The sequence below is a fragment of the Pinus tabuliformis genome, chromosome 3_2 (genome assembly GCF_031772625.1).
Source record: "Pinus tabuliformis cultivar Carrire ecotype Pingquan chromosome 3_2, CPIR1, whole genome shotgun sequence".
NCBI classification, from domain to species: Eukaryota; Viridiplantae; Streptophyta; class Pinopsida; order Pinales; family Pinaceae; genus Pinus; species Pinus tabuliformis.
In genome coordinates, this window is record NC_142302.1 from 990,700,512 (window position 1) to 990,772,600 (window position 72,089).

At 38.3% G+C, this 72,089-nt stretch overlaps 3 protein-coding genes and 1 pseudogene across 3 annotated transcripts; 2 read left to right on the forward strand and 2 right to left on the reverse strand.

Moving 5' to 3' along the window:
• The first annotated feature begins 10,631 nt into the window (after nt 1-10,631).
• LOC149183937 (uncharacterized) lies at nt 10,632-11,780 on the forward strand. Its single transcript, XM_089415149.1, has one exon. It carries the CDS (start codon nt 10,632-10,634, stop codon nt 11,778-11,780), a length of 1,149 nt encoding a protein of 382 aa, XP_089271275.1.
• A 2,490-nt stretch (nt 11,781-14,270) lies between these two features.
• On the forward strand, nt 14,271-14,843 carry LOC149183938 (uncharacterized). The gene has a single exon (XM_089415150.1). It carries the CDS (start codon nt 14,271-14,273, stop codon nt 14,841-14,843), a length of 573 nt encoding a protein of 190 aa, XP_089271276.1.
• Nucleotides 14,844-17,536: 2,693 nt separating this feature from the next.
• On the reverse strand, nt 17,537-54,219 carry LOC149183939 (COP9 signalosome complex subunit 1 pseudogene; annotated as a pseudogene).
• Nucleotides 54,220-62,876: 8,657 nt separating this feature from the next.
• On the reverse strand, nt 62,877-65,794 carry LOC149183940 (RNA-binding (RRM/RBD/RNP motifs) family protein). The gene has a single exon (XM_089417332.1). It carries the CDS (start codon nt 65,514-65,516, stop codon nt 63,492-63,494), a length of 2,025 nt encoding a protein of 674 aa, XP_089273458.1. The 5' UTR covers nt 65,517-65,794; the 3' UTR covers nt 62,877-63,491.
• Nucleotides 65,795-72,089: the final 6,295 nt, after the last annotated feature.

Here is a 72,089-nt window from a genome sequence, read left to right on the forward strand (position 1 = left end):
AATGAGTTTGGATTCATTCATTCTCTTGCAGGATTGTGCAGTGGAGGCAGGCAAAGCAGCGGAGGAGATTTGGAGATCAGATCTGAGTTGTATTGTGTGTAACAGGAGGAGATAGTGCTGGATACTTGTGAGGAGTATTGTACTATGTAATGTTACATGTTCTCAATCATTAATATACATATAGTGTAAGTTTTCAGCTGTAAGCTTTCCCGGGTTACATATTGTGTTAATGTGTGCATGCTATTGATGTTTCCTTGTTTTTTATGCTGCTAAATTGATGATCAACGTAGAGGAGCTTATGTATTGTGCATGTATTCCACAATAGTGCATGATCAGGATAATCTTTGTTGAATATGTGTTTATTATTCAAAATTTCTACATGGTATTAGAGCAAGCCGATTTGTAGAAGAAGTTTTACATGATATCAATGTTGTATTGATCATCAGATCTATTATTCAGAAAGTGTTTACATTTTATTTCTTCAGGAAGAGTCTGTGATCGGGCCAGGTAGCCTTTGGATTCATCCTTCTTTTGGAAGGTGAGATATCCGGTGAATGCCCATACAGTCGATCTCTGTACGAGAAATACTTTGTTCTCACGAATTTTAGATCAGAAGCGGTTGAGTTTTTTGAGCTAGTGGAATTCGAATTTGCAGCAGCGTTTTCTTGGTGTCAAAGTTGAAATGTCTTTCAACAGATTGTGATTGAAGTATGCCCTTGAGGGAAGCTCGAACTATATTGCATGGAAGGATAGGATGGAGGCGGGGTTAGATGATAATGGGTTGAAGGAGTTCATAGATGCGGATGTCCCAAAACCTATTGATGCTGCTCAAGTCGGGGATTGGAAAAAGAAGACAAGAAAGTGTCGAAGGATTCTGTTGGAGGGCGTGAGGGATCACATTGTGTCTAGCCTCCATGGAAAGGCTTCTCCATATTTGATGTGGAAAACGTTGACAGAATTATTCCAAAGCAAGAGCGACCAAAGGAAGTTGGCGCTCAAGGATAAACTCAGAAACATTAGGTGTGAGAATGGAAACAGTATGCCCCAGTATCTCATGAAGTTCACCCAATGCCGGGATGAGCTGGGAAGTGTGGGGGTAACTGTTGAGGATGAGGATATGGTGAGTCTAGCACTCCTTGGCCTTCCTAAGAGTTGGCATAGCTAATGGAAGGGAGAAATTTCCAAGATGGGAGAGACTTTGGTCGGATCTTGTGCAAGAGGAGATTAGACGGCGCACCAGAGACAGTTCTTCATCTATGCACGATAAGGAGAATTGTGCCTTAGCGAGTAAGGCGAAGAAGGGGAAGGGGAAGGTTTCTCTTTCCGAATCCAGTTCTTCCAATGATGGGAAGAAGGTTGACAAGTCGAAGGTGAGATGCTTTCGTTGTCATGAGTTGGGCCATTATGCTACTAATTGCCCAAAGAAGAAGTCCAAGAAGGGATCCGGGGAAGGAACTGAAGGTGAGGCACTTGCTTCACAGTTTGAGTTGGATTTCACACTCTTCGCATGCATGGTTTCATCCATGGTGGGAAGTGGTTGGTTTCTTGACAGTGGAGCTTTTTTCCACATGACCGGTGACAAAATTTTGTTCAGTACTTTGGAGGAGAAAGATCTCCAGATACTCATAGGGATGGGTAATGATGAGAAGTATAGTGTCTCAGGTGTAGGCACGGTTATTTTTCAGAGGGAGCATGGAGCTCACCTTACCTTGACCGATGTCAAGTATGTACCAAGACTGAAGAGAAACTTGGTGTCAATCGCGATGCTGGAAGACAGAGGCTATGATGTAGTCTTCAGTAATGGAAAGGTTTTCCTTAGACACATCATCACTAGACAGGTGAAGTAGATTGGTTCACGGGTCAAGAACTTGTATGCTCTTGAGGTTCAAGATGCATGAAAAGCCTTGAGCAGCGAGGCAATTGATGGAGACTTGGTGGTTGAGAGGGAGCGTATGTTACCTCTCAACATGCAGAGCCAGAAGAAGTCTCAGACGATTGTGGAGGAGCCACAATTGGTGCAGCAGCTTCAGGAGGTTGTGGAGCAGCCACAACAAGTGAAGCTGAGTGGAGATCAAGTAGAGACATCTACTCATGCAGAGACCTCCAGTAGGGGGAAACTTAGAGCCAGGTGGGCTGAGGGATCACATGCAGCCATACCTCCAGGTAGGAGGTGGGGCGATATAGAGTGATCGTTCCAAGGAGGAGGGGCAGGATCCTTGAGGTACCCAACCTCATGGATGAGACCTTGCTACGGGAGCCCCAATGTGTAGTAGCAGGAACTGACTAATTGGGTAGAGACAGATGCAGATGGAGCGGCAGAGAGAGCAACAATGTAGGGAATCCCAGGACAGCGCATAGCATGCAGGCTGCAGCAATGCGAGAGGCACAAGTGTTTTGCACAGTGCTAGGTGGCACAGAGAGGTGTGCAATGTTGCGAGATGCATGGAGATGTTGCAGTAGCGCAGATGTCAGAGAGGGAGCACTTGTCAGCAACAGGTAGAGCTTCAGCATCAGAGTATGTTCCTAGCCCAACGGAGTGGTCAGTTGGGAGTGTTTTTGTTCCAAGTGTTGTTGGAGCAAAGTGGATCGGGCAGATGTGTTGCATGCAGAACATTCCAGAGTTACAGGATCGGGTTTGAGAGGAAGCCTTTCTTGTTGAGAGGGAGTGTTGAAAAGTGTGCAACAAGAAATTCTTGTTAAGAATGCAACAAGATGATGGAGCTTAGTGGAAAGGAGTCGCTTTCACTAAGTAGTCCCACAGGCAAGTTTTGGCGCAAAGTCTATTTTTAGACTATGTCTATTTTTAGACATATGGATCATGGTCTATGAGTTGCAGTTTGTTGTTTATGGATGATTGGTAATGTTGGGAAAAATAGATGGACTTTTATTTTTGGATCACAGTAGGAGTGATCAGAGTCTATTTTTAGACTGCTAGTCAAAAATAGAAAAGTCAAATATTATTGTCTCATAATAATATTTAGACTATAAACTTTATCTTATCCTCTTAGAGCACTTCAGTTTGAGCTACAGATGTGGCACATGTAGCTGTCAGAAGGAAATACGCTTTCTTTGTGGTTCAGTTGAGCTATTTCATGCAGGACATCAGTTAGAACTCATGCATGTGAGTTCTGTGGAGTTGGATGAGCAGTTAATGGAGTTGTGTTCAGTTTGACTTAGTTGAACTAGTTGTATTTAGTCTAACTGGCCAATAGACTAAGTGATGAGTTGTGTGAATTAGTTATTAATTAATTCACTAATTATTAACTCAGAATGCAACTGAAGAATACATCAGTTAACTCAGTGCATGTACAGTTCAGTGGAGACAGGTGTTAGAGGTTGAGATTGCTATCAGTTGTGACTATAGTTGTGCATGAGATCTTGCACAATCAAAGGATTGAGTATGCCCATGAGAATTGCATATGCCCAGTGATATAGCTTGTGCTCACGTGATTTCCAGTGTGAGTGATTTTCCAAGGTAAATAGAACTTGTAAAGAGTTTGGATTCATTCATTCTCTTGCAGGATTGTGCAGTGGAGGCAGGCAAAGCAGCGGAGGAGATTCGGAGATCAGATCTGAGTTGTATTGTGTGTAACAGGTGGAGATAGTGATGGATACTTGTGAGGAGTATTGTACTATGTAATGTTACATGTTCTCAATCATTAATATACAGATAGTGTGGGATTTTCGGCTGTAAGCTTTCCCCGGGTTACATACTGTGTTAATGTGTGCATGCTATTGATGTTTTATTGTTTTTGATGCTGCTAAATTGATGATCAACGTAGAGGAGCTTATGTATTGTGCATGTATTCCGCAATAGTGCATGATCAGGATAATCTCTGTTGAATATATGTTTATTATTCAAAATTTCTACACCAACTCTAAGGAATCTTACTTTCTTCTGTTTTCCGTAAACACAATTCTCACAAAATTCCAAATCAACATGCTTCAAACCTGACAACAAATTTATTGAGTGAAGAATCTTCATCCCCTTCTCACTCATGTGCTCGAGCCTATGATGCCATAATGTTGTATCAACTCCTTCAAAGGTTAAAGCATTAACATAATTAGAAATACCATTGCATAAATACAATGTACCAACATTTTCTCCTTTTGCTATTACCAGGGCTCCTTTAGTGACCTTCCAGGTTTTATCTGTAAAAGTAATTACACATCCTTCACCTCCCAACTGCCCTGTTGAAATTAGATTTTTCTTCATATCTGGAACATGCCTTACCTCCTTCAATAGCCATTGGTTTCCATTCTATTTTTTTATGAAAACTTTACCCATTCCAATGATTTTACAGGGTTTATCATCACCCAAACGAACCTGTCCAAAATCTCCTTGAACATAATCATGAAAATGTTTCCTATCAGGTGTGGCATGGAATGAGGCCCCTGAATCTACCACCCAAACATCAATAATATTTTATAATGAAAGAATCAAAACATATTGCAACACATCACCTGTCACATTCACTTCATGATTGTTTTCTTGTTGTGTATCTCCTTCTTTTCCCTTCCGAGACTTATAGTCTTTCTTCAGGTTTTATTTATTCCCACATTTCTATTACACAGTAATTTGTCACTGGCCTCATATCCCCTGATCTCAGATAGAGTCAATCTCTAAGCGACATCTCCACTGTGTCATACATCAAATAAATATGTCCATGTCTTCCCACTCATTCAAGAAGATTAAACAAGTGCTCTCTAATCCTGAAGATTGACCCTTTTACCCATGTTTTTGCATCGTCGCAAGTAAGCATCATTCTGCCTACGACGATTCTCTGTGATGAACTATAAGGTCGTGTCGTCGTCGTAGGGGTACATTTGTTTCCTGCGACAGTCGGATTTTAGGGCTCGGTGCAAGTCCTCAAGATCTTTATTGCGACGATGGCTCTGCGTAAACTACTTCTTTGTGACGTCGTCGTTGAGCCCTAATGTATCACTTGCGACGATCCAGATATGGCGAATTAGTTCAAACAGAATGCTTCTGGGTGATTCTAGAGCTGGTGGTTAGGTCAAGGGAGTTCGCCTTTCCCCCTCTGGGATGGTAGTTCCACATTTTGAGAAACCTCCCTTGAGGATAAGCTCCCTCTCCCTCATTCCATGGAGGGTCCTCCTCCTATAAAAGCACTCCCCATTGCTATGATTAGCTAGTTCTTAGTTTTTTGGATTTGAGAAAATTAGCTAGCTTTGGTGTGAGTTTGCAGTGTGAATTGTTGATAGTTTAGCAATTGGTTGTGGATTGCCTTAGCTTTGTACTAGAGCTTTTGAGTGAGAGAGAGAGTTATCATCCATTGGGAGACCCTTTTTAGCGCAGATGCTTGAAGAAACATACTGACTAGACCCTTCGAGAAGGCTTGCAACGTCAAGGCTTGGTTGTAAGCTTTGCTTTTGATTCATTTTTTCCTATTTCTTGTGTAAAATATACTTGATAGATTATGGTTCCTTGACTCTGTAAGTAAATAGATCATTGTTGTTCTCGGTTATGTCTTCTGTTGTTCTCTTGAGTTGTTTCAGGTTAATTGCTCATTGAGGAGAAGGAAACGATAGCTGAAGCGGCACAACAAAAGCTCCATCGAACACTGGTTTGAGGTAGGCTCTTCCAACAATGATTGTTTAAGTAAATTAGTTGTTGTTTTGTCTTTTTGTGACTAGACCCACTCTAGGGATAGAGGGGTTGCCTCTGTCCACAGAGGGAACATTTCCTACATCACAAGTTGGTGACTCCGCTGTGTCATACATCAAATAAATATGACAATGTCTTCCCACTCATTCAAGAAGATTAAACAAGTTCTTTCTAATCCTGAAGATTGACCCTTTTACCCATGTTTCTGCATCGTCACAAGTAAGCATCATTTTTCCTGTGACAATTCTTTGTGATGAACTATAAGGTCACACCGTCGTCGCAGGGGTACATCTGTTTCCTGCGAAGATCAGATTTTAGGGCTCAGCACAAGTCCTCAAGATCTTTATTGTGACGATGGCTCTACGTACACTACTTCCTTGTGACGTCATCGCTGAGCCCTAATGTATTGCTTGCGGTGATCCAGATATGGAAAATTCGTTCAAACAAAATGCTTCTCGGTGATTCTAGAGCTGGTGGTTGGGTCAAGGGAGTTCGCCTTTCCCCCTCTGGGATGGTAGTTCCACCTTTTGAGAATCCTCCCTTGAGGATAAGCTCCCTCTCCCTCATTTCATGGAGGCTCCTCCTCCTATAAAAGCACTCCCCATTGCTATGATCAGCTAGTTCTTATTTTTTTGGATTTGAGCAAATTAGCTAGCTTTGGTGTGAGTTTGCAGTGTGAATTGTTGATAGTTTAGCAATTGGTTGTGGATTGCCTTAGCTTTGTACTAGAGCTTGTGAGTGAGAGAAAGAGTTATCATCCATTGGGAGACCCTTTTTAGAGTGGATGCTTGAAGAAACGTACCGACTGGACCCTTCGAGATGGCTTGCAACATCAAGGCTTGGTTGTAAGCCTTGCTTTTGATTCATTTTAATACAATCAATGATGATTTCCTATGTCTTGTGTAAAATACTTGATAGCTTAGGGTTCCTTGAATCTGTAAGTAAATAGATCATTGTTGTTCTCGGTTACGTGTTCTATTGTTCCCTTGTGTTGTTTCAGGGTAATTTCTCATTGAGGAGAAGGAAACGATAGCTGAAGCAGTGCAACGAAAGCTCCATCGAACACCGGTTTGAGGTATGCTCTTTCAATAATGATTGTTTAAGGAAATTAGTTGTTGTTTTGTCTTGTTGTGACTAGACCCACTCTAGGGTAGAGGGGTTGCCTCTTTCCGCAAAGGGAACATTTCCTACATCACAATTTCCAGCAAACTATCCCCGATTTGGACTTGGATTTCCTTTCCTTGACTTACTGCGATGTCCTGGGCTCTTTCATCTTTCCATTCTTCTTTCCCTAGTCTCTACAGTCAAAGCATTACCTAATGTCTCACCGAAGCTTTTCTATCACATTTCCTCACAAATGATTGCACCTACAACATCATCAACTTTAAAGTACTAGATCCAAAGATATAATTACTAATGGCCATAACTAAACCATTCCAACTTTCTAGCAATGAGCATAGAAATAACAGAGCCCTAACTTCATCATCAAAATTTACCCGTACATAACTTAACTTGCTGGTAACCGTATCAAATTCATTTAAATAATTAGCAACATATCCACCTTCTAACATATTCATATTAAATAAATGTTTCATAAGAAATACCTTATTTTAGGCCGAGGTTTTTTCATATAGTTTGGCCAATGCCGACATTAACCTTATGTTTTAATTTCCTTTGAAATATTAAAGGCTACCAACGCCGTTAGGCACAGTCATATTGTTCCAAGTTCTTTTCTATCAAGAATATCCATTTTTGTCTCTTTCATACTCGTCAGCTTCTTTGTCTTTCTGCGCAATGGTAGGTACAGATCATTTTGATACATATAATCTTACATCTACATCTTCCACAGTTGGTAGTTTTGGCCGTTAAATTTTTCAACTCTAAACCTACCATCTTCCACCATTTCTCCCACTCAAACCGGGAACCCTTCTCTCCTGCAAGTTTATCAACCAAATAGATCTTTGGCTCTAATACCAATTATTAGAAAAATATATATTATAGAGCAATGGAACACATAAAATATTGTAGAAAAATAAACACAGAAAACACATAAAACAAGAGAGACACAGATATACGTGGTTCACCCAATTTGGGCTATGTCCACGGAGAAACAGTCAGTCCTTCCTTTTATATTATCCAACAAAATGAAGAGTACAACCTACAGCAGATCCTTTGTAATTCCTTCTTCGCTCTCACACAAACTCCTCTATCTTTCTAGCATAGAATACACATATACATAGCCGCAATACAATTCCCTCATATATAGCGGGGGTTTCCTTCTATGGAAAAAAACCTTAAATTAAACATAACTTATACCATCAGATCATCCGCTAATGAATGGCTCATATTGACTACAAAATTACAAAATTTTACAAGGCAATTTTACATCTATTTTTAGCTTCGGGGGCAACCCCCACCAGGGGGGCTCATAAAAATCGTCTTTGCCCCCCCTGGCGGAGAACAAACGGGCGGTGTTGCTTTCCCATTATGAACTAGGGTCCAATGCGGCGATACCTCCAAATAAAGAAGATAATCAAGCTCCACACCCAACAGTTAATCGCATGGTTACTTGTGTTTATCGTTTATTCTCTTGTACATTGATAATGTTTAATGCTCATGATTCACATTATGTTAAGACATGTTATTACATTGGGTTGCTAATTGGTTGATGATTCAATTTTTGTAAAGAAAGGTAAAAATTGGTAATAACTTATCCATTTGACACAATATTGATTCACCTCCCTAGTATTGTCAAGCTTCTAACAATTGGTATCAAAGTAGGGGATTTTGAGTGCAACTTAACCACTGGAAGGAAGATCTGAGAAAATTTGAAAAAAAAATGGATCATCAAAGAGTATCGCTTGTCACTGCTACAAACTTCAAGGTATGGGTTGAAAAAGTTAAATCTGAAATCTTAGATTATGAATCTGGCATTTGGTAGTTAGTTTGTGAAAGATATGGTACAGATCCTCCCCCACCGGAGGTGATGTAGAAGAATGCACTAGCAAGGTGTGTTAATATGATAATCTTTGTAATACATATTTGGAGAAGATAACATATTTAAAATCTGCAAAGGAGATTCGGGACAAATTGCGGGTGTTGTATGAAGGTGATAACAATAGAAGCCATGGTGAGAAGAATAGAAAAAATTAAAAGAATAAGAAGGACTTAGAGAAGAAAGAGTCTCATCCCCCTAGTGTGAATGGTGTAATTGGTCATCAAGAAGACAAATCAGAAAATGAAGCCTCGGCGGAACCTAGAGTGCTCTAGCGTAGTAGATATGAAGGTATAAATAAAGATGAGTTGTTTTTTATTTATTGTCTAGATAGATATGGTGTTAGCCTTGTTGAGCGAAACAATAAAATTGATGAATGTGATAAATTTATGTTTCTTCAAGCTAAATATGACTCAATTATGGATGTAATAGATGAATTACATGTCGAATTTGTAGGCTAAGAATTGTTTATAAGAGCCCTGAAAACTTCACACAAAACTTACGGTAAAATATTTTGTCCCCGTGCTTGATGGCTCGATGGCGGCTCTGAAGACTCTGGCATTCTGCGCGCATCCCTGATCCGACCTCCCCAGCGCCCCTGTGCCTGGCAGCATCGCTGCTGGGCCCGAGCTCTTCTTCTGCTAACTCCTCCTTCGCCCCTGGGCCTCCTGCCCCCCTCGCTCCGGGGCCTTCCCCGGTTCCTCTTGAGATCTTCGATCTCCTCCAATGCCCAAAATGGAACCCCTGCTTCAGGGCCCTGAGGATCTTGAAAAATCGTTCGCCTCCCTTATTCCTGAGAATGCAGCAGGAAGAATCCGCCCCACAGCTTCTAAGTTCATCAAGAAGCTAGATGAAATCCCGGAAGTCTCGCTCCCTCCTTCCCTCCCGAGGAGAGCAGCAGTAGCCTTAGCAGAACGAGGCCTGGTCGGACAGTTCACGGGACTGTGGCCCTCCCCCCGATCAGTTCAGAGATGGGTCGAGAGAAACTGGAACTCGATGGTGCAAGGGAAAATAGCAATCAGGTTCTGCGGCAGAGGATTCTACACCTTCCTTTTCGAATCAATGGAGGATCGGAACCTCATCTTCAGAAACGGCCCTTATTTCATGGACTCTCGGGGCCTTTACTTAAACAGATGGACCCCAGATTTCGATCCGGAGATGGACGTCCCCAACGCTGTCCCCGTCTGGGTTCGTCTGCCCCATTTGCCGCTTCATTGCTGGGGGGATGAGTCAGTAAAAGCCATAGGGAACGCGGTCGGTAAATATATCGACAGATCTGAACCGAAGGAGAACATGCATGCCTGCGCACGGATATGTGTCGAAGTAGATCTGGGGAAGGGACTGCCGGAAGCAATCAAACTCAAGGTCGACCAATGGACGCACATACAGCAAGTGGACTACGAGCAGCTACCTTTCAAGTGCAAGGTATGTCACGAATATGGGCATTTTGCCAATAGGTGTAGTAAATCTAAAGCAAATGTATCTGAAGGCACTGTTGAAGCCCCTGAAGAAACATGGGAGCACGTCAAAAAGAAAAAATCAAACCCCCCCCCCTGGACCATCCTCAAAGAACCCCCATGAAAACCCCTTCCTCCCCTCCCAACCCTCTGGATCTGGCCCTTCCTTCCCCTCCTCCTCCAACCCTTTCGAAACCCTGTCCGCAGAGGACCCCCCATCCCCCCCCCCTCCCCGCGAGGCCCCACTGTAACCCCTTCCCCTATCTCCCCCCCCCCACCCCTCTCCCCCCCCAACAGTTGAAAGAATCTTAACCAGGAACAAAACAAAGGAAAACAACCTCTCCACTGATCCCCCCAGGAAGGTTGGAAGGAAGTCTAACAAAGAGATTAGGGATGAAAATGCAGCAAAAGAAATGGCTACCGGAATGCAACAACCAATGGACACATACCTTGATAAAACCAAAGGAAGCGGAGAAAAAATGAAAGAGAAAAGCGGGGCTCACAACAAACAAGGTAAATGATGATTTTGGTCTCCTGGAATTGTAGGGGGATGGGCTCCTCCCTAAAAGCAAATGCAGTCCGAGACCTTCTCAAATCTGAACATCCAGACCTTCTCCTTCTCCAGGAGACCAAAATCACGGAACAGGAATTCCAAAATCACATAAAAAAAAGCAGAAGCTACGCAGGTATAGCAATAAGTGCAGCTGGTGCCTCAGGAGGCATAGGGACAATATGGGACAAAAACAAATGGGAACTAAAACAACAAAAGCCATACAGATGGTGGATAAGATCAGACATGCAGAACATAGCCACGAAAGAGGAATACTCAATATACAACATCTATGCTCCCAACCATTATAGAGACAAAGCTTCATGTTGGGATTCAATAACCTCAGATCTCATGACTGTTCAGGGAAGGAACATCTTCCTGGGGGGAGATCTAAATCTTATAAGGAATGCTGATGAGAAGCTGGGAGGAAACTTCTACGTTGATCCTTCAAGAGACTCATTAGAAGAAATAATACAAACTCATAACTTAGTGGACATACCGCCGCAAAACGGGAGATTCACTTGGTCCAACAAAAGAACTGGCACCAACAATATAAAAGAGAGATTAGACCGAATCCTCGCTCAAGAAAGAACAGTGGCAAGATTCCCAAGTATCCAAAGTAAAATCATCCAAGGATACATCTCAGACCACAAACCAGTGGCTCTGATCCTAGATAAAGAGAAGAACATGGGTCCTCTTCCCTTTAAATATAACAAGGCTTGGGACAGCAAAGAAGATTTCAAAAACTTGATTAAGGAGCAATGGGCAAAGGAAATAATTGGTTCCCCCCACTACATCTGGGAAGCAAAGCTCAAATCTCTCAGGACTGTCATTAAGCAATGGGCAAGAAATTATGCTGCAGAGGAAAGCAAAAAAAGAACAGGCCTCCAAGCAAAGCTGGAGCAATGGAGCCAGGAAAAAGAAAGAGCGCAGTACACAGAGGAAGATCAGTTCAAAGAGAACGAATTGTACAAAGAACTGTATCAGCAGAATAGAAAGGATGAAGAAGAGCAAAGGCAAAAGTCTCGCTGTCTTTGGCTCAAAGCCGGAGACAAAAACACTTCATTTTTTCATAACAGCCTCAAGCTAAGGAGGGTAGGGAATCATATAGAGAGAATAATGATCGAGGGAAGCGAACTCAGAGAGTAAGAGGAAATAAAGGAGGCAGCGTCCAGGCACTTCTGCGCTCTCCTTACTGCAGATCCTCAACCCACCGATCATTCAGATTTCCTTAGCATAATAGAAAACAAAATATCAGCAGCACAAAACACTGAATTGGACAAAGAAATCACGACAGAGGAAATCGAGTGGTCAATCTTCAGCATGGCTCAGGACAAGGCACCGGGCCCTGACGGGTTCACTGTGGCATTTTATAGAAACCATTGGGAAATCATCAAAAAGGATTACATCAAAATGGCAAAGAACTTCTTTTCGAAATGCAAAATGGGAAGCAGCATCAAATCATCTTACTTAGCTCTCATCCCCAAAGATCCCAATCCCCAATCCTTTGATCGATTCCGCCCAATCTCCTTATGCAATGTCTCTTATAAAATCATCACCAAAATATTAGCTAACAGGTTAAAAAAGCTTCTCCCCTCCCTCATTTCTGAGAACCAAGGAGGCTTTGTGCCCAGAAGACAAATAACGGACAATGTTATTCTTATTCAGGAGGCAATACACAGCAGCATAAACAGAAAGGAAAAGGGTATGATCATTAAACTAGATATGGCGAATGCCTTTGACAGAGTCAATCACCAATTCCTCAAGGCAGTTCTTGGGAAATTTGGCATATCTGAGATCTTCATCAGCAGGATTATGGAGTGTATTTCATTCACCTGGACAACTCCTCTCATTAATGGCAGGCCAAGTAACTCTTTCAGAAGCTCAAGGGGCTTGAGACAAGGATGCCCACTCTCCCCCTTCCTCTACATCATCATGGCCGAAACTCTAAGTATACACCTGGAAAATCTTCGCAGGCTAAAGGAAATCACAGGTATCAGCATAGTGAGGGGAACCAAGGGGATAAACCACTCTCTCTTCGCGGACGATACTCTGCTAATAGGAGGAGCTTCCAGTCTCATGGCTAGAAGGTTCAAGAAAACGCTTGAGCTCTTCCTTCAAGTATCTGGAGGCAAGCTCAATAATAATAAGTGCATGATATACACCTGGAACGTCCCCAGGCATATTATCCAGAGAATCTCCACAATCTTGGACATCCCTGCCCAAAGGAAATGGACCCACTTCATGTACCTGGAGTTACCTCTAGCTAAGGAGCCGGTCAAAACTGAAATTTGGGTCAAATTAATAGAGAAGCTTAGAGGGAAGCTTCAGAGCTGGGGGGTCTCCTGGCTTAACTTGGCTGGAAGAACAACTCTTATCAAAGCCATCCTCTCAGCCCTTCCAATTTATCAGTTTGCAACCACTCTCGCCCCTGCCAGCATCCATAAGCATATGGAATTAATCATTAGGAGCTTCTTGTGGCAAGGAGGAAGGCAGGATTCCAAAAATTTCAGCCTTGTAAGGTGGGATCAGGTCATCCTACCCTTCGAAAAAGGAGGGCTGGGAATTCGAATTCCAAGATTAGCCAACATGGCAATGGGCTTTAAGCTGATCTGGAGAATTCTCAATGAAAAAGGAGCCTGGTGGACAGAGGTCATCAAAAGGAAATATTTGAATGGGGCCAACTCCAACATCCTTTCAGAAATCATCATTGACAGGCAAAGCACCCCGGTCTGGAAACTTATTAAAAAAACTCTCCCTCATTTCAAAGCCTGTATCTCAAGAGTCCCGGGCAATGGCAAAGACATCAACATCTGGACAGATAGAATAATGGGCACAGAAGCAAGGGAAGCTCTCCCAAATTTTAGGCCCCTTCATTGGTGGATGGAAGGGAAAAATCTCAGGACCCTTTATGACATCTCTACTTGGGATCGAAACAGATGGCTAGGCTGGAAGTCCCTTCCCCTTCCTAAAAATCTAAAGAATTTGTGGACCGATCTTAAGATATCCTTCACAGGATCAGCTCCCCTCAATAGCATGTCTGAGGATAAATATGTCTGGGACCCCAATGGTGGCAGCTACACTGTCAAAGAGGGATACAAATTCCTCCAAAACGCCTCAGCAACAAACAACTGGCCTCTTCACAAAGTGGCATGGAAACCTGAATGTCTCCCAAAGGTCAAATTCTTCAATTGGACCCTCCTTAAAAGCAAAATCCTCACAGCGGAAAATCTAAGGAAGAAGGGTATCCTTGGCCCCTCAATCTGCTGCCTATGTAGAGCAGCGGAAGAAAATAGCAATCATCTCTTTCTAGAGTGCCCCTTCGCTCAAAACTGCTGGAAGCTCATCACTAGCCCGCTAATGATTGGTGATCTTCCCAATCAGGTCACCCTCCTCCAAAAAAATTGGGAGAATAGATATCCTTATCCCAAAAAAAGCAAGACCCTGGCTAAAAGGCTGTGGAATAGCATTCCCCCAAACCTTTGCTGGCAAATTTGGAACGCCAGAAACAAAAGCATCTTCAACAACAAGAACCCCAGCATCTCCAGCACCCTTGCAAAAACAATTGCCCTCATCTCCGAGACCATTGGTGCGAATGGAATAGACCAAGCAGACCATGAACCTGGGGACCCAAGAGAAATGGAATGGATGAGCAAATTCAGCTATGAAACAAGGATTCAAAAAACTGTAAGCACAGGAAAGAAAAAAACTGATTGGAAGTTGAGAGGAACCAAAGAGGAAATAAGAGAATGGATTCAAAATCAAAAAAGGCCTTCCCTTCAATTCGACGGGGCCTCAAAAAATAATCCGGGTCAAGCAGGCGCAGGAGGCGTCATCAAAGACCTTCAAGGGAAAACCATCGTGACATACGAGTGGGGATTGGGCACAATGTCCAACAACAAGGCTGAGGCATATAGCCTCCTCCTGGGAACCTCCATAGTGAGGAAACTCGGCCTTCAGAACCCGCTAATAATAGGCGACTCAGCTATCATCATAGCTGCTATGGTCTCAGGAAGGGATTTTAAACAAATGGCCTTAAACAACATCAAATCCAGGATAATGGACAACATCAGAGCAATAAATGGGGCCACCCTCAAACACGTCCTAAGGAGCAGCAACACAGAAGCAGATGATCAGGCCAACAAGGCAACTAGCAGACAGACAGGTCAAGTTAAAGAAAATGACTCAGTTTATGACAAACCCATCCCCTAACCAATCCCATCCAAACCTCTCTACTCAGAATTCGAGTCACCTCAGGGATCACTCTCCTCGAAATTTGCCCACCATCGAATCCCTTTTCCCTCTGCAATATCTCCTCGACTGCGCAAATCAGTACATCTCTGACCAAATTCGCTTCCCTGCAGTGCATCACACCTCCTATCCCAGTCCCGACATGGATCTTCACTCATTCCCTACAGCCATTCACTGGCCCTGCGCATTGGATCATCATCTCCGTATCCTCACCGCTTGCTGCAAGATCCTTTCTTGGGATCACAGTCATCTCAAGAGCCGACCCTCCCAACACTGGTGCATGCACCCAAGAAACCTCCTCTCTCTTATAAACAGCAGCTCGGGCCTCATCGTTTCTTCATCAATCAGTGTTGCAAGAGCTCTGGACTGCGCCTTCTCCAAGCATAGGCTTTTTCTTGAAGCAGCACTCAGCCATCGGGAGCTCGGCCCTCGCTCTACGACTGCGGTAATCTCAGAACTCCTTATAATTTTTTTAAAGTTTTTGCTAACTGGTGGCTTCACTGGCTGTAGCAGCGTGTCCGCTCACTTCTCTCTGCTCCCCTGTCATCCTACCCCTCCCTGTACTGCTCCTCTCCCCCTCTCTCTGTGCTTTCTTCTCCCTTATATCGCCCTCCCCCCTGGAATTTGTCCTCACCCGCTTCCTCAGCTCGTCGACATCCTTCACCAGACCAGTAAGATGGCGGATCAGCAGGACCAGCAAGGGGCTCAGGCGCAGGCCAACAATCCTTTTGAAAGGATCATCACCAACACCGACTGCTCACTTTGTCAAGCACACACGTTCATGATCAACAGATTCGTCAAGCATTTCAATGAACTCAAGGATGATTATCAAGCAGATAGCAGATCGAAAAGGAAGAAGCTAGAGAAGCAAAAAGCAGAAATAGAGGCCTTGAAGAGCAGGTGCACTCATCTTGAGGAAGCCTTAGAGCATATCAGAACTCTCACCCAAAGTATGCAGGCGGAGGCTTCAACTAGAGCCAGTGCAAGGAAGGATCCCCTCCCCGATGACTCTGTCACTCAGAAACTTCCCTAGGAACCATGGACTATAAATTTTGTTGGCTTGGAGGCTCCTTTATTCGGCAATATAGCCGTTACCTCTTTATTTTCAGCTATCGTTTATGTTGTAATGAGGAACAAGGGTCTGCGAACCCGCTTTTGATCCTCACCGCCATGATCTATCGTATCTATGTACTAGGACTCAGTCCCTGATGCTTTTATAATATACAAGTAACCGATTCTGTTAAAAAAAAAAAAAAAAAATTGTTTATAAATGTTGGACACCTAATCCTAAGTGGGTTAGTGTGGAAGTCGAATGGACAAAAGGAGTCCAAGAGACCTTGGGATCTGAAACCCAAGAGTCACAACATTGTATTATAAATGTACATCTCCTGTGAATAAAAAAATGAATTGCATGATTTATCTTTCACATTGTCTTGTTGTCCATGTGAGTTTAACATGGTATCGGAGCCGCTTGTTTTTCTGTGGCCTGTTATGTGCATGTCAGTCCTGGCCCTCTGCCATATTCTTTTCCAGCGCTCCTGACATGCTGCCTCTGCCATATAACGCATCTGTCCAAGCCGTTCTGAGATGTCTGTCTTCCATATTCTATTTATGAGACCTGCGTTCTCTGTCCATATACGCTCCATTTAAAAGCGCTGCACCACCTGGGATTTACCATTATTCCCTGACAAAACTGTGATTTTAAACTGTTGGGTTTCCATATACGCCACTGGCCTCCATTGATTGTCCACACCTGCGCTGCCCTGACGCTATTTCATATAATCTGTTGTTCATTACTATTCCTGTATTGCCCAGCGCTACCTCCTGAGAATTGTCTGTTGATATTCGAATGCCTCTCCTCCCAGGCCACGCTGCCATATGACTGCATTTGTCAGAACAGAGCATTTGTCAGAACTGTGTTTAATGCGTTTTCATGCCGGTTTCATATTCTTCTCTGACTGCAATGCATCCCCAGAGTAACGCAAACGCAGCTCATCACCAGGTACCAAACGCAATTCATTATCCTCCTTTGGGAAGACAAAGTATGCTATGCGCTTCTTATTGAGACAGCAGGTGGACGGACAGTTTAAGCCTGAGGTTCTATTTCTTCCTGCGCGAATGTGCGTTTGAAAGGCTGCGGAGGGCTTTCTTGTATTTGACCGCTGCGATTCGACCCCGTAACTCCTATCAACTGTCATTTTTTCTGTTAAAATATGTCCCTGCGAACCAACAGAAGTTGTGGGTTCATTCTCCATTCAAACATTATCTCTGCATTGAATACAGTTTGAATGCAATGTTGAGCAAGTCGTTGGTTCATTTCCTCTACGTTTAGTAATGCATACAGTTCTATTTGCAATGAACGTTGAATGTACACTGGTGAAGCCGACTTGGGACAATCGAATTCGTGCGATGGTTTATCCCTTGGTTGAATTCTTTGTGCGTTGAGTCTTCCTTGGAATGCCTTTCTATTCTCTGCGATTTTCAAAGAAAGAAACGAAGCCGTGTCGCTCACTCCCTCTGCTGAAGCTTTCCTGGCGCCGTTGCCTATTATATTATAAATGGTGTAATTTATTTTATTCAGATTTGCATTTGGATATATCTTTGGATTGATGACAGCGATGTTGCGGAGGCAATTGCAAAACTGTTTGTTGCAGTTATATCATTTTTTTTGCTTTGTGCCGAATCTGATCATACAGTGTTTCCACATGATCATGTAGATGTATATCAAGCAGTAGGTTTGCCTTGAGATTCTGCAGATACTCTATGCATGAAGCATATCGGCTTGCATAGAAGTCATGAATAAGTTCCCTTACTTCAGGCACTAGTTCCAAGAAATTTCGAAAATTGATATTGTCTATAACTTTATTCTTAAGTTCTGATCTATCAAAAGACGCAAGTGCACAAAGTCCTCCATAAGTTGCAACATCCTGCGGAGCAATAACTTCTGTATAGTTGTTCCCTAGGTCAAAGTTTGTCTCAACAAACTTGCGAGCAGCTAGCTTGTATTTCTTGCTTTCGAGGTGAGCTAGACTTGCAGCACATTTTAGCTTGGCAACCACAACAGGTTGATCCTGGACATCAGGGGTTTGTTCAGCCTTGGTCACATAACTGGAAACGTGCATGAATTGACCCATCTCAATGCTGACCAGAATCACATTCAAACACATTTGGATAATGTGCTTCGAAGTGGTGCAGTAGTCACGCGTTCAGACATAATTCTTGAAGGCGTCTGCAAGCAACCCATGTGCATAGTAGAAGTCCCCGAAATCATTGTATCCCATTCGAATGCTTTCCTTTATTAGATTTGTCTTGTAGCCATTTAGCTCATTCTCAAGCTTTTCTTTGCGCTGTTCAGCCCGGCGTTCGACTGAGTCAATCCAGTCTTGGTCGAGGGAGTAATCAGAACCCAACTTCCCACCGATCTTGTGGGTGACCTCTTTGAAGAGTTGGGTGTTGTCGCCCTTCTTGATCTCATCAAGAAGCTCGTAAATTAGCACAAAATTATTCCGGATGGCATCTTCATCGAATGCACCACCAAAGTAGGATTTGAACAGCGCCACTGCCTCAACCACAAACTTTAAGGCACAGGCTGCATTAGCATTGCTACTGACAACAATCACAATATAGACATTGCTGATTACAATAGGAGCAAAGGAGTTCCGGATGCCTGGAAGACCGAATTCCTCATCATTTTAGGAGGCTGAGATTTATTGGGGATCATTTGTACTACTGCTAAAAGATCAAGGGCGCATTCAGTAAGGACAAGTCCAAGCCTTTCATTCATTAAAATAATGTTAAAACATGGTTACATTGTTTCATTGAATTTTGGTCATATATGAATGATGTTTATTTGGTTGATGAGCATCTGAATGATTTGAGTCATTGGGTTTAAGAAGTTATGAATTTTCCTATTGATGAGTAGATATTGGAATTGAGATAATTCCATATATGATGGCTTTTAATGAAAGTAAGAAATCAATGGTGAATGATTTTGAATCACATGAAAGATAAGCTTCCGCATGCAATGGTACAGTTGTGAAATTGCCAGCTATTGAGGTTTTTGATTTGGGTAAAAAAAAGCTGAGATGCATGTTACTAGTCCGTTTTAAAGAACCTGGATTCTGGGAACTTGTTGCTGACGCTGATTTGAAAGTGAAGGAGTACTTGAAGGATCCAAACAAGTTTGCAGTTGTTGCTGCCCCAGTGTGGCTTTGTATTTAGATTTCATTATAGTGCATTGATTCCTTGATTCCACTGCTGCATAAAGATTCTGGTGAACTGATTGTAATCTTTTATATTGCACACTGATCATTTGCTGACATTTATAAAGGGTATTGCTGTGTACTGTGAGTAGATATTACTTTTCTGCATTGAGTAGTAGTTGTGATCAGTTTGTTAAGGTGTAAATCAGACATTGAAGAAAAAAAATGGCCAGAACCAGTGAAGTATTACAGTTCCTTAAAACTCTGATATTATCTACTGTTGATGACACATTACAAATCAGCAAAGGATCTCTCTCAGAAATTCAGACATGTCTACAAAATGCACAGGAAAAGATCGATTTTTTGCAGCTTGAATCACAGCTACAGCAAGAAGAGCTACATCAAAATAGACACCATTCTGAACCTGTTTTTGTTCAGAACATTGAGACAACCACCCATCAGCAGCATGTTAATAATGTTACAGTTTATTCAAATAAAGCAGCAGTTGAACATGCAGATGCAGAAACTCAATCTGCACTTCCCAAGCCCATCATCAGACCTTGGGAACAGCTTGTCCACAACAAGCACAGAACTGGTCTTGGATATGACAAGGACTTGTCCTTTCATATTCCAGACTATGCCAAGCCCATTCAGTTTCAGAGTGCTGGATTCATTCATGACAGTTCACCTGCTCCTCATGACAGTTCACCTCTAGCTGTTCCAGATTCTACTCCTCTTCCACCGCAACAACAACAACAACAACAACAACAGATCATAAAATGCCAACACTATGACCGAGTTGGCCATTTGAAAGATCACTGTTTTGATCTTCATCCATGTAAGCATTGTCATAAAACCAGTCATTCCTCACACAGATGCTTCAGAAACAAACATCCTGCAAGAACAAAGATTCATCTAAGATGGATCGCTTCTTGGCAGTGGGCATCAACAGCCAAGAAGATATTCCAAACACATGTTAGAACTTGTTCCAGAGTATTGAACAGTCTTGCAGTTGAGTTTTCTCCATCTTCTCACCTTGTATCTGACAGTGGGGGAAATGATGGTCATCTACAAGCGAGCCTGAGCCACAACCTGCCACACCAGTTTCAGAGTTGTAGCCAGAGACAAAGATGCCCGTGAACAGATTGAGAACACTTCCTCTAGCAGAAGACACCAGCTTCTTGCCAGTTTTGGAAGAGTTCCAGGAATTGCATTAAGCATTCCAGAGTTGTTGGTCATCCTTAAACCATCACAGATTGAGAACACTTCCTCTAGCTGAAGACACCAGCTTCTTGCCAGTTTTGGAAGAGTTCAAGGAATTGCATTAAGCATTCCAGAGTTGTTGGTTATCCTTAAACCATCACAGGTTGAGACTTCCCTTTTCAGGTTGAAGTTTTACCTTTTATGCGGGGTGAGACCTCCCTTTTATGGTTGAAGGTTTCCCTCTTTAAAACAGTAGGATCACTTCCTCTAGCAAAAAACTTCAGTTTCTTGCCAGTTTTGGAAGAGTTCCGGGAACTGCACTAAGCGTTCCAGTGTTGGTGGTCATCCTTAAACCACTGCCCTTTATACCAACATTTCATAGAGCACATTCAGCCTAGTGCTGCCATGCATTTTTGCACATTTTGTATTACAACTCTCTTCTTGGACTCATACATAACCCTTCGGATTAAGGGGGGGAATGTTGGACACCTAACCTAAGTGGGTTAGTGTGGAAGTCGAATGGACAAAAGGAGTCCAAGAGACCTTGGGATCTGAAACCCAAGAGTCACAACATTGTATTATAAATGTACATCTCCTATGAATAAAAAAATGAATTGCATGATTTATCTTTCACATTGTCTTGCTGTCCATGTGAGTTTAACAATAAAGATCAATAAAAGTTGACGCATATTTTTTATGAGAAGGAAAATGAGCTGAGAGAAGAAGTTCTCAGCTTGAAGATCGAGTTGAAGGAAGCGAAGAGAGTTGAGGATGTAAAAAGCAGGTAGCAGAAAGAGAGAGAAGGTTGAGTTGAAAGGCTTGAAGTTAAATTTATCAAATTGAAGAAGAAGATAGAAGAGAAGGACAATCATCTCAAGCAAGTGAAGAGCACCAAGGCATTAGATATCCTACTCACTAACCAAATATCTCTCTTGATCATATCTAGTCTTGGCTTTCAGAAGGGATAAGCTAGTAAACAAGCCCATGTAAGTAATGATGTAGATCCCAAAGATATTATAGCAAGCAATGGCACTAGAAAGAGAAACAAACAAGGAAGAACAAGCAGCAGATCCAACAGCCAAGAAGAGGGCTTAGATGATCACCCATGAATAGAAGATCATTCTCTCCAATATTTGATGTTGGCATATTTCAAAGGATTAAAAACCCATTTTCTCCTTTGATGAATCATATAGAATGTTATATCTTCCCCAACTTTGGACATGTTACATCTAGTTGTAGAAGTAGAGTACTTAGATCTAATCAGAAAAGCATGCAAAAATATGCATAGCCAAGGAGGTATACATGCATTAGGTATACCAGTTATTTTAATGGTCATTGTTTTTCATGTAACCTGTTTGGCCACAAGGAAATTGATTGCAAATCTAGCACTGGAGTAGAGGCACGGTGTATAGAAGATAGAGATTATACATGAGAAGAAGATATGACCCCCTTGTATCATATCTCAGTCATGTGAAGTGTTACACTTGTCACAACCTTTGTCACATGGTGAGAGATTTCCAGTTGTTCAATTATTCAAGGTAGATCTGGGAAAAAAAGCAATGGATCCAAAGTAGGCCTAGCAGAAACTCAGAAAATGTGCATGCCATGAAGCAGCCTACTACAGTTTGGAATAAGGAGGAGGAGTAGCAGGTCAAGTGTGGAAATGCTATATCTAATTTTAATCATGATTACAAATGGTATATAGTTGTTCCCATCATGTGTCAAGGGACAAGAGTGGTTTTCTCTCCTTAAGGAAGAACAAAGATGGCCATGTCATTCTTTGGGGAAATACACCTGCTAAGTTGTTGGGTAAAGGAAAGGTCGGCCTTGGTGATGAAAATACCAATGTAGTTGATGTGCTACTACTTGAAGGGTTGAAGCACAATATCTTGAGAATGAGTCATATGGTTGATGGAGGCAAAGAAGTGATCTTCAACTCCAAAGGTTGTTCCATCAAAGAAGAGAAGTCAAAGAGAGTACTTGCAAAAGGAATCAGGACCCCAGACAGTGTGTGTGCGTTTAATGGAAGAATAAGCAGAAGAAGTAGATTGAGGATAGTGTCTTCCTCTTCATATTCTGAGTAGGAGAGATCATCCCCCACTATAGTCCATTATTACTTGACAAATCCATTCAAAAGCATGACTGTAGAAGTACATGAGTGACCTGCATAGCCTCGGGGGGAGCACAATATAGTATGAAGAGTTGATGGAGCGAATATCAACAGTATGGCAGCATGGTGAAGTGATTTGAATTAGCAGAAGCATGTTGTGTTTGAGATTCCTCATCCATGATTAGGTATGTAGGATCATACTGCTTATTCGAGGTATAATGAGCTCAGGTGGAGATGTGCTTGCATCTAGGGTTTCAAGGCTTGCTTGTTATGTTTATGTTTTTTTTTCACTTATTTCTTGTAGCATGTGTATATATTGTTTTCATAGGTGAAAAGGCATGTTATATTATCCTTGTGTACTTGTCATGAATATCATATGTTAGTAACCCTAGTATGAATCATGGTTGGGAGCAAAAAAAAATTGGGATGCATTCTAGTGAGACATTTTCTTCAACCATGTAAATCACTATTGTGTGCGATGTGCAGCCTTGTACGTTGTTGATTTCATCTTTGGGTATGTCTTGGAGAGAGTTATGAGTCTTGGTCATGCATTGGAGAGAGGTTTAAGTCACTTGTACCATCCATGCATGGGGTGTCATATATTACCTTGTACTTTCATTCATGAAGCCTTCTATCTTAATTGCCTTATCATTTGGAAAGTTAGAGTATGTATTTTCCATTCATAGGAGAGAAGAGAGTCACATGTGATTTGGTCGTGAGGTTGTAAATTGGTTGATTCTTCCAATTAGAGAAATTTTGAGGTTTAAAATGGGCCTCATAAGGAACATTATAAATTAAATCATCGTGGAAATAATAAAACAAGATTAGATTACCTCATCAAGTTTTGGAGGAAAAAAGGAAAAAAGTACTTTTTCAACTCATATTTTCAACTTATCTCCCTGCGATTTTACTCAAATTTCGAGCGTGAGCACTCATTGGATGCAGAATTTAATTTATCATCCAAGGAGTACCCATGTTGCATACTTTCGATGGACCCTACTACATGAAAAATGTGAAATACATGCAAAAATGTGATTGCAATCAAAAGTATGAAGCATGGGTACTCTTTGGATACAAAATTAATTTTTTGCATCCAATAAGTGCTCTCGCTCGAAATTTGAGCAAAAACATAGGGAGATAAGTTGAAAATACGAGTTGAAAAAAAGAAAAAGAAAAAAAAAAAAAAAATATATATATATATATATATATATATATATATATATATATTTTACTCCAAAAATGGTGAATCATCCCCCAAGGTTAACATCATCATATTGAATCTTATTGGTTCTTATAGTTTAGCTGATTTTTTTGTACCTTTTTGTTTTGAAGACCATTTTTTACCTCAAAATTTCTCTAATGATGCAAGCACCTTTGAGTGCATTATACAACCACGTATAATTGTTTCCTTTATATTTGGTTGTTGGTTGAAGTGGCCTTAGTGTCAAATATGCATAGGAGAGACAATCTTGAATATTTTAGAAATTTGATAGAAAATGCAACTGCTCAAGATTTCAAACTGAAAACAAGAGACACAATTCTACTCTACTAATATGCGGAATAGAAATCACAATTTAGAACAACATGCATAGACATGCAACAAGAAAAACCACAAGTACACAGTGATTTCTAGGGGAATCCAACTGGGAAAAACCCCTCAAGCCTTTTTGCATTAATTAGTTGAATAGAAAAACTATTACAATTGTTTGTTCCAGCTCTAAGCACAACCTGCAAAAGAAAATTTGTTATCTCTACTAATTGAGGACCTCTGACCAACACTTAACCAATTTATGCCTCCTTCATCCAACTATTTCCTTGCGCAAATCTAAGCTAATTTGAGCTCCTAAACAATAGGGAAGTCCCTATTTACTTGTGCAATTCCCATGGAATTGATCTCCTCACTACATGCAACAATTGTACACTCAACTAGTATATAACTCATGTTACACTAGCCTTTGTCTTCTCTGCTCTAGCTGAGCAATTCAAATTCCATGCATGCATGAGCTATTTTGGGGTTGATTCATCAGTTAGGTTGTTGTCCCACTGCATCATTGACCTTCAATTGACTTTATTAATTGTTAGAGGTCAGTTAACTGAGTACAACTAAAAATAATTGAGCTATATTTCTAAAATTTAGCAATCAACACATGCATGACTGAACTCTGAGGCCACTAACTTGAATTTATTGATCTAACTGACTGACGAGACATGTCACACTAGTTAATTGCCTCCAAGTTGTCCTGCTGATGTGGAAATTTGATTTACTCAATTTGAGTAAGGCCAAATTCAAATTGAGCCTTTCTTGCTACACTTTCTAACAAGTCTTGTGGTAGCGATGTATGGATTGTTGGATTCATTGTTGCATTCTTGTATTTCGTTGATGAATCCATGTACTATCATGATTAGCCTTGTATTATCATTGTAAATCATTTGGACATTGAGTGTTGTGGAGTTTTTAGTCCATGAGGGGTAGCCTCTTACAAGTGGCAAGGAGAAAATGATAGCAGCAAAAGTGTTTGTACATAAACATGTAGATCTATTTGTAGACCTAGAACATGTTTGGGGGGAGTATATTTTAGCTTGGAGAAGAGCATAGTGTTGGCCTACTTGTCATGTGGAAATATTTTCATTGGGTCCCAATGCTTATCTTGTAGGATGTTGGAGTTTATCCATATTCAACAAATCATTTGGCATTAGCTTTTTTTATTAGTATCATCATAGTGTATTCAAAGGTGTCACCATGGTGTCCCAGTGAAGAAAACCACCCTTTTCCATTGATGTCAAAGGGGGAGAGTGACATAGCCACTAACAAAGAATGAAGATCAGTTAGCTTACAATGAAGAAGATCATTTTGAAGGAGTGGTTGCAGGTTTTCATCAATGCCAAAAGGGAAGAATGTTTGAAACATGGTGTTGGCATTGATGTCAACCCTCGGAGACAGTTAGATAGTTTTGTTAGCATTGATGTAAACCATGGGAGACAATCAGATAGTTGTGTTAGCATTGAATTCAATAGATTGATGATCTTGCATGTTGTTTTGATCGAATTTTGATGTGTCTAATGATTTTTAGGGGCTTGATAAGATGATTACAAATGGCCTGAAGCAGCAATGGAAAATTTGGGTAGAGGTCTTTATGTTTTCCCCAAAGCAGAGGACATACATTGTTAATGGTTTGGCAATCTACGTTTTTCAAGGAGTCAACCCATATTTGCTTTGGAAAACCTACATCCATAGCCCCTATTAAGAGCATTGAACCTACATCCATGCTTGGAGGTGCCTAAAACGAAATACCATGACCACAAACCAACGTAATTTCCCAAAGGATCATTTGGAACGTTCAAATTGAAGGGTTGTTGATCTGGTTCTCGTCATGGCTTGTTATTGAAAGTGTAAATGCATTAAAAAGTCATGTAGTTGTGGTATTGGTTGATTTGGTCATAATAAGTTAGTGGAATGCACTGATCGTTCCGATTTGGTTAACCATAATGGCGTGGATATGGTCAAAATAATGGTCAATGTTAGTTTCTTGGATCTAGTCTTCATGAATTAATTTATCGGTAGTGGATCGATCATAATGGTCCAAAACTAATCTACTCTGAGATGTGAAGTGTTGGGAAAATTGATTATTATATATTTTCATTGTATATTGATTAAAAAGGTTTGATTGGGTGAGTTTCATATGGAGAGAAATGTCTAAGTGCAAATCATTGCAAGAGAGTGTGCATGGGATGATAAGAGGAAACGAATTTAGTGTATATGGTTGAAGGAGTGCATTTTCAAGTTTAAGGTACCTATGTATTGGATCCACTAGTGCACATGGACAGACGCAGGCCTGTGGCGGAAATTTTTTGAATAATGGAGTGCGTAGAGACAAGAGAGCACACTTGTAGTTGATGCCAATGAATAGATGTGAATAGATGGAGTGCGTAGAGACAAGAGAGCACACTTGTAGTTGATGGGTGTGTTTGGACAAAGATCAAAGTGTTAGTCCATTTAGACAAAGGAAAAATGTTATGACAGATAGTGAGGAGTGCACATGGTACATGTAGTGTTGAATTTTGTAACTATGGTCGGTATTCATAATGCTCTTGATGCAAGTAGGGGGGGGGGGGGGGGAATTATATAATACAAATACTCTTTCCAGTGAAAAAAAAAAGGTGAAACGTCATTTGTCAATTCAAGCAAGTGAAAGCCGTTAATTTATAAAAACATTGTTATTTTTTTGTAGCTCAGAGGTTCTTTTGCATTGGCAGTTCCTAGCATGTAGAAGTTACCAAGCACATTTTTCTCCCTAGACACTTTACTTTATAAACTGATATTATAAATTTGAGAAGCCTACCTTTTTATTTAATGAATAAAAAGTGACTTTTTATAAAGTGAGTGTGACTTTATAAAGTCGGGTCAGTTAAGTGATTTAAGTGGGCCCAATGTGAAATTAAGTCATGATCGTTGATCTTGAGATGGCTAGATTGAATCTCAGCGATTAAAATCTAAGGTTAAGGATTTTAGTCACTAATGAGAAATAAAAATTAAAAAAAAAAAAAAAGAGAGAGAGTGAAGAGGCACACTACTCTTTTTGAGATTTGGAGAAGAGAACAAGAGAGCTAAGGGAGAAGTTCAACAGAGAAGGGAAAAGTATAGCGAGTACAATAGTAAAATACAACATTCAGGCAACACAAAATCCAAGGTAGAGAATAAGCATGAAGTTTGAGGCAAAGATAGTTGGCTTTCTAAGCAAGCCTGAGCCAAAAAACAAGGAGCCAATTAGCGGCAATTAAGCCATGATTTTCAAGGCAGTTGGATTGCATTAAATGTTGACAAGTGGGCCCCGTTTATCGTAGAGAGAAGGCAAAAAATATAAGGCAATTCAAGGATGAATCCCAATGAGAGATAACACATTTAATGTGTCGCCAGTGCACAAAAATTCAGGGTGTATGAGCACTAATTTCGAAGTTGTTAGAGATCAAATTTTGAGGTTGTTATAGGCTCAAAATTCAAGGCATGTTATGGGCATGAATTTCTTGTGTCAAGATATATGTTAAATCTAAGCATTTAATGGGTACGATTTTTTGAGTGTGAAGGGCTCATAAATCAAGGGAGCGAATCTAGTCCAAGAAATTTTGGACACAAATGTCAAGGGAAATAAGTTGATTTAATTGTTGTTAGTCAATGTTGTAACATTCTATAATAGGAAATAAAATTCCTCGCTCTCTCACTAGTTCTTCCTTAGAGGTTTCTCTAAGGGCTTGCCCAAAAACACTGTGTCAAATGTGTGTTATCTACTATTCATTTTCGGTTGTTAAAAGTCTGATTTAACCATTCATTTCATAAGAATCAGATTGGATTTGTTTGTTAATGCATTAATTGTGAAACTTTTATTGGAGACTAAAATCAAAGAATTAGTTAAGTGTTTTACAAAAGTCCTACAAGAAAAACTAGCTTGTAAGTGAAATTTCAACATAGTATCATAGCCAAGTTGGCAGAACAGCTGAGAACAATGAACTAAACAAGGCTTTGTGATTGAGAGGAATATGGTGTTCACCCTTGTACAAAATTAAAACCTTGTGTTGGTAAGCATGTCAATCGCAAGAGGGTTGAGAGTGGAGGATAGGCTAAGTGGGGCTGAAAATTTTAGCCCATGGAAGGAGAGATTTGTATTAGTACTTCAAGAGTATTAATTGTGGAATATCATTGAGAAGACAGTGACACTTCCCACTGATCCAATATAGTTGGTTGATTTTAACAAGAGGAATGTTAAGACCAAGAGACTCCTTCTAGGTGCTATCAAAAACCACCTTATTCACCATGTTTCAGGGAAGAATTATGCCTTTGAAATGTGGGCAACCTTAATTAAACTTTTCCAGAGCACTAACGAGAATAGAAAGATAGTGTTGTGGGAAAAACTAAGGCGAACAAATATCACCAAAACCAACTCTATATCCTCACACCTCACCAAGATGACTCAAGTAAGAGATAAGTTGGGAGCCATTGGAGAAACCATCCTTGTGAGCAACTGCTTAAATCAGTGATAAGTTGTTTTTCCAAGGAGTAGGATGTCTTCGTTGATGGGATAGTTACCCGTGAGAAACTTCCAGATTGGGGAAGAATGTGGGATGATTTCCATTAAGAAGAGATTAAGTGAAATTCCATGAGTGGTTAAAAGTGTGGTGGGAAAGAAGAGGAGAATGTTTCTATTACTACATGATTTTTAATAGGTCTCCTAAACTCATAATTATTCCTTATGATTTCTTAAATTAATATTTATTTCATTCACATTCATCATAAAGTAATTACACAAAAGAAATCAATAGTAGAAACAAAATTCCAGCAAGATCATAAATAGAAAGTTGAACAAGGAACACAAGAATTTTACCTTGGGAAAACCCAACAACCTTTTCCTTAGAGAAATTACTCAATTCAACAAGAGGTACGGCCTTATATTTTCAATAAAACCAAGGGTCAAACTTGGTCAAGCAAAATAAGTAGCCTCATAAACTCAATCTATTGTGCCTTGGCGATTAGGTGTTCTGCCTAAGAAATATATCTGATCATAATTTGGCCTTCTTCCTGGTTCATAAATGCAGTCTTCTTGCAGAGATTAGTTCTATCCAAAAACTTGACTTGCTTCCTCACTTCAATCTGCCCTTGTCGTTCTTCCTTTGCTTGATCAGAAGTAACGTGAATTACCTTAAATAGAAGATATGAATTACCTTTAAAGGAGGTTGAATGGTATTTATATATAAGTTAAATAGGTCGAATATACAAGACTCTAGGGTTGGACCAACTTGAATCCAACCTTACTTTTGGAGGCAAAAATACATAATTTGAAAATTCAAATTTCCCTCTTTTTGAATTTGACATGAAGGACATGTCTTGAATATATTATTACATTTATTTGGAGGGCTAAAATAACAATTATGAAGACCGACCATAATTCAACACTCCCTCTTAGCTAGGGAGGTATTCATAATCACTGTCAGATGTTCTTTTGTTGACAAATTTCTCTAAGAAAAAAGTTCATCATTTATTATCAGCATCAACAACATCTGATTACTATAATCTTGGTCAACATCTTTGACCTATGGTAAAAATCTGCAACATCAACTAGACACCATAATATCAGTAGGTACCCTTGACCTATGGTGCACCTTCACCATAATCCTGGTCAGTAATCTTGAAACATGGTACAACATTAGCATCAACTAGTCACCATAATTATGGTTTCTCTGGCACATGGTATACATACTAGTCTAGTTCACCATCATTTCGGTCATTATCTTTGACTCATGGTGAATCTCCAAAGGTCTCACTCTTCATGAGTAATTATGGGCCTAATGTTAAATGTGCTCACTCAACCTATCTAGATAGTTTGAGCCTGATGTTGAAAGGCACCCACTCAATTGAGTGATCATGGGTCTCTAATACCATTCTTCCTAATTCCATTCAACATAATTGACACGGGAAGAATGGTTTTCCTCTGTTATACCATTCTCCCTAATCCTAGTTATACTTGACACAAGGTTGACAACTATCGGACCATTCTCCCTAAGGGATAATGTTTATCCATGATGTTATCATATCAATACCCTGTACCATTCTCCTTAATCTTGTTCAACCTGACCTGGGGAGAATCATTGTCCTGGATGTTGCAATTTCATGACTCCCTCTTGCTGAGAGAAACATGCTCAATCACTACAAGCTTGTCCTCGAAGTGTTCATACATCATCCTAGAATAGAGGCTTTTTCATCACTTTGCTTGAATTAATAATAGTGTTAAAGTCATGTTGCTTCCTTTTGTACCATGTCTCGGTAATAGATCTCATTGTGCTTCGACGTTGTCATCATGGTCGTCACCTGCGCATAATCAAGATAATCCTGCCAGTGGATTTTGAAGCCATACTTCTTCACAAATCACCAACCAAGCTACAATATACTCGACTTTTGTAATATTGGGTGCAACAGATGTCTGCTTCGTGTTCATCCAAGAAATCATCATGAAGCCCAAATTGAAGCAATATCATGATGAACTCTTTCTATCTTTTTCACTCTCTGCCCAATCTGAATATGTGCATTCCTACAATTGTATTTCACTGTTTGAGACATCTCAAGCCATAATTTATTGTGCCTTAACTAATTGTACCATGTTGGTACTTCAACACATGTTGAGCCACATGCCTTGGCTCAACATAGGCTAATCGGTTACTTTTCAGTTATCCTAATCGGTTTCTCTTTCTGAAACAGTTTATGTTGCAGCAATCCCGACTACTCCCTCTGCCACTATTGTTTTCTAACATATTAGTTATCTAGCCTGACAATCTCAATGGCAGGCTATCATCTCAAAATTAGAGGTCAAATCCCCTTAAGCTAAAACAAGGTTCCCTGATTGCTCCCTCTGTTACGGAAGCAAGCCTTTCTACCCAAGTTTCTCCCTCTAACATGAGTCCTTCTGCTTCCGTTAGAAACAAATAATATAGGATAAATCTTGATCCATCAGTCCAAATCTTAAGTGCAATCAACATTTTCAAGCATTAGACTTCTTCATGACCCTCGGAGTCTTGAGGTGGTTCCATGTACACTTCTTCCTCAAATTATTCATGGAGAAAAACGGCCCCTACATCCATCTGATGTAATTCCATAACATAAGCAACAACAATTATAATAAAAGTGTACTTGGTAATTGATCCTCTCCATCTTTCTAGCAGAACCTTCTAGTCTTAAGTCTCACTTAGTACTTGTCTACGCTACCATCTGTTGCACGCTAGATCTTGTAAATCCATTTAGAATTCACCATTGACTTCACTTCGGCACAATCAAGCTATACTTAAAATTTTCTAATATGTTTTCTCCCTCTGAGCTTGGATCTCGTCTAGTACAATATCTCTCGGCATAAATCACAAATTCTAGGAGAGTTCTCTTGTTACAAATTTTGCTTTGTTCTTCCACTACTTCCATCTGATGTCATAGCCTTCGCAGGATTCGCAATGTACCTACAACCTTGACTAGGAGGTTGTGAAAGAACAATTATAACCAAGCAAAGATATAAATAAAAGAGGCTAATAGTAAAGTAATAACAACAATAATTAAGGAATAAAGATATAGGTTACTTATCTTTTGAGGATTATAGGGAAATGTCAACTCCATTTAGCATTCTTGCATCAAATTTATCAACCATGTCCTCATCGTTAGTGTGATGTCATTTATTCCTTACATGAGCTAGGGATTCTTCTTTAGGCGGAAACATTAATCTAGGTCCAGATCTAGGGTTTTATCCTCAAACCCTAGGATTTTCACATCCAATATTTTTAGTCTTCTAGTATTTAAAAACCCTAGTTTTCTTTTCAAAACTCATTTTACACCTTTTGCAAGTCCAAGAGACTTTGTAATGTGAAAATTTTCCTTTGCATATCCAAATGTCTAAGAATATGTTGAGTCCCCATGCCTCAGAAAGCAATCAAGGATATTCCATCAAGTTCTACAAATGACTCATCTTTCTTAAGAGAAATTTGGTCTCCAATTTTGAAAGGGAACTCAACCTTAACTTCATTGTAAGCTTGTCATGTCAAAAGTGAACTTGCTTCATCAAGACAATTATCCTTTTTCAAGATAGGTTCCATCCTTTACCCAAATACTCTTAGTATCAGTAATCAATATTAGTAGCGAATAAAATGCATATTTTAGGGCCTTTACTTAACAGTGCAAGGTCTATGAGAACAAATGTCATCAATACTTTTAAGAGCTTGTAGCATCAAAGCATTGAATGCAAAACATTTAAAGAAAAAAACTTGTTTGTTGTTTAGCACATGTGCATGGATCACATATTTCCCTTATGTGGCTTTGTCTTTCTTTGAGCAAAAATCTGCATTGTGGTACTATCATTGACTCTTGAAATATCAAGGTGACTTTCATGCTACAAATTAGAGTGTATCTAACAATATTTTCTTACAGTTGCACAAGCATGATTGAAGATCATTTGTGAGACTCGTGAATGAACTTGTAGTGTGAAGGAACTCCTTCAATAGTCATCATAATTGTCCAAAATGTATTCTTCAAGGATCCCCTGTTGTAAGGCAATAGAGAAGACCTAGTCTTATGATCTAACTAAGGAGCAGATCACATTCCTATCCAATTGCAACTTTGATCCAAGTCTAAGCATATTCATTGACAAAACTATTTGGTGATCATTTCTTTCTTCTTTCATTCCAAGTGTCAAACCACAAACTTATAGCTTTTTTGGTCTCTATATAGGTCTAGTAGCCAGAACAGATCTTCAAGGAGAACACTTCAAAACTTACCATTAAACATCAAGTCCACTCCATTCCACAATTTAATTAAAAGTAGACTTCATGCACAAAATATAACAGAGATATTTTTGAACTTATTTTAGTTGCATCCCAAGACTCCTCAGCCTTAGACATAAAGGCTTAGATCTCACATCCATTATGATGACCCTGGAAAGTGTTTGATGTGGATGGTTGACCAAATTATGTAGTAATCCACAATTAGACTAATTTTTAACTTGAAAACCAATCAGTCGCCCATTAGTCCGGTTTTGTACGTGTACATTCTTTCTGAGGGTTGCATTAAGCTGACTAAACACCGTCGTCCCACTTTGACTTTTCCACTCCCAAGCGCTTCAATCTTCACCCTTGATCTCGCTTCTCCAGATCCAACGGATATCGCACAATCTCGCGTGAATTCTAGCACGACCGTTATTAGATCGAGAGTGCGCAAGATTTCTGGTTTTCCTGTGCTACGTGTCACCCGCTAAGGTTTCTCGCGTGAAATTGTCAAATACCATTTACCATTTCTAAAGCGTGCAAGACACTGCTTACCACTTGGAAATACTACCCACGTGTTTAATACACGCTTTTAATAAATACGTTTTAACAAAGGTTTAGCGCTAGAGCTAAGAATAACCCTTAATTCAAATCAACTGTGATTTATCAATAAAATGCATAAACAGGAAATAATACCCAATTAGGGTCCAAAATGTCGATACACATATTCAAGAGAATTTCACACCAGGCATAATATGTAATGCCACACTTATTCAATTTATTCAATAAAATAGAAATTACAGAGTCTTGGCCCTCTCGCTCGATTACAACATTTGTCTGACCTCTCTTTCACTCTCAAACCCTATCTCTCTCTCTTAATCTCTCGCTTACTCACTCTCCTATTCCCTCTGATCCCTATCATTACATTTTTTTCTCTTTTATGGATCAAATCCTATCCTAACTACATTGACAACTCAATCTCTATTTTTATCGGTTTAACAATTAAATTCCTATTCTCAAGCTATGTGACACACCTATTCTAACACTTATCTCCTATTCTAAAAATAATACAATGATTTGATTATTACAATAATTGAAGTAAAGATCAATTCGAGAGATCAAACCCTCTCTACCAACACTGATTTTGACCACTCAAGTCAATGAAATTCATCTCATGTTAGCCACAACATGTGAACATATAATCACATTGTTGGCTAAGTCTGGATGCTCCTGCATCAGACTCCCAGGGAAGAAAATAATCATTCATCAATCTTTCAGGGTTTACTCCATACCTTTGTACTTTTGTTGTCGTTAACCAACTGGCATCCTCCATTAGTTGCCCCTTCCATTTGACTAGATATTGAAAATAAACTTGTCCTCTGGTTCTTTTGGATACTCTTTTCTCCAGAACAGCTTCCACCTCTTTGGCATTTGTTTTTCCCAATTTAAAGTCTAAACTTCATCTTCTGCAAGTTCATTCTATAGCTCTGATTCTATCTCCTTGTATGGATACAAATCTGCAACATTGAAGATAGGTGATATTCCGACCCCTTCTAGCAATTCAATTTCATAAGCATTGGTTGAAAACTTTCTCACAATTCTGCATGGCCCTATCTTTTTCATCTTTAATTTATTATAAGTCCCAACAAGAAATCTTTCTTTCCTCAAGTACACCATCACTAGACCCGCTTGGAATTCTTTTTCTCTCCTCTTCATATCATCTCTTTGTTTGTATTTTCCATTGCTTTCCTACAATCTGTTTTTGACATCTTCCTGTAGTCTCTGCATTTGCTCTGCAAACTGTTCAACCTTTGCACTTCTTGTTTCATGTTTACCCAATTTTCTGAGCTCATACACACCTCTTGGATTCATCCCAAAAACAATCTGAAATGGACTCATCCCAGTACTTTGGTTTGGAGTATCATTATAAGCAAACTCAGCTTGAGCAAGTGTTAAATCCCACTGCTTAGGATTGTTATACATTAAACTTCTCGATATGTTTCCCAAGCTTATGTTTACCACTTCGGTCTGTCCATCTGTTTGAGGGTGATACGTTGAACTAAAACTAAGGTTGGCACCTAGTTTCTTCCAAAGCGTTCTCTAGAAATGTCCAACAAAATTTGTATCCCTATCAGACACAATACTTATAGGCAATCCATGTAACCTTACAACTTCTGAAAAAAACAAATTAGCAATATGTGTTGCATCACTTGTCTTTTTGCATGCAATGAAATGTGCCATTTTTTAAAATCTATCTACCACAACATAAATGGAATCATTTCCTCTTTGAATTATAGGTAATCCAAAACAAAATCCATACTAATTGCATCCCATGGTCGGTCTAGTATTGGTAGTGGTTGGTACAATCTTGTATATTGGGTTCTCCCCTTAGCATGCTAACAAATCTTGCACTTCTCAACAAATATTTTAACATCAGTTTGCATCTTTGGCCAGTAGTAAAAAGCATTTACCTGAGCAAAGGTTTTGTCTTGTCCAAAGTGTCCAGATAACCCTCCACTGTGTTTCTCCTTGATTATGTTTTCCCTCATAGAACATTTGGGAATGCACAGTTTGTTACCTTTAAACAGTAAACCTCCTTGGATAAGATAATCTAACCACTAGCTTCTATTATGAACTGCTAGATTTTGTACAACTACATAAATATCTTTAAATTCTGCATCATCTTTATACATATCAACCATTTCTTCAAATCCTACAACACCAACTCTTAATTCTTGCACAATGAAATTTACCCTGCTTAGAGCATCAACAACTTTGTTCAACTTACCACTTGTATGTTTTATCACAAAAGTGAAACTCTGCAAAAATTCTACCCACTTGGCATGCTTCTGGTTCAATTTTGGTTGGTTGTTTATGAACTGTAATGCCTAAGTGTCAGAATACAATACAAATTCCTTTGGTAGCAAATAATGTCTCCATTTTTTTAAAGCTTCCACAATAGCATAAAATCCTTTGTCATAAGAGGAATATTTCTTCTTAGATTCATTTAGTTTCTCACTAAAGTATGATATTGGTCTTTGTTCATGACTTAAATCTGCTCCAATTGCAACTCCACTAGCATTAGTTTCAACTTGAAAAACTTTTCCAAAATCAAGCAAAGCTAAAACTGGTTTTTCTGTAATTTTCTTCTTCAACAACTTAAAATTTCAATCTGCTGCTTCTATCCACTTGAATGGTTCATTAGTCTCTTTGATTGTTTCAATAATTGGTGCACAAATCTGACTAAAACTTCTGATAAAGTTTCTATAAAAACTTGCAAGACCATGAAAACTTTTTACCTCAAATATGTTTCTTAGAGTTGGCCAGTTCCAAATTGCTTGGACTTTTTGTGGATCCATTTTCAAACCTTCTTTAGAAACTACAAACCCCAAATAGATTAATTCTTCTTTCATAAAACTACATTTCTTCAGATTTATCAGTAGTTTCTCTTTCTGCGGATTTCTTAGAACCAACTTTAGATGCTCCAGATGTTCCTCTTTGCTTGCACCAAAAACTAGAATATCATCAAGATAAACAATGACAAACTTCCCTGCATATTCCTTCAAGACTTCATTCATCAATCTCATGAATGTGTTGGGTGCATTAGTGAGTCCAAAAGGCATCACTAACCACTCATACAACCCACTGTTTGTTTTAAATGCAATGTTCCTTTCATCTCTTTCTCTAATCCTTATTTGATGGTATCCACTCTTCATATCTATCTTAGTAAAATACTTTGACCTACTTAAAAAATCCATCAAATCATCCATGCATGGTAAAGGAAATCTATACCTGATAGTAATCTTGTTTATGGCTCTGGAATCAGTACACATATGCCATTCACCTCCTTTCTTTGGACTGAGTACTGTTGGTACAGCGCATGGACTAAGACTCTCTCTGATTAATCCCTTATCCATCAATTCTTGCACTTGTCTCCCAACTTCTGCTTTTTCTTGAGGAATTAACCTATATGCTGCTTTATTTGACAAACTTGCTCCAGGTATTAAATCAATGTGATGACTAATACTCTTGATTGGCGGTAATGCATTTGGTAACTCATTCACAATAATAGCAGCGAAATCATTCAACGGAGTTTTGATTTCTTCAGATAAATCATCTAAGTTTGTGGAAGTCAAAATTACCTTAGGTCTCCTTATGACAGCAAAATGTATCTGTTCATCCTTCTTGACTTCTTGCAGCAATTCTTTCCCACTTATCAGCGTAACACTGTTTTCAGGCGCTTCTTTGCCTGCTTCCTCCTTCAATAGTTGTAGTGTGTGTTTATTTCCATCCTTCTCTAAAGTGTAAGTGTTTCTTATTCCATCATGTATAACTTTTCGATTAAACTGTCGAGGTCTTCCCAGCAATACATGGCATACATCCATTGGCATTACATCACATAATACCACATCCTTATAAGTACCAATCTGGATCTCTACCTTGCATTGTTCTATCACAATAAGTTGATGTCATTTTTGCAGTCGTGACACTTTGTAAGGAGTAGGGTGTACTATTTTCACTAATCCCAACTTGTCCACTATTTCTGTAGAAACAAGGTTATCAGTGCTTTCACTGTTAATTATCACTTTACAACATTTTCCTTTGGACTTACATGTAGTTCTGAATAAACTCTTTCTCTGAGCTGGCTCTCCTGTCCCTTTCTCTGCTTTAAGCAATGCCCTTTTTAATAACAAGGATTCTCCTACTTCATGTGATTTTTCCTTATTTGCAATTTGAGATTTATCTTCCTTTGCCTCAACCGCATTCATATTCCATTGATATGTTGCTTTATTATGAGGATAGTCCCATGATCCATGTCTCCATTCTCCACATGTATAACACCAAATTTTCTTCCTCGGTCTCCTCTGGGTGCAAATCTCCCTCTACTAAAGTCTCCTCTCTGTGGTGGTCTACTACTTGAACCTCCTGCTTCACCCTGAGGGCGCTGAAATCTTGATCTATTAGTTCCTCTAACTCTCACTGAACTTTTCCCTCTATTGTTTCGATTTTGCTTCCTCAACACTTCTCCTCTGCCTTCAAAGTTGCTTGATATGCATCTGCAATTGTCTTCAGACTCAGCAAACTAATTTCATCATGTATGTCATATCTCAAGCCATTGATGTATCTGACTACCTTTTCTATGTCATCCTTTACATGCCCTGCTCTAATGCTCAGCTTATAAAATTCTTTTGTATATTCTTTTACAGTCATTCCCTTTTGTCTCAAATTTGTAACTATTTAAAAAGATTTAACTAATAATCTTTTGGCATAAATTTACATTTCAACCTACTCACCATTTTGTCCCATTGTTTGATCTTGGGCTTCCTCATTCTCTCTCTCGATGTTTGTAATTTTATCCCACCAGATAGCTACATGAACCTTCAATCTGGTAACTGCAAATTTCACCTTCTTTTTGTCATCAACCTCCTCATAGTTGAAATACTTGTCCAATGAACTGATCCAGTCCATCAATTCTTCTACATTGAGATTCCCGGCATACAAAGGTATTTCCACCTTTGGTCTTCCACTTGCTTTACCCAATATCTTGAGAACTTTGGCAGCGTCACTTTCATCCTCTTTTTCTTCCTCAGGAGATTCCTCTGCAGCACTGGCATCTCCTTCATCAGTGCTCTCCTTTGCGCAGTTTCCATTGTCTCCATCCTTGTACGCAGGCTTCGAATCTCTTCCAGCAAAACTGCATTTGCTACAGGTCTCCCCCGACCTATGTCAGCTCCTCTCCTAGGTGGCATGTTTATTGTAGTAGACTTAATCTTTGAGCTCTGATACCAAATGATGTGGATGGTTGATCAAATTATGTGGCAATCCACAATTAGACTAATCTTTAACTTGAAAACCAATCAGTGGCGCGTTAGTCCGATTTTGTACATGTACTTTATTTCCGAGGGCCCCGCTAAGCTGACCAAACACCGTCGGTCCCACTTTGACTTTTCCACTCCCGAGCGCTTCAATCTGCACCCTTGATCTTGCTTCTCCATATCCAATGGATATCGCGCAATCTTGCGTGAATTTCTGGCAGTTATCAAATCGAGAGCGCGCGAGGTTTCTGGTTTTCTCGCACTATGTGTCACCTGCTAAGGTTTCTCGCGTGAAATTGCGAAATACCATTTACTATTTCTAAAGCGTGCAAAACATTGCTTACCACTTGGCAATATTGCCCACATGCTTAATATGTGCTTTTAATAAATACGTTTTAACAAAGGTTTAGTGCTTACGCCGAGAATAACCCTTCATGCAAATCAACTGTGATTTATCAATGCATAAACAAAAAATACTACCCGATTAAGGTCCAGAATGTCGATACACAGATTCTAAAGAATTTCACACCAGGAATAATACGCAACGCCACACTTAAACAATTTATTCAATAAAACAAAAATTACAAAGTCTTGGCCCTCTCGCTCGATTACAACATTTGTTTGACCTCTGTTTCACTCTCAAACCCTATCTCTCTTTCTTAATCTCTCGCTTACTCACTCTCCTATTCCATCTAATCCCTATCATTACATTTTTTTTTCTCTTTTATGGATCAAATCTTATCCTAACTGCCTTGACAACTCAATCTCTATTTTATCAGTTTAACAATTAAATTCATATTCTCAAGCTTTAAGACACACCTATTCTAACACTTATCTCCTATTCTAAAAATAATACAATGATTTAACTATTACAGTAATTGAAGTAAAGATCAATTCGAAAGATCCAAACCTCTCTACCAAAACTGATTTTGACTACTCAGGTCAATGAAATTCATCTCATGTTAGCCACAACATGTGAACATACAATCACACTGTTGGCTAAGTCTGGATGCTCCTGCATCAGTTTTCCTTCATGCTTATTACATCTTTGATTGCATTAACATATACAATTTCTTATGCTTGCATCATATGTAATAACTCTTGACTTTCTTGCTCGTGATGGTTCTTATCTTACACAAATATACTCTACTCATATAATGTATATCTTAGTAAGGGAATGGTTCTAAATCCTTGACCCTGTCCTTTCTGAACTTGGTCTAATGAAACAACTTATTTAATGATCCATAATAAAATCATTTCCCATTGCAATAGTCCATTTGTATTGAGATTCAACCAATCAACATCAGTCAAGTCCCTTTTGGATGTACAGTGCCCTCCACAGTCTAAGAATTATAAGCAAGTTACAATAAACAATTTTATGTTGGTTTTTCTATTGACATAGGTATTTCAAGCCTCTCGGCTTCTTGATCACCACTCTTAAGGTCTCTCAGCCTCCTGATGCCTGCAAACTTGATATGAGGCTTTTCGGGTTGCAAAAGATAGTCTAAGGCCAACCTTGAGGTCTCTCAACCTTCTGTATCTTTTATCTAAGGTTTTTAGCCTTATAGGGACAGACCTAAGGCCCTTTCGAACCTCCTTAAATAACCTCGGCCTTCTACTTACAAGATTTTGGGCTAGAGAATCTTGTGACCATGACTAATATAGGGAACTGGGATTACTTCTAGGGCATATTCCTTCAATGTAGATTAGATAATTGAGGATTATTTTTCCTTCGGGCCGCCTTGTCAACACTACTCTTCCACCCATGCTCTGATACCATGTTGATTTTTCATAGGCCTTCGAAACTAATAATCACTTCTTATGAGTTCTTAATTTAATCATTCTTTCATTCACACTCATCATAAAGTAATTGAACATAAGACATCAACAATAGAAACAAATTGTCAGTAGAATCAAAAAGAAACAATGAAACAAGAAACACAAGAATTTTACCCTCGGAAAACCCACATGGGGCAAAAGCCAATAACCTTAAATAAATTAGTCAATTCAACAAGAGTTACACCCTTATCTTTTCAATAAAACCAGAGGTCAAACTAACCACAAACAGACCTACGTCAAACTTGGTAAAGCAAAGTAAGTAGCCTCATAAACTTGGTTTGTTGTGCCTCAATGATTAGGTCTTCTACCCAAGAAATATCTCTAATCATAATTCGGCCTTCTACCTAGTTCAGAAATTTGGTCTTCATGCAGAGATTAGTTTTGTCTAGAAACTCAACTTGCTTCCTTAATTCAATTTGCTCTTGCCTTTCTTCCTTCGCTTGATCGGAAGTAATGTGAATTGCCTTGAACACGAGACAATCTGAATTATATAGAAGTTAAATGAACTCAAATAGACACGACTCTAAGGTTGGGCCGACTTGAAACCAACCTTACTTTTGGAGGGAAAAATACATAATTTGAAAATTCAAATTTCCCTCTTTTCGAAGCCAATATGAAGAACATGTCTTGAATATACTATTGCATTTATTTGGAAGGCGAAAATAACAATTATGAACACTGAATGGAGAGTTGAGGGAGAAGGGGCGAGGAGGCTGAACCCTAGCCGCCTCTGCCCTTGGTTCGTGCCTCTCATATTCTTCATGACTTGGTCTTCAGTGGCTTCCCGTAAGCAATCGTTGTTGCTCAATGGTGGAGTATTGCGTGTTGGTCTTGACATCAGTGTGCGATTCGGAGGGAGAGTTTGAGGGAGTGGGGGTGAGGTGGCTACCCTAGCCGCCTTTTCCCATGGTTCGTGCCTTTCCATCTCTTGAACGGGTTTCCGAGGCTACCTGTTTGTTGTTGTCGTTGTTTTTTGAGGTGTTTTGCGCGTATCCCTACGTGGGGTTTGGTGTCGGGGTTTTGTTGCCATTTTTCTTCTGGTGTTGCGCTTTTGGTTTGCATTGTGGGTTTTTGCCCTATTTCTTCTACTACCCTGTTTCATGGCTTTTTGTTTCAGCGTTCTGGGCAACCTGTGCCCTGGATATATTCTGGTTTTTGGTAGTTTTTGCCATCGTTGTGTATGTGTCTGTGTCACAGGTCATCTACTGGCATTTGTTTGCCTCTATGGAGTTTTTGGCCCCTATTCTTATTATGTTTTTGCTAGGGTTTTCGACTTGTTTTTTTTAATATTTGAAGCTTGTTTTTAGGACTTTTGATAGGTACTCATTTTTGGAGTTTTCTATTTGGACAGAACAATACTGTAAATGGCTTATGCCCACTTTTCTACATATGCTATCAACATCTACAGCGTGTAATTTTCTAATAATATCAATGAAAATTATGATTTTTCCATGTGAAAAAAACAATTGTGAAGACTGGCCATAGCTACAAAAATCCAACACTACAAAGGGAAAAGGCAAATATAAAATAAAAGGAAGTGGGGGGTCTGCTTCTATGAAGAACATGGGTGAAGTGAAATGCTTTGCATATCACAAGACTAGTCATTATGCAAGTGAAATGCTTTGCATATCACAACATTGGTCACTATGCAAGTCACTAGACACACAAGAAGAAGAAGAAAGAGGCTTTAAAAGCAACGGTAGCATCAACTAAGATTCATAACTTTGATGAAAATTTTGAAAAGGAGTTCTCTTATTGCTTGTATTTCGAAAAGTGGTATTGTTGTATCAATGAATTATGGCTAGTGGAAAATAGAGCATCCAGTTGCATGACAGGGATGAAGTTAGTGTTCCACAGTATTTCAAAGACAAGCTCAAACTGCCATGTGAATTATGGAACTAGCACCACGTATGCAATAAAGGGGATTGGATGTGTTAGATTCCAACTAGAGTCTGAAGGATTAATGGAGGTGATAGAGATGTTATTTGTTCCAGGGTTGATGGTACACATGCTCTCAGTCTCAGCGTTGCACGATGATGAATATCGAGTTTTGTTCTAAGATGGCCAGGGATTTCTATATTCAAAGGAAGTGACCTTAGATGCAACATAAGTGCTTGGCATCAGATAGGGGCAGTGATACAAGTTATTGGGACAGCATGTGGTTGGATCCGAGGGGATCTTGTATTCAAGATTAGTGTCAATCACAAAGAGAAGATAGGTGGCCAAGAAGAGTGATTCTTCTAACACTATTAAGAGACTCAATATGACATGGCATTGATAAATGCTTATGAATGTGATGGGACTCCTTGGGGCATGGTTGGTTTTAGCAGACTCTCAGCACAGGTTTCAAGGCATATAGCAAGACAGGGTTTAGGGTCAAAATGAGCAACTACAAATGATGAAATGTGCTTCGAGACAAATCCAAGTAGTGGAGGTGTTAAAAATACCTTCCTCGCTAAAAAAGAGTTAGTTTCTAATAGCTTAGAGATACTTTTGTATTCGCAGTGCCTAACATGTAGGAGTGACCGAGCTCATTCCTCTCCCTATAAACTTTACTTTATAAAGTTGAGAAATATACATTTTTAATCAATTAATAAAAGGTGACTTTTTTAAAATACGTGTGATTTTATAAAGTTGGGTCACCTAAGTGATTTAAGTGGGTCCAATGTAAAATTAAGTCATGATCATTGATCATGAGATAGCTAGATTAAATCTCAACCATTGAGATCTAGGGTTAGGATGAGAAATAAAATGAGAAATGGAGAGTGAAAAAGCACACTATTCTTCAAGAGATTTGGAGAAAAGGAGAAAGAGAGCTAAGGAAGAAGTTCAACAGACAAGGGAAAAGTACAACAATATAGTATAGCAGTCAAGCAACACGAATTCCGAAGAAAAGAAGAGGAAATTCAACACAAAGATGGCAAATTTTCAGCCAGGCAACACAAATTCCAAAGCAAAGAAGAGACAAAATTCAACGCAAAGACAGCGAATTTTCTAAGCAAGCCTAAGCCAAAAATCGAGGGGTTTATCAGCGATGGCCAAGGCATGATTTCTGAGGCAACTAGGCCACATTAAATGCTATCTAGAGGAACACAATTATTGTAGAGAGAAGCCATGAAATTTGAGGCAATTCGCATGAATCTCAAAGATAGATTGCACATTTATTACATTATCAGTGCACAAAAATCTTTGTTGTCCAAGCACTAACTTTTAGGCTTTTAGAGCTCGAACTCTAAGGTTGTCAAAGACTCAAAATTCTATGCACGTTGTGGGCACAAATTTCTAGGGACAAGTTTTGTTAAACCTGAGCATTTAATGGGTATGAATTTTTTAGCGTAAAGGACTCATAAATCAAACCAACCAATCCAAGAATTCAAAGAATAGCTAAAGCAATTTCTCCAAGAAAATTTTGGGCACAAATGTCACTGGAGATAAGTTGATTTAATTGTTGTTATTCAATATTGTAATATTCTCTAATAAATAAAATTTCCCATGGATTATCCCTTTGAGGTTTTTTCGAGAGCCTTTGCCCAAAAATCCTATGTCAAATGTGTGTTTTCTACTATTCATTTTCAACTGTTAAAAGTTTGATTTAGTCATGTATATTTCAGCTCATAAATATCAGATTGAATATGTTTAAAGTTTGATTTAGTCATGTATATTTCAGCTCATAAATATCAGATTGAATATGTTTAAAGTTAATACATTAACTGTGAAGTTATTAATGCACACTAAAGTCAAAATATTGGTTGTGTTTCACAAAAGTCCTACAAGAAGAACTAGCTTATACAAGCTACTAGCTTGTACATGAAATTTAAACAAAATTGAAACACGGGTTATATATTATTATTATTATCACATAATAAGCATCGCCATCCATAGTTTTATAAAATATATAAATTAATTAAAAACTAGCCACATCACCCAAAAATAAATTCAATATCATTATATAAAAAATCAAAAAATCAATATCATATTATAAAAAATATAAATTCAATGCTTAAAAACATTTTATAGATTCCTCCTCACAATTACATCCAATAAGGGAAAAGAAATGACAATGCAAAACGAGGATAGAAAATAATTGAACAATTGCATCCAAGAACATCAAAAATAAAAATGCATACTAAAATAGAAATGCACCCAAACAAACACCATATATGCAAGGTAATTAAGATTAATCTGCTCTATTATAACTGATTTTATTTCATTTATTTTTACCTAATATAAAGATTTTATATTCATTCCATTTTGTTTTCACAATAATGTAGTTTAAAAATGTCTTGAAACATCATTCTTGCCACAAATACCATTCATCCAAGACCAACGTATGAAACAAAGTCTTCATTAAACAAGACTATGTATGAAACAAGGTCTGCAATAAACAAGATTACGTAAGACAAGATCTATGAAACAAGGTCTAAAGAAGAACTAGCTTGTACGTGAAATTTAAACAAAATTAAAACACGAGTTATATATTATTATTATCATCACATAATAAGAAGAATCATCATCATCCATAGATTTATAAAATATATAAATTAATTAAAAATTAGGCCACATCACCCAAAAATAAATTCAATATCATTATATAAAAAATCAAAAATCAAAAAATCAATATCATTTTATAAAAAATATAAATTCAATGCTTCAAAAACATTTTATAGATTCCTCCTTACAATTACATCCAATAAGGAAAAGAAATGACAATGCAAGACGAAGATAGAAAATAATTGAACAATTGCATCCAAGAACATCAAAAATAAAAATGCATACTAAAGTGGAAATGTTCACAAACAAACACCATATATGCAAGTTAATTAAGATTAATCTGCTCTATTATAACTGATTATATTTCACTAACTAATATAAAGATTTTACATTCATTCCATTTTGTTTTCACAATAATGTAGTTTAAAAATGTCTTGAAACATCATTCTTGCCACAAATACCATTCATCCAAGACCAACTTATGAAACAAGGTCTTCATTAAACAAGCTTATGTATGAAACAAGGTCTGCAATAAACAATATTACGTATGAGACAAGGTCTAAAGAAGAGCTAGCTTACACAAGCTACTAGCAACCCACAACCACTCGCACAAATATCACAAAAACAGAAGAGCTAGCTTATACAAGCTACTAGCAACCCACAACCACTGGCACAAATATCACAAAAACAGAGTGACCATTAAGATTAATAGCTAACAAACTTCAGTCAACTTAATATGGAGATTCTCGGGTATTCTTTTGTAATTCATTTAGTCTCATAATATCATTCTTCACACACGCAGAATCAGTGATCAATAACATTAATGGCAGACAGATTCAATCGATGAATTAAAAAGAGAATGGCAAACGGAATTACTAATAAACAAAGGGAAGGTTGTAACCAGTCAAGGTTAAACAATACTCCCTGATTATCTAAGACCACTAAAAATGTGATTTTTACTTCGCACGACCATGAAAACAAAATGGAATTTCAACCAATTCACCTTTATAAACAAGTTGGGAAGGATACAACTTAGCTTTAGCCATTCCCAAAACAGAATCCCTAGCCTACCCAACCATAAACAATGAATGAAAACAATCTGGAATTTCAACCATTCACCTTACATACAAATTGAGAATATACAACTTAGCTTTACCCATTCCCAAAACAATATCCCTGGCCTCACCAACCATAAAAATGAATGGACGTTTATCTTGTTATGAACTTCCTTGTAAGGGAGGTTATGATCAGTTCGTTTTTTTTAGACTACCCTCCACAAGTCTTTAAGTGGGAAAAAATAAAGGCAAAGCAATGACACTTACTTTTAGACAGTTGCAACATGCTCAAATAGTTTGTTTCAATGTTGCAAACGTTGGCATCGGGATAAAATTAGCAAGGGTCCAGAAAACCAAAAAATCATAAAAATCAATAAAATATTTTGGTAAAATATGCCAAAATTAAGATACCAAAAGAGTATAGGTATAGGATGTTTGCAACACTAGTTTAATCGTTTGAGTTATAAAATATCAAAGACGGATTTAGTATTTCTGTTCACTTTTCCCGGGTTAGAATCCTATAAACAGCACAAAAAGGACCAGAAAGTGTGCGTGTGATTTTCATGTTACATCATTAAACCTGTAGATTGTAAATGTAATGTACATCAGTCTATAAAGTAATGTGATAAGATGGATTTAGTATTTCTGTTCTCACTTTTCCCAGGTTAGAATCCTATAAACTGCGCGAAAAGGACCATAGAGTGTGCGAGTGATTTTCATGTCGCATCATTAAGCCTGTAGATTGTAAACGCAATGTACATCAATCTATAAAGCAGGACTACTGTAGATGTCGTGTATGTCTTTGTACAAAAATTGGATCTCGAGGCTACTACCTTCCCAAAGTTCTTTCTAATACAAAGTACTCCCAAAGTTCTTGGAAGTTACTATCCTGCAACTCAAATAACTTCATAAACCACTTCAAAAAAGTCAACCCTCATTGCTTGGACTTATATCGCTTCCCTTCTCATCTTTACCATCTCTGCAAAGCAACTCCTATCAATGAGACCTTAGCTTGTACCACTTGAAACATCATTGCCACGCTAACCAAAGTCCTAAATTAAAAATCCTATTACACGGTTAGAATCACCTTCCATCTCTAGTTTTTTAATATCCAACCCAATACATATATTCAAGCGCTATCAAGCCCCTTCATGCTCTATAACTACAAGTTGCAATCCAAAACCCATCCCTTAACAAAGATTGTTTTCATTCAACATTAATCTTGTATGGACTTCGATGGGCATATTAGCATCAAATGCACTCATACATGTAAAATTTCCAAGAACGGCCCCAATTGAACCACGTTCAAAACATTAGACGCGCGATGCAATTATGAGACTATTAGGCTTCACCCAATAAAAGATGATAATGCTGGTAAGCATGGATTTGACACAAACATATACAACAACTGTAAGGTATACATGTTGCACAACAAAAAAGACTATCAAAAACTATCCCGTACTCGAGCAATGCATTCTCATCCTTAAAATTTACCTAATACACATGAGAACATGCACTTTATCTTATTATAATTACTAATAACAGCAATATATAGGCAATAAAGCAGCTCGACCACTTTGCCACCAGTTACTAATAGAAACTCCAGTACAAATATGAATTAATCACATTTAACTGTTCAGAAATACGACGACCCTAGCTTAGCACTTTATTGCTGATAGAATTATCATGCGAAGTGAGCCCAATGCATATGCTTCTAACACTCGAGCAATGCATCCCCGTCCCTAGAATTTACCTAATGCACATGAGAACATCCACTTTATCTTATTATAATTTCTAATAACAGCAATATATAGGCAATAAAGCAGCTCAACCACTTCGCCACCAGTTACTGATAGAAACTCCAGTACAAATATGAATTAATCACATTTAACTGTTCAGAAATACAGAACAACCCTAGCTTAGCACTTTATTGCTGATGGAATTATCCTGCAAAGTGAGCCCAATGCATATGCCTCCTGTTGAAATGGTAATTTGCTCACAAGTGGATATACAATAAAATGGCATATTTTGCAAGAAAGAATTACATCATATCTGCATTTGCAGATAAGAATTTCTGAGGAAGACAGTGACATTCAATAGCCATTTCTGGGAGCAATTTGCACACTTGTCAGCAAACATTGCAGACAACTTGAAAACTGGTGGTGTAAAGCACTAACGAAGGTGCAGAACAGTTTATAGGCCCAAAACCTGACAGGATCAATCCCAGCTTTCAAGCAGCAATACTGCCTGTAACTTCAACAATTATATTTTCTAATAGTGCGGCAATACAATAAAGTATTTCCTGGTTTGCTGTGCATTACAAGTACCATGTAGGTACAACAGTCGTGAAATCAGATACATTATGGAAAAACGACCAAAGGCAATCTCTCAGATTTCTCTAACACTGTAGTGTTGATGAAATTCCACTGCTTCAAAGTGCTTACAAGTATTGTCAAACGGCAGTACATTCTAAATTTACTCATATTACACTTGAGAACTAGAACACATACTATAGAAGAGAATTAAATCAGAACACTAAAACAGAACTGATAACTCATGAGCTGCTGCCGCTTCAAGTACCTCAAGCTCAAACTAGTCTGTTGTTCTTTCTTGCATCAAAAGAACTGAGTACAATAAGAAACAAGTTCCATGAGTATAAAATCAACAAATACAAATGAATATTACATTTTTTATCATCACCCAACGAACAAGAACCAAACAAAACTCAAGTCTAAGGGAAGGTTTATCAACTTGATGTCAAAAGAAGTGCCATGAACAGGTATACCCCATCTTCTGGAAAGCAATTGCAATCCCTGAGAAAAGAAATCATCTTATTGTCTACCACAGTGCAGACTATCGACATCTGAGACAAAAATTCATTCCCAAGTAGTCCAAAGCACCTCATAGCAGTTTCTCTATTACAAATCAGACAATATTAATACAACCGATTTCTTGCCTCGAAAACTTTTCAAAAGGTCTATACAAAACTTGAACTACAGTCTATACAGACACTGTGTTCAATCCAGATTTTGATTACAAACACCATTGAGGCCATACAGTATCTCCAATTTTTCACATCATTGAGGTCATCAGTATCTCCAGTCTCAAACAGCATTCAGGCCACATTTGATATAAATAGTGCTAACTGACCCATGACTCAGGCAAGAAAATACCCAATTCCCCCACTGAACCCTATGAACCAGCCCATACTTGGCAACATGACTATAACACTCCCTCTCACCATAAAAGACATTTGAGACAATTGTACATTCGAGATCAAGCGGAATGAAAAATATCAACAATACAAAAATCATTGCCTAGATCTTTCCAACACGAACAATACATGGGAATCAGAAGCAGGAAGTTGCCTTCTCCATCACAATATTCATCTTGGGATACTGGCAGACTGCAAACATCCAAATGCTGTAATATTTAGGGTAAGTACTGATAACTTTCCAGCTCAACAACACAACAAAAGGGAGGGCACAGACAATCATAAAAAGAGTAAGCAGATCACGGCTACTTACCCCATGCTTGAATATCAGCAGAGTTAATATACCTTTTACACGAACATGAGAATATCAGCTTGAGAAACTACAAGATACTGCCACATTCCTCAGTAGCTCCTGCCTCAGTTTCTTACTTTACAGCATTAAAAATGTAGCAATGCATAAGTCTTAAAGACCATAAAGTTGACAAAGATTCAAACATACAATCACACATCCAAACTGAATGAATCAAAACAACATTACATGCAAGCAAAATTTTGAAGCCTGTGCACAACACGACCTTTTGATGAAAGATGCTACTTAATCAACATAAACAAGTCCAGACATTCTTCAAGGAAAGCCACAAACAAAGTTACAAGGAAAAGGAAAATTCAACTCATTCAACAGTCATCTCCTTTATAAAAGACCTCTACATCAGATAATGAGTTGAACATTTACTCTTGAAAAGAACCTTCTAATGTTAGTTATACTAGACAATCCCAAAATCAAAAATGTGACCAGCAGACAATCAAGATCTGATCAGCAATAATAGCTGTCGTAGAAATATTGGCAAAAGTTCAACTGCCAATATACATGAAATAAATGCCATATATATATGATTTGCATCGACTAAACGCTGTGGAGTAACATGATCTTGGTTGGAAAAAGGAGCATGTAGTGAAAAAGAAAGGTTGGAATATAAATCAGACCATTCAGTAAAGCAAATAAAATGATGTTTGGAACAGCAAGGGGCTATTAACAGCCATTCACACTTTTTGCTTGGGAAGGGAAATCAAGAACCTATTGGAAGATCCAGGCTCCATGTTTCCATAAGTCCAGATGCTGTATGTGTCCCATATACTTTAAGGGCCCTAAAACCCTATCTTTTGCCAATAAAAATAACTACTGCGCCACATTTTAGACAACACAAATCTAATATTTTCTAGCAGTCTGCATTTCTGGGTTTGTGAGAACAATTTGGAGCAAAATATTTTCTGATATCTGAATCTTTTGTGTTCCAGTTCAATGGTTTCTTTTACGAAATAGTTGTGTGTGTGTGTGTGTGTTGTCTCCCCATACCTTGATACTAATTTTTCAAAAGATGCAGTGTAGAATTTCCACGAAATTCTGATCTGCTAATATGAACAATCTGAAACAATTTTCTTTTCAAATAGACACGGAATTTTTCTACCAAATAGCAGAGGAATAAAACAGAAATAATTGCACAAATTCACACAACAATTTTCTGGGGAACCCGACCCTTGCTTGCTTCAGAATTTTATTAAAGAAAACTGAGCAATAGATCTGATACAAATACTCTATAAGGAGGCCCGGGGTCTGGTACCAGCACTCTCATTTGCACATTGAGATGGAAGAGTAAGAGGTTTTTTGCTTACCATCTCAGAACAACTCTATGTTTTTTGAGGAAAAACATACAGTTTTCTGAATGCTTAAATGCATATACTATGAAACTTTTTATTGCCTTAATAAGAAGTTCGATTTTTTCTTTGTAAAAAAGATCTGATACAAATACAAGCTAGTTTCAATCTGAAAATACAATGATTCTTCTGCCTGTCCTAGGCCTGAAACCCCTGCTTGATAGCTGATCTGCTTCCTCCTTCTATGCACACTAGAGGCTCTGATTCCCTTGCAAAATTCCAAAGGAAATAGCCTCCTATTTCCTAGCGCAGCTAGAGCTCCTATTAAATAGGGAATTTCCCTATTTCTATGCACACTTCAAGAAGAATTGCTCTCCACAATAATCCACACAACAAGAAAACCCATGGCTCAGTCCTCCACAGGCTCTCTTGCTCACAAACTCATGCTCAAGAATAATGAATACAAAGTGTACCTTTGATCTCCTTATAAGCACTTCAATTTGGCTATTGTTAGTGAGTTTCTAAATTAGGATGTCGAACTGGAGCTTTTGTACTTAACTAAAGTCAGTACAACTAGTTAACTGTAATTTAAGGAGGCTCACTCCACTTGAACATTCAGTTGCCAATTTAACTCACACTGGAGAACAGATAACTCGGTCCTCCACAAACTCGCACTAGTCAAACTGCTTCTATAACTCCTCATCACTGGAACGCGTGCATGATTAAGAAGATCACTAAATTGATTCCTTGAATTAAGGCACAAATCAAGGAATCCATTCCTTCACTACTTTTCAACATACAGCAGATCCACCTCTGGATCCATATGCATTTCAATTCCAGCTTAGATAGGAAAAGAACCCAGAGTATAAAATTTGCCAAAACAGTCAAGACACAAGGTAGCACTGCTGAGAAGATATTTTAATCACACATTGAACCTTGCTGAATTCCAGCTTAGATAGGAAAAGAACCCAGAGTATAAAATTTGCCAAAACAGTCAAGACACAAGGTAGCACCGCTGAGAAGATATTTTAATCATACGTTGAACCTTGCTGAACAGTTAAATCTTGACAAGGCTTCTTGCATAAATTTAGATAGGCTACATAGCAGTGTGAAACAACAGATGAACAGAGATTCAGTCTCCTGAATTCTTGAATTCAGAGCTGAGAGAGAAATCTGAAATTGCCATAACAGTTTATTTTGAAACTCCTGTAAAACATTTAGGATATAAATATCAATTATTCAATGTATAAAAGCTCTCTTAAGTTGAAAGGCAGCTTAAGCGACCACAACCCAGTTGTCTAGGGTCCCATTGGGATGTGACTTTGTTTGGGAAGTTTAATCGAATACCGAACAGTCATGAATTTAATAGAATAATTATACGTGTGAATTTTGATATAGTGCTGCTACTCTTACTGGAACTAGCCAGGCTACCAACCACCAATGAAGGCTAAATTGACAGCCTTATGTCAAGGGCTGAAAACATCTTCAAGTCTGAATGTTGGTGATTTGTTTATTCCTGTTTTAGCAGGAGAAATAGTTATACGTGTGAATTTTGATATAGTGCTGCTACTCTTATTAGAACTAGCCAGGGCTACCAACCACCAATGAAGGCTAAATTGACAGCCTTATCTCAAGGGCTGAAAACATCTTCAAGTCTGAATGTTGATGATATGTTTATTCCTGTTTTAGCAGTCAAATTCATTACATGGTTGGAAAAATACAAGTGTCAGATTACAAAACTCATTGGAAAAGGCTAGAGATTGGATAGTAAGTTTAGTGAGATTATATTCAGGACAGGATGGAAGACCATGTCATTTTGTGAATACTTAGTTCAGAAAATAAAGAGCAAGCTAAGATCATTACAGAAGGTAGCCATGTTCAGCAGTTGTCATATTGAGAGTTACTGAAAAGATGGTTTTATTGGATTAAAAGACAAATCAGATCCACAGACCTCTGTGACCCAATCTACACATGAGATCAGCAACATGATGATACTGAAGTTTGAACACTTCATGATGGAGAAAAGGCAAGATGTGAGGAAAATGGATGCATGCAAGAGGCCAACAAGGAAATGGCTGATGAAAGTGACACTGAAATTGGTTTGTCACTGGAGCTTTACCACCAAGTTGTGGTCTAAAGGTTGAGATGACAGATCACCATGCAAACAGCCCATCCCTTTTAAGTTTTTCTTGATCCTACGTCCCCCCGCTTCTAATCCCTTTCTATAGCCCTGTATTTCTATTTCTATTTATATTAATACTTCCCTTTTTCTTTAGGTGCTCTTATATATAATATAGAAATTATATCATATATTTTTCAAGAACATGTCAATATGTGTGTGTGTTTATCTAATTCACATTATTGCAATAACAGAAACAGATATGAATATGATATCTGAAACCTATTTTGCACAAATTTTAGAAATAGGTACTGGTTTCAGAAACAAAAACACCATAGAAACGTGACCCTCCAACCCGGTATGTCAGAGAAACAAGATATATAAAAATATTATATATACATACATACATATCCACAAGGTTCAACTCAATCAATTAAAACATCTACCCCACGCAAGTTTCCAAGGAGGCGGCCTTATGTCAAAGGTTCAAAATTTGTTACTAATGATTAAGCCACCTCCATACTGCTAGGAAACCTTCGGTGGGATCCCCTCCCTTCCCCCTATGATATTCTACACACACACACTCATTCCAAGGAAACCCACAAGATGCTCCCCCACATTTGTGGATGGCATCCTTCTTAAACTCAACAACATAGGCTAGTCTGCCTCACCCAAGGGGATTCAAACCAGGCAACTAATGTCACAAAACTAGACAAATGCCCAGGAACATTGATGACAACCAGTTGAGCCAACCCCTGGGGCTATATACCTAGAGTTTATTTAAAATAACACATTTCTTGCAAGAAAATAAGAATGATAAACATAAATGACATTTTCGAATGTAACCAATCGCTATACTAACTCCCATTGATGATTACAATGTGCAAAATTCAAAAGCAGTCAATGAGACTATACATTGAAAATCATCCTTTATAGTTGAGGCTATACATCTAAAATCATCAATGTTTATATGTTGCAAAACATAATATGAGCTAGCCTAATATAAATCTATCCCATCTCCATTATCATCAACAAAAATAGAACAGAATGCGTTGTTCAGCGCTAGATTGTCAATTGGAAGAAACTAGAGCTACACTTCCATATACATCACTATCGATATTAAGCACAACAAGAGAGAGTTCCAAGTTTGAGGATTCTATGTTAATTTTATCCTTGACCTAGCACCTGGCAATTCAATAACCTGGTAGATTGCAGATCTACTGAATGAAAGCACAGCTAAATTCTTAACAGAATTAACCTAAGCAAAATTACACAACCAATCTCAATCACAATGACACAAACAGCTTCTTCCCAATCAACAGTTCTTCATTAAATCTAAGCTTACTTGGGTCCCCATCCTAGGATAACAGCCCAACTAAGAAAATTACAGATATACATGGCTTTGGATCTGATCCAACAGATCAGGCTCTATATCTGTCCTCGATCTCCTTGGCTGATCTAGATCCCCGATATTGTACTTTTGCACTTATGAAAATATATCTCTCCAAGACTAGTACCATTGTATGTTGTGTCTTTCTCCTCTCCTTAGCATTGCTTTTATAACTTTACATTGAGCCAAATCCCTAACCCTAGTCTCCAAAGTGATTGACAACCAAGATTAGATATCACCTCACTTGAGATCAACAGTTAAGATTAAAAGATAATCACTAAAGTAAATTACGTTACTTTTCCTAAGTTTCTTTAGGTCAATTAGCCAACATAATTAAGTATGTGTTTTTCCCAAGTTAAACTTACACTAAGTTACATTAGCAACTTTCTCACACTTGAGCAAATGTTCTAGTGAGATCTGTAGATGACTTCTGCATGCCTAAACACTTAGGCCTATGCAGAGGAACCTGCCCGAGCTACAAATATCAACATTCTAGATCCCACATGCATATTCTTCACCGCTACAAGGCAGAAGGCATATTTTCAAATGCAAAATAAACTAGATATTTGACCTTTTATAATCCCACCCTGTTGCAATTCATGAAATGAATGAAGCAATAGGTGATCATGTTCCTTTTTGCTAAGGGTGAGTTGTCAATTGTCAAAGAATACAAGTACCAAGGTTTTAAAAATATACACCATTTACCCCACAACAAGTCTACCATTTAATTGGATACATGGTCCCCCTCTCATCCGAAGACGATATCTCTAGAAAATCATTCAATCTAGTAGCAAAACAAGCAAATTCTTCCTTACTTTGGTTTGTAAAGACACTAGAAACAGCCTCTTGGAGGCTTTCTTCACTCCATTGGCCACCTGTGTCCTTATGTGAAGCCTCCCTCTTCCCATTGCATTCAGCAATGAAGTCTTCATCACAAAATTTTGGATTCCAATCATGTGCCAAATGTACAAGGAAGTGTTATTGGACAATGATGGACCTCACAAGCTAATAGTAAAACTTCAAAGATGTAAAAGGACAATCTACCATAAATTTTCCAAGACAAACCCTAAAACACAAAAGATACCTAAGCATTCACCATGAACAACACCAAGAATATAGAGAAAAACCCTCAAGGTAGGGTGACACCATCAAATACTCCTTATGCAAGGAATCACTCACCAAGCCATATTTACTACAAAGCAATAGAATGCAACACACCTCCAATACAATGATATCATGTGTTTACACTTCTCATGAGCATTCTCAGGGCCCGTACCAAATAACCCTTATTATTATCTTACTTCCTTTTAGTTATATAGTACATCTATTCCCTTACTATGGCCACATTACTTTTATTATCCCCTAGGATACCCCATATTATCCCCCCCATGTACATTACATTCCATCCACCTTGGCATGTTTTGCTCCTCAAAACATGGGAAGAAACCATATAGTATGACATACTGAGCAATGTTGTCAACTAATACCATGCACAAGCATCCATGCATCTTAGTGAAATGCGGAAATGGGGTCCAATTGTGCCCTTTCTTCGATCTTGATTAGAGTTTCATCTTGGGATCCATGTCTTTGTTGCGCTACTCTAATATCTCCAACCATTTATTTTAGTCCTCCATGTGCCTCAAGACCAATTGCCTTTCTAATTCCACGTTGATCCAAAGTAATATCGTCAATGCTCATATCCTTGTTTTGATGATTAGTGTTTTGATGATTGGTGTTTCTTTGAGTAGTGTAGGTGGCGATATATAGCAACCTTAGTTATTGAATCTTCTTTCTTTGATTCTTCAACATGTGATTCATTTGAGACATTTAGTTCATTGGCTTCTTCCTTATTATGTCCTTCCCTTAGTTTTTCTTCAAGCGATTCTATAGGTTATTCTTCTTATTCAACCCTAGACTCTTCATGTAATGTTTAATGAATTACTGCAATTACTTCTTCATGTGACCCCTTACGCCCATGTTGTTTTAATACAAGAAATATTATGCAATGTAATTTTAAATTCTTGTACCCTAGCTTCAAAAGGTTTTTTTATACATTAATATTAATCATACCAACTAAATTCGTCCAAGGATATCCCAAAACTATATCTACATCATCCATATCTATAGCATAAAAATCTGACTGCAACACATATTTTAGTATTTTTCAAATCTTTAAGAATTTGAACATCTTCACCATCAACTTGTGTGCTTTGAATATTCTTTCATCAACTTGTGCGCTTTGAATATTCTTTCAAACTTGCAATGTTTGGCCAAATTAACAATGATGAAGTTATGCTTGTTACTAGGGTTTATAGAAATAATAATGTTCTCTTGTTGAATACATCCACGAACCTGTAATATGAAGTTGTCACAAGAAAATAAATTCCTAGTGCTCATATTATCCTTCTTCTCAACATGAGACCACCTGGCTAAACTTACATGTTCATACGCTTCATCAATAAGTTACTCCATTTTATCATATCATCAATTAAGTTCCCCCATGCTCCAACATCATCCTCTAGATAACGACCAAATTCAATTGATAAATTCTTCAATACTAGGACCATCAAACTTTCTTGAAAAAAAACTAGGGCTTTGAAGAACTAGCTTACTTTTGAATGGAACTCCTTTATGAAGTTAGGGTTTGAGGCCAAAATGTAAAATGATCATAACATTGGTTATGCTTCTCTTATTAGCTATTATGACCCCAAATATGAAATGCCATAATGTCTCTAGATCTATTGGAATTAGTTTGGTTGAAGTCTATACACTATCAAAAAATATCCAATCTACGAATTTTGCAAATGTCATTGGAAAAAACTCTAAAATATTGCCAATTTTATATTGTCGCTAACTTCACTTCAACTTCATTTTGGACACACAAAAAATTGAAATAGGGTAATTGTTTTAGAGGAATTCAGTTCTCAGATTGGATTCTCCAAATTCTACATAGGAAGCTTCAAAAATTGACCTAAATGTTGACATCCTCTTTTTTCCATCAAAAATCAGTAAAAAGTTATTGAAAAAAATCTTTCATTCTGTACCCAAAATTTCTCCCACTTTGTACTCAAGAAAGAGCTATGACACCAGTTATAGTAAAACTTGAAGATATAAGAGAGTTCCCATAAAGCTTCCAAGACAAACCCGAAAACACCAAAGAGACCAAAGCATCCATGAGCAACACTACAAATATAGAGAGAAGAGACCTTATGGTAGGGCAACACCATTAAATACTCTTTATGGAAGTAATCACTTCACAAGCAACACTTGCTATATAAGAGAGAACTCACCATAAAACTTTCAAGACAAACCCGAAACACCAAAGAGACCAAAGCATTCACCATGAGCAACACAGAGAATATAGAGAGAAGAAACCTTGAGGTAGGGTAACACCATTATAAACTTTCCATGGAAATAATCACTTCACAAGCAATGCTTACTACAAAACAATAAAATCCAACACACCTCCAATACAATGATACTCGTATATTTATACTTTCTCATGAGTAATTCTAGGAGCCTATGCCAAATACCCCTTTTTATTATATTGTTTCCTTTAATTACATAGTAGGCCTATTATTCATTATCCCCTTGGGTACCTCCCTAGGTACCCCATATTATCCTCCCTATGTACATTACACAAGCTCTACAAAATCAACATTAACAAGACTAAGAGAGGGAGCCTGTTGTAAAGCAATTTCCGTGGTTTATTCAACCATAGTATCATGCCATTGTAAATCCCTCCCAAGGAAGGTTTGTTTGTCTCCATGTCAACGGTTTGTTTGTCTCCATGTCAACAAAGCTCAAATGCAATTAATGTGAAGTTGAACAATAAATTCATCTTATTCCACCAATGCTCATCAATGGACACCCTAGCACAATGATGTGAAACACAAGAGACACATAAATACGAGTGTCTGACACAACCCTGAAAACAGGACAAAGAGGACACACAAATACGAGTGCCTGACACAACCTGAAAACAAGACAAAGAGCACATGTCAAGACAAATGAAAAACACAAGAAAATTATAACCATAAACAAAATTTTCTCAGTAAGTCATCAAAATCAAAATGTATTGCAGACTCTGAGTCCCTACTACTATGGCTAGGAATGCCAATGGCATATACAAAATAGGGATAGATACTAGAACCATAAAGTGAAGAATCTCATAGCTCATGATTAGCGGTGATCCTCCTCCACAACAAAATCAACATCACTAACACTGAGAGTCATCCTCCTCTATATCCAATCCAATTGGTGCATCCACTAATGTGGAGAATGACCTCTCAAACGTGATCAACTCTAGCACTTCTACTCTTGGGCTTGTTGTCTTGCTATAACAATGTTTTTTCAGCATTTGCCGTTACACTTGCAACCCCACTTCCAACATTTGGAACACTAGCAAAGGCTAATAAAATGAAAGAAGGGAGACAAACTCAATAGGGGTGTTCCTCCCTTTCCCTTGACCTCTTCCCCTTGTTCTTGCTAATTTAGCAAATAATTTATGTGAAATGAGGAAGAAAATGGACTATTGCAGGAAAAACTTGAAGACTGGTGGACAAATCCTATTGACAGGCACTTGGAATCCCTTCAATGTTACACTAAAACCCTCGAATACACTACAAAACTCCTCAATACTCAACCTTGTTGAGTGAAATGAGTACAAAAAGGAAGATGTGTCATCTTTTTTAGCAAGTATATGCCCTGCAAACAGGACATGTAGGATTTGTGGCATGACACCCCCAAGGTCGTGTACGATGACTTGGTAATATAACTTATATATAAAGTTGTAAAATATATTATTTATAAAGCCCTAAGGGGTAGATCAAGTGGTTGGGGCTAACAATGTTAATGTCACCCACCTCAATCCAAACTGTGGTTAACCTCAGTGTGTGATTGCAAGTTTTGCGTATAAAAAATTTGGGTTAGCAAAGGTTTCGACCATATGCCTAACGAATGAGATTCTACCCAATTACCTATTTTCCCAATCCAATTGATATCAAAAAAAATATAATATTGAAAATTAAATAATTAATACATAATACTTGTAAATAATAATTAAATTTCAATTAGTGTACCTCAAGTTATCAATTGGGTTTAGCCCTAGCAATTAAGAGGAGCATTGTCCTCCCCACCTAAAGATCATTTCCTACAAGCAACATGTCGAGCTCTTGCTAGGTATATGGTTTATACTGGCCTTGTGACCTAAAGAATCAGATTTAATCTAGGTGCCATCCCTAGAATGAGGGGAAGTGCCCAGTGGGTTTCCCAAAGAGAGAGGGAGAGAGATTATAAAAGGTGTACCTCAAATAGTTATGAGGCAACGTTGTTACCATCTCCACCCAAGTTCAAATCCCACTTTGTGACATGTTTGCTCTTAGTGGGCCAAATATTAATCAATATATGTGATTTGGTCATGAGTTATTGACCTAGCCTTATGTCTTGAAGAATTTGGGGTTTACCCTAAATACCATCCTTGAAATGAGGGCGAGTGCCAAACAAGTTTCTCTCAAAAGCGTTACTTGAAAAATAATAATAATAATTAATCTAATATATTAATTAATTTACATATGTTAAATTGAAAAGCTATGATATATAAACTTCCAAACTTATATATTAAAACAAAACTAAAGTTTATACATTGTCCCATACATTCAAGGTTAATATATTAGTGTTTTTTGAACTAAAGTTAATGTATTAAAACAAAACTTTAAGTTAATAATATAAAATTTTGTGAAGATATAAAGGTAATATATGCACTATAAAGTTAACATATATATTAAAAAGAAAACTATATTAAAATGTATTTATATGAAGGTTGTGCCCATGTGTTGTTCAATGCAATTTAACTCTCATCTCATTCCCTACTACGACACCTTTTAACTCTCACCTCATTCCCTACTACGACACCTTATCTGCATTTTCTTATCATTCCCAACTACAAGGTACCATTGATTGCAATCCCTTACCATTCTCGATTACAACGCACCAATGGACGAATGTTAGGACCAAGCACTAGGGCACTATTGGTGAGTGTAATCCCTTCCCATTCTCAATTACAAAGCACCATTCGCTTCAAGCGATAGACGAATGTTAGGACCAAGCACTAAGGGCACTATTGGTGAAGTTTGTCGAAAAGGAGGATGTATGAATGCATGAGAGGATGGCACTTTTTTGGTTGTCAGTTTTCCAAAATTCCTAAAACTCTTGAGATACATTTCATGTGTGAGGCATCCATTTTGGGAGCAAATCGAGGGGAATCCACAACTAATCCAAGGGATTTACCCCCTAGGCCAATAAATCTGATAATGTGGCATAATTCTAGAACTAATATAGAGAAACAATGATACAACAAAGCAGACAAACAAAAAGGAAACCATGTACTATATAGTTCTATATGGAAAAATTATCAATATCAATCAACCAATCATCTTCTTTGGCATTTGCCTTAAAGATTAACATTTAGTGAACAATCTTCTATCGAAGTGCATGCCAACACCAACTCGATGAAGACTAGAGACCTATCTCAAAGAGAAGGCAAAAGAGATCCCTTTCTCCTATCATCAAAGACCAAAACTACTGCAACAAAAATAAAAAACAGCATTTCATCTCAGCTAAACACACTCTGGCACATTGCCTCATGGGTCCTCCAAGGAGTGCTTTCTTTTAGGCATGTGTTGTATAGTTCTTAATGAAGCAAATTGTCAATCTCGACCAATCAATCATCTTCCTTAGAATATGCCTTAAAGATTAGCATACGACAAATGGACACTCCTACACCATCTTGATGGAGACATGGGACTTATCTCAAAAAGGATGCAAAAGATGTGTTTTTCTATCATTCAATGATCAAGATTGCCCCCATAAAAATGAAAAAATGGTGTTGTGGCTTCAAATGGAAAATTTGGGCCTCTCCAATGAGTATCATGGGATGAGATTGTTATCTAGTAGTTCTCTTCAAACAACATCCTATAGGCTAGAATTTAAGATAAGATTTGTACCTGTGAAAAAATGTAGGCGACAAGATGGTGGTTATACATAAAAATCCAATTGTTTACTGACACATATTGTCTTACAAAAGATTGGCTTTTCCTATAAACAAACATGTCACCCTATAAGAAAAAATGATTGACGTGAATTTCATCTCTTTAGATATGAGAAGATAAATCTTACAAAAGTGTAAAACAACAAGAATGCCTTAGTGACAAGTGGGATATTTTAACTATAGACAAGAACTGATATGGACAATAATTTGTTATTGAGCTTTAACAAAAAGAAAATTTTGGTAGCATAATAGAAAGAATTAAAAGGGAGAAAAAAGAAAGGGAAAAAGGCAATCATAATACTGGAGATATGGAAAAAGATCTTAGACTCTTGTAAATGAATTTATTGAATAAGGATTACTACACCACTTTAACTAAGAATAATGCTTGATTTACAAAAAATAAAATGTTTGTTATAAGTTCGGCCATAAACAAACAAATTAGGACAAAGAAAATAAGAATTTCATTATCAAAATTGACAAACCCCAAATGAGAGCTAACAATCAAGGATGATATAAGGTCATAACGATATAAATACAGGAAAAAGAAGATACTCTAGACAGCCACAAAATTGTGATGTCAAGAACCATACGGTATAAAAGACAGATCTCATAAGAAATATATACAATGGCAGATGAAATAGGATTCAAACAAATATAAAAAATACAAGCACATAAAGACAAAGTAAGTTTGAAATGCACGAAAGGGCCCCTGACAGTAAGCAATTCCTCGAGGTGAGTGCCAAGTTCATAATAAAAATGATTTATGAATTGTCCTAACAACAATAATCCTTGAAAGAAAAACAAACATAAATTCCAAGATGACTATTATCTTGACCTGAAAATAATAATAATAACAGAAGCAAACAACACTGCAAAGAAAATATCTTTAAAATGTACATAAGATATCTTACAAGTAACACACATCAACGTAACATCTTAACACAACCTAATCTGCATTCATCACGAATGATATGAACTTGGCAATTAACCCCAATGTTGCATATGCAGATTTTGTCAAATATTATAAATTCTCAAATTATTCCAACCACCTTGGACCACATACAAATAATACATGAACAGAGATAACCAGTATAGCAAAAGCAGGACAATTTAAGGGCAGATACAACTACCTTAGGCTGCCTTTACATTATTACCCGAAAAAATTACTGCAACTATATTAAGACTGAAATTGACCACATAAAAATTCTAGACAACAAACCAATTAGAAACACAGCAGATTAAATTGATCATAACATCAATTGTATAGAGTTATAGTTAGAAAAATTTGAGTAGTTTTCCAAATCCACATGTTATTACAGAGAATCTCAAGGCATGTTCCAAAATAGTGTTATAGGAAGAGAGATTTCACTTTCAACTATGGTATAAATAAATTCTTAGAACCATGTTACAATTTGAACCAACAACCAAACAGATTGAAAAGGGCTTTCTGGTGCAGTCCGCACCATATCATACTACTACATCAAATGTTTTTTGGCATGCCAAAGAACAGTCACAGTCACCAGAGGAAGGTAACAGAAAAAAATGACACAGGTAAGAGTGGGAAGGTTAAGCCCAATCATCATAAATATGTAAATCCACAAGAATCACTCATTGAAAATAGGCAATATTCCATGTCAAATCCCTCCCATTTCATAAAGCAACCAATCTGGGCAAGAAAGCATATTTAAAGAAAACAGGTAACCCAGATAAGTCATTGCAACTTGAAGTTTAAATCATACTAATACTAGTTGCTGAAAATATTTCAGTCATTTCCTTGAAAATATGGAGAGAAACTTTAAGCAGGGAATCAGTGAGTATTGCCTCTGAAAACTAAAGATAAAGCAACCCTTTTTTCACACCTAATTGAACTAAATCTTCCCCTTCTTTTTATGCCTATTAGGAACTTACTTTTGTGCAATCATGCCAACACTCTTTGTCTTCTGCTTCATGTGATCCCAGCATTGGATGCATTTCTAGCACAAAGCCATCTTGACTAAAATAGCACTGCGGGCAACTGCAGTCCATAACTTTCAGAGCATTGTTGCTGCCTCAATTGTATACCAATCCATATTCTAAAAATTAGACCTGGAAACCAGTCAGAAATTTAATGTTTTCTTGCAGAAAATGCCCTTTAGAAAAAGGAGAGAATAACTGCATTCAAGTTCTAACTCCCAGACATAGCCTGGCAACGTCATTCATTCAGTTCGGATTGCAACCGCCTCCTCTTGCCATAATCCACTTCCTTTGATCGAGGACGTTGATCTTCATCTTCCACAATACGGCCTTTGCTTCGAGATTTTGATGGTCTTTCTTTCTCCCAGTCATCTTCATTTTCCCAGTCCCGCTCTCTCTGTCTCTGATCCATGTATCCATCTTTCTCCTCCCGGTAACGATCCCTATGCCAATCTGTTTCCCTATCATCGCGGCGTCTCCTATCAGAAGATCCACCCCAATCCCTTTCTGTTCCCCTCTCTTTATCCCGAGAGGCACTCGACCTGCCCCCTCTTTCATGATTCATATCGTTGTATCCATAATCTGATCCCATATCATCTCCATAACTTGATTCTCTCATTCTCCGATTATGCTCCTCTCCGCCCCATCCACCCATGCCAGAGTCTGCCCACATTCCTGTCTGGTGTCCCTCCATGCCTCCACTCGGCATCATTGTCATGCCGTTTGCAGTCACTCCCCTGCCAAAAAAAGCTGGATTGACATGAGGAGCCACTCCAGGTAGGCCTACTGTTCCAACAGGAGGGAAGGACGGCATCAACCCATGAAAAGTAGGACCATGAGAAGAAAACCCTCCATAACCACCACCCCTACCCATATGTGCCCCATAAGTAGGATCAAATCCCTGACCCATCATTCCTTGAGGATGCATCATCCCTCCCGGTGGACCTCCCATCGGAGGGCCTGGAAGACCTTGACCATAGTGACCTCCACCCCCACTGCCACCGCCACCTCCACTTCCACTCATGTTCTTTCCACCCATACCTCCTCCCCTAGCTCTTCCTTGTCCACCTTGCCCCCTGCTGCCTGTGTTCTGTCCACCCCTTCCCCAGCCCACTTTCCCATAGTTCCGAGAACCTTCATTGCTTTGATAAGAGCCACCACCACCTCCCCTTCCACCTCCCTCATTCATCATTCTTCTTTGCTGTGATGGCGGTGGCGGCTGTGCTTGTGCTTGCTGTTGTTGACTTTTGTTCACTTGTGCTGCACCCATTTGCCTCACAGTATGCGGAGATGCATGTGCAACCACACACGGACGTCCATTGAAGACATGACCATTCATTCCCTCTTTGCAGGCCGCTGCAGCCGCAGGTTCATAGAATTCCACCTGACAATATCCTTTTGATTTCCCACTGGCCTTCTCGTCGAAGAACTTCAGCTCCTTCACTCTACCATACCGCGACAACTCTGACTCCAGCTCTGCATCAGTAGTCCACCAGTGCAACTCCCCAACAAAAAGCATAGTACCACCACCGCCTTCACCACCATGCCTGCTCCCTGCGTTCTCATTCAAAGCACCCCTGCTCTGACTCCCCCTGTTCGCCACAGCTGAAGAAGCCCCTCCCCTGCCAGAAGTCATCTGATGATCCCCTTTTGCCGATACAGCACCCGAGTCCAATCCCATCCCCCCTGTGCCTAACCCTTTAACAGACCCAACAGACCCTCTGCCACCGAAATCGCCATTTTTCACATCCCCTTGCAACCCTCCACCTCCTTCAACAACCCTTTCCTTCAATACACCTCGCATCCCCTGCCCTGGGTTCGATCCATCCAAACCCTCCAAGCCCTTCAAACCCTCAACCCCGAGCTTCTCCCCCACTTCCTCACTATACCCTCCTCCCTCTCCTTCTCCTTCACCTTCACCTTCGCCTTCGCCTTCGCCTTCGCCTTCCCCTTCCTCGTCCTCTTTCTGGACGACTCCAGGAATAACTCCTTCATTCCCCTCCCTAGACTGGATCTCCTGACCCATCATGCCCTCCGCCTGCTCCACTCCATTATTCCCAATTCCGCCGCTATCATTAGTGTGAATCGACTGTATGAAACCCTCACCAACATTAACATCGTTGTAAAGATCATCATATTCTTCATCCTCCGCCATCATTTCTTCCTCTGCGAGCGCAGAAATGGCTCCACTGGTCTGAAAATGCTTCTTCTGCCCATAATCTTCATCCTCGTAGTCCAATTCTTCTTCCCCCATTGGATCCATAATCTCAAAAAACAAACGGTACAGCCCAGAAAAGTAATTGAAAATTTAAACCCGCCAAGAAAGAAGTTCAGCTTACCAGTACCACGCGCACTTCTTGCGCCTGTAAAAACCCTGAGAAACCCTCCACCCGTGCAGATTTCTCTCCGTCGCTTTTACCAAAAACCTTCACCAGACGTTCATCGGTTCACGGAAGACTCTCTCAGGCCGCCGCAACCAGAGAGAAATTCTGTCATCATCCTTCCACTTTGCATCACATCCTTCTTTAACCCCGGTTAACTAACTCCCTTCGTTCAAACCATCATTTCTCGTTTTGCGGGAAAACTCGAGGAAAAATTTTATTATTTTTTCGCAAAACGATAACCCAACCACGGTCAGAGTCAGCCCCGAGGTAATGGAGGTAACCGTCCTTACCAGGTGCCTAATTGCCGACTCACTCTCAGGATGATGACACGTGTGATTTTTAAAGTTATCCCTCACGTCAAAGTGTGTGCTCACTCCTAAGTCTAATTCCGTTACATCTTAAATACATTTCTTTTGGAAATTGGCTTTGCTTGCAAATATTTAGTTTTAAGTAAAATGTGTTTTTCTTCATTTTATATCGGTATTGTGGGGTTTTATGTGATTTTATGGGCATTATGTGCTTTTACTGATGGTAGTTTAATTTATTACTCATTTAATTTATATGAGTAATAAATTTTTTCATGATTATTTTTTGGTTAATTTTAATTAAAATTTGATTGAGATTTTAAAAAAATTTAGTTTAAATTGTTGAATTGAGGCTTCTGTGATTTATATCAATTTTATGAGAAATTTTTCGGCGTAAATCACATGATATTTCCGCGTTTTGAACCAACCAATGTGGTTCATCATAGCTTAGCATATTAAATAGTTAGAGCAGAACATCCAATAGCTATATATCTTGATCACGTAACGGCTATATTGTCTAACGGCTAAATTTGAGCGAGATCAAATTTGAGTTTAAATTGTTTAATATGTATAATTAAAATGTTTCAAGAGCTTTTTAAGGTGTCGAACCTATTTAAGCATTCAAAAATGTATTCTTAACAACAAAAAAATTTGAAATTGTATTGTCTGGTTTCAATTTCAGTGAATTCCGTGAAAAAAGTTATTTCGTATTAGATTACGCCTTTTATGTATTAGTTTTTGTTTTAGCAAGATATTTTTTATATTAAATTTATAGTTATGTTGTTAATTTTATAGATAAGCAATTTGTTTGATTTTTAAATATGACTATGTTAATGTACTTAGAAAGTTTTGGTATCCGTGTTTTTTTATAGCAAATAGCTTTTTTAAGTGATATGGATTTTAGTGCGACTTTTTGGAAGCTTTTACGGTGGGTTTTCTGGTCAAATTTCTCTAAAATTCGGCAGGAATTTATTGAAATTACAAACTTGATGGGTAATCATGTGCAACCCAAGTGATTACAAACTTGATGGGTAATCATGTGCAACCCAAGTGCCCTAGGGGTTTTCGAGGGTGTTGAATTCATATATACAACCAAAAAACTAATTTAAATAACACAAATCAAGATTTCACCTCAATTTTTTCCACCAGATTCCAGCACCGGAAAGTCTAAAATTTAAATTTAGCCGTTGTTGCTTGTTGTTTATGGGAGATTGTGGGTTCTATAAGATAAGTTTGTATTCAAAGTTTTAACAGATATTTTTGGCCCATTGTGATAAGATGTAAAACTTAGGCTCCCTACTTTTGTAGAAATAGTAAGTAGTTTTTTTTAAACCATGTTGCAGTGATATAGACGATGCTAAAAATTAAATTTAACTGTTGTTGCTTATTGTTTATGGGAGATTGTGCGTTCTATAATTGTAGAGATAGTAAGTAGTTTTTTTAAACCATGTTGCAGTGGTATGGACCATGGTAAAAATTAAATTTAACCGTTGTTGTTTGTTGTTTATGGGAGATTGTGTGTTCTATAATTGTAGAGATAGTAAGTAGTTTTTTTTAAACCATGTTGCAGCATTATGGACCATGGTAAAAGTTAAATTTAACCATTGTTGCTTGTTGTTTATGGGAGATTGTGCCTTCTATAAGGTAATTTTTGGCCCATTGTGATAAGATGCAAAACTGTAGGCTCCCTGCTTTTGTAGAGTTTATGTTTTTGTTGAATCATAAATTTATGGTATATCTCCATTGTTAGATATACTATTAGTGTTATAGTGGCAAATGCTAAAATTGATCCTCAACGTTATACACATTACTTAATGACTTGCAATTCGTTATAGTTAAAAAATAAAAAACATATAAATAAATGAATTACCTTTAAAGTGCAAATTATTAAATTTTGGTGGTATTATTCTTTTAACTCTAATGCTAACATCATTTATTGGAAAGCTATTTATTTAATCTTGTAACTTTTTTTAATCAATTATTGAAATTTTATGATACAAAAAAGTGAGTTTTTTTTCCATATAAAACTTCAATTAATTTTTTAATTATTTAGGTCTATTTTAAACTGGGTAATAAGGATATCATTTCACCTTATGAAAATGATGGATCACGGTATATTATTTATACTTGAAACTTCTATTAATTTTTTATGAGATTTGTGGTAGGAAGGAGGGTTTCCTACAATATTTACATACTCCCTCTTGAATCATCTTTAGTGACATGTAGGTCTTAGTTATGTAATATTATGGGCTTGTTTGTTACAAGATTAACCAACTCATTTTGAATCATTTTTAGTGACATGAAAGTTTTAGCTATGTGATATTATGGAATATCTTATAATAATTACATATCTATATTTTGGAAAGTTGTACCACATTGATACTCTTATTCTTCCTCTCTATTGCATGTCTAATATTAATGAGTAAGTATTGACCTCAATCTTTATTTTGTTTTCACCTAAAAAAAATAAAAATAAATGAATGAATAGAATAGAATAGAGAATCGACAAACGGTCTTGGACTACTCTAAAGCAGCGGAATGGTATCAACGGCAATGGTAAACACAGCTGCTGCAGTGCTCGGTCGAAATGCTGTGACACCAAACCTACAAACGGAGCCACTGGCGCCCATTTTCTTTCCTGTAAGTCGTCTCGCCTTCGGATCCGAAGAAGTTTTTGTTTCCACACCCTGCTGGCTCCGGTCCCATGCTACCCTCCCCTTGCTGGAGGTCAAGCCCGAATCTAGATCGGACGCTGCACATAGCCTGATCGCTCTCAAGGATGACCGCTTTATCGCTGCCGCAAAGCAAACTAACGCAGCCCTTAAGGGTAGAGACTATCGTAGGCGTGACTCCAGAGCGCCAGATCTAAACAACTTCTGGGGGATCCGACATACCCTAGATCTGGTGCATCCTGAAATTGCATGGGCTCCGAAATGGATACACTCCTCTCAATGAGGAATCTATGCCATGCATCGCTCTGGGTCGATCCCTCTCACCACGGAAGGGTGTATTAACCTCAGATCTGCCATTGATCTAATAGATCTGGCACACAATAAGCAGATCTGCCCATACCAAGCCCAGATCTGGAGGCCTGCTCACACAAAGTCTCCCATTCACTCTAGATCACAGCCCCAAAATGTAGTTCAGATTTGGGGGCGGCAACTACCAAGATACCTCTCTGCCCTGAAGTCCAAAGCACAGAAGAAGACTTGAAAGGCAAGCAGAACGGTGGTGATCAAGAGGTATGGAACAAGACGACATGGGCAACAGATCGAGACCATTCTTAGCCAGATTCATACCCTACAGAGACAGATCTCATACAGTTCTTTATCAAAACACTGGAAGGCAGGCATTATTGCTTAAGACTTTCGAAGGGCTGTAGGATCTAGGATCTAAGGTATAAAATACAGAACCTCCTGGGTATACCAGAGCATGGGAAAAATCTGATCCACATGGGATACGGCGTACAGGATAACTACACCCTTCAGGATTACAACATAACTTCAGACTCGACAATCATCATAAATCTCCGTCTGCAGGGTGGATGTTCTGGGACCAGCTCAAAGAACACAGGATCCTTCAAAGATGCAGTCAAAGGTAAAGGGAAAGTGCAGACCAAACCAGCAACAACGCCTGAACTTCCCAAGCCCTACATTGTAGAACAAAAAACTGAGAATCCTACTCTCACCATTGCAATGCCTGAGGTAAATGCTTTGTACTCAGATCTTTATTCCCACTCAGTTATCTGTAGATTTAATGGATTCTGGCCCAAATCTGATGTTCTGCACCATTGGATACATACTACATGGACTCCAAACTGCGAAATATACTTATGCCCCAAGGGTTTTTTTTATAGTAAGATTTAATACAAAACAGGAAAAGGAATATATCCTCAACAAGGGGCCATGGTTCTGGGGCAATGTTGGGCTCTTCATGACCCCTTGGTTTCCAGATTTCGATGCCAACACAATGGTGGTATCAAAGATGCCAGTCTGGGTTAGGTTGCACAACCTTCCATTACACTTCTGGCATCACAAGGTATTAATCGCCATAGGGAACACCTTGGGAAAATTTCTAAAGACGGATGGAGACAGACTTGCAAAGGGAATATTTACTTTCACCAAAATTTGTGTTGAAGTAGATCTCAGCCAGGGACTACCAGAAAGTATTACACTGAATTTCAACAATACACAGTGGATACAACCCTTGGACTACGAAAATACAACGTTTCGATGCCAAGGATGTCTACAGACAGGTCATCTACTCAGTGCTTGTCCACAGGCAAGAAACACCCCCGAATGGAACAAGAAGCAACAGAGGAAGCCTAAAGGATGGCAACATACAGAGCCATTGGATGAAGAAGAAGACACAACAGAGACTACAGAATTTAAAGCAGAAATGGATGAACAAACAGTCCAGAACAACACACTAAAGAAAGAGGAAGCCCCCAATAACCCTTTGCAGCAACAAACTTCCCAGCCAACAGGAAAGGAAATATCTAGCAACAAGAGAACTCATGGATCAGAAGGATCTGAGTCGGACAAGGACTCTCCCACAACTACAACTGAAAATCAGCTATCCATTATAACTGCTACCCCCAACACTAGAGGATGGCGAAAGGTGGAGAAAAAGAAAGGGAGAAAAGAATAGCATTTTTATTTTTATTTTTATTTTTTATTATTTCTGGTTTCTGTGAAAACAAGAACAGATCATCTACATATGCTCTTGAGCATCTACAAAATGTAATTTTGTCTCATGAATAAAATTACGACTTTTTCCACGAGAATAAATAGATAAATACTTTGTTGTTATTCTTTTGAACAAAAAAAAAGTATAAATGATTGCTGATAGAGACTGATATTTCTCCCTAGATTGAGGACCACATAACAGTTTTGTGTAACTTACATCATTGCACCATGTCTGAGGGCTTTAATGACCTATAAATAGCCCTTCTAAACTTATATAATGTTGGCACTATTAAAGCATAAAAATTTTGGACATGCCTATATCATTTGGAGATTACATCAAAAATTAAAAAATTGTTGACTATAATGTTGTGGTAAGATAGAAAAAGAGAGACTATAGGCTGAATTTCTTAATTTTGCATCTTGTAGAAGCTTGGTAGCTTATTGCAAATTTCCTTTTTCTAGAAGTTGCTTTTAGGCATGTTGGAGCGTTGGGATGTGGTCCATATGTTTTATAGTAGCATGGAAAGAATTAAGAATCTGACTGCCTAACAGTTCTTCAATTAGAATGTGTCCAAGCTCGAGTGATATAGCACTTTTTGATAACTTGTCAGCACAATTGTTGAATTCCCTATAGGTATGTTGGAAATGGATCTCCTAGAAGTATCCTTTGATCTCTCCAATTATGTGTTTCCAGGTAGCCAAATTTAGTACTTCTAGCTTGGTCGCACCTGTAAGCCAATCAATAACACATTTTGAATCCCCCAAGATCAAGATATTTTTTATGTTTATGTGCTTTGCAATTGTCATGAGGGTCCAAGCAACTATGAGCTCTGCTTTGGTGTTTGTTCCAAGACCAATGCCAATTCTATATTGAATGGATTTGTTCTCAGATAGTTTGATCAGTCCCCCTCCACCACACAAATTTCCTTGTACAACCCCGCTGAAAAACCCAATAGTGAAATTTAGTGGGATCAAAATTATGTCTTCTAGGTCCCTTTGCCCTCAATTTTTCTTTACCATAAGACTATTCTTAAGTAATGCAACCTTTAATCCTCTATTTTATATGTAAATTATTGTTGGTATGCTTTCAAATACTTAATCATATTTACATTCAAGTTATTTACATTAAAACTTTACAAATTCTTAATAGCGAGGAAAAAAATCATATTAGTGCCAACTCTTCTTAATCTATATTCCACATACCCACAATCCACATATCTTTATGTTTTTTTCTACCTTGTGCAAAGGTCATAACATGTTAAATATTCTTAATCCACATTCCATATACCCTTCAAAAGTAATTGATTATCTTTTATTTTTTTCTACATTCTGCAAAGACCATAGCATGTTGCATGTGGTCTATTAATTGGTCATTGTCATTATTAAGTGGATTATGACTTCTCTTAAGGTTCAATTTTCCTTAAAAAACCTATAATCAAAATAAACAAAATATTAACTT

Bases quoted from the DNA above. Each gene is read 5' to 3' on its own strand.
- LOC149183937 (XM_089415149.1), top strand. From the start codon at position 10,632: ATGGGCTCCTCCCTAAAAGCAAATGCAGTCCGAGACCTTCTCAAATCT.
- LOC149183938 (XM_089415150.1), top strand. From the start codon at position 14,271: ATGGAATGGATGAGCAAATTCAGCTATGAAACAAGGATTCAAAAAACT.
- LOC149183940 (XM_089417332.1), bottom strand. From the start codon at position 65,516: ATGGATCCAATGGGGGAAGAAGAATTGGACTACGAGGATGAAGATTAT.